At 45.8% G+C, this 72,089-nt stretch overlaps 1 protein-coding gene across 1 annotated transcript; it reads left to right on the top strand.

Moving 5' to 3' along the window:
* The first annotated feature begins 39,964 nt into the window (after nucleotides 1-39,964).
* Nucleotides 39,965-70,795, top strand: LOC125947678 (uncharacterized). The gene is made up of 5 exons (XM_049672895.1): nucleotides 39,965-40,079; nucleotides 42,778-42,926; nucleotides 69,438-69,572; nucleotides 70,011-70,151; nucleotides 70,658-70,795. Exons 1-5 carry the CDS (start codon nucleotides 40,049-40,051, stop codon nucleotides 70,793-70,795), a joined length of 594 nt encoding a protein of 197 aa, XP_049528852.1. The 5' UTR covers nucleotides 39,965-40,048.
* The last annotated feature ends 1,294 nt before the right edge of the window (nucleotides 70,796-72,089 follow it).

Genomic DNA, 72,089 nt, shown 5'->3' with positions numbered 1-72,089 from the left:
CGCTTGGAGTGCACTTAATTGCTATCGCAATAAAACTACACATGGGCTTGCCATAGGTCAATGTGTCGTGATGTGCGTAAAGTGCGCTGCCGGTCTTCGCCTGTGATTTCTTGCCGTGCACTGAGAATGCACAGGTTTATTTTCGGGATAAGCCGGCAAACGTAGCGGAGGACCGGTCTCACAGTCTAATTGCGTCCCAGTCTAACTCCTTGCAATGCTAGGGCAGTGTACTCGAAGCGGCTTCGGCAATGGTATCGCGATATGTTATACACCGCAATTGGATCTGTTGGTCGAATCACTGCGGCGCGCACACAAGCATGGCGTGGTTTCGCGCCAAAAGCGAGAAACGTAAACAAGAGAGGGGAATCTGCCCGACAAGATGGCCGAATGACGCCTACTTTCAGGTGTCACTGAGCTTCACAAAAAGGGAAGTCAGGGCCTCTGTTTTTTCTTCCTTCATGACCGCGCAGGAAGAGGGGCACAAGCAGGCGCCGTACGTCTAGACTGAGCGCCGCCACCGCTACGAAGACAGCGGTATTGACGCTACATGCGCTTACGTATGTATCGTGTGCGCGTGCGTGTGTGTATGCGCGTGTGCGTGCGTGCGTGCGTGCGTGTGTGTGTGTGTGTGTGTGCGTGCGTGCGTGCGTGTGTGTGTGTGTGCGTGCGTGTGTGTGTGTGTGTGTGTGTGTGTGGTGTGTGTTGGTGTGTGTGCGCGCGTGCGTGTGTGTATGCGCGTGTGTGTGTGTGCGCGCGTGTGTGCGTGTGCGCGTGCGTGTGCGTGTGTGTGTGTGTGTGTGTGTGTGTGTGTGTGTGTGTGTGTGTGTGTGTGTGTGTGTGTGTGTGTGTGTGAAATGGGGAAGTGGCACGGCAGGTTTCTGGGCTTAGTGGAAGAACAGTCCAGGGATGGGCATATGCTGCTCTGAACATAGCCTAATTTGCAGTAGTTCACGGCGCGTGGAGCTCGCAAGCGAAGTGCCAAGGCACCCTTTTTTTTTCATACGCTTCTTTTGAACAAAAGCCTCCTCCTCACTCTTTTCTGGACGTTTTATTTTGTAATATAGCCGATTGCCATACGCGACTGCTATTGGCCAATAGCTGACATCAATTACGCATTCTTTGAATAAGTGCGGTTCTTCCTACTGTTACTGTGTAAATTTACGCAGTTTAATAAGCAGGCCGGGGTAAGCGAAAATCTATTTCGAATTTGGAGAAGAATTAAGCACTTCCGGAAAAATCCGACTATCGTCTGCTCACGCTCGGCCCCGGTCACCCGCTTAGCCTGCTTATCGGTATCGTAGCCGTCGGGTGTCGCTAATTTCGACTTGTTTTGAACACTCAACTAGCCTTGAACCACGCGAAACTTAAGGTCAGACCACACGCACGCTTGCCAGCATACGCTCATTCCTGGCCGTTCATGGCTAGACACCTTGGCAGACTTCGCTCCGTAATGACCTATTAAAAGACAGTTTTAGAATAGCATTTGTCGCCTTACGTACGTTAAACGTAAGCAACGTTGCGGGACGTTACGGTGCGCGTCCTTTCAAGACATTTCCTTTACCGTACGGGAACGCAAACTCAAGGAGGACGCTTTAGAGTCACTGGAAAAATTTTAGAGTATCGCATTTGTTTTCCGCGCGCCGCCGCCTGCCGCGGCCACCGGTGATTGGGGCGCTCGTGTCACGTGACCTTTTGCCGCCATATTTCTTCCAAGCCCTTTCAGTTGGCACGTCGAACCCGTAGCGTACGCACCACGCACGGAGAGCACTTCGCCGTTTCGTTCAACGCTTGCGTTGCGCTTGCGAACACAGGCGTCAGATATAACCCATCATCATGCCTAGTTGCTGCGCCTTCGGGTGTAGCAACCGAATAGAGTCCGCGAAGGCATTTTTCTCTATTCCGTGCGGGAAGGACGACGGTGAACGACGTTCTGCGTGGCTCCACAGAATTGGCCGCAAAAACTTCGCGCCCTCGAAGAACACCCGCTTGTGCGAGGTAAGTTTCTTGAATAACTAGTTTGCTGGACAGTTATTGCTTTCAAGTGACTGTACTTGCGTGTGACCGTTAAACTTTACCTGTCCGGTTAACGCTCTTCGCTCTGGGTGCGGCTATTGAACACTATGTAGCTAGCACACGTGGTTTTGAGTGAGCTGTTCTGTTCGCGTGGTTCGCTTTGTTTCACGCTATTGAAAATCGCCCAGTACCTATCTTTCAAGTAAGCTCTCCGGTTCGCGCGGCCCGCTCTGCTTTGCGCTATTGTTTCCAGTAAACTGTTCGGTTCGCGCGGCTCGCTTTGTTTTGCGCTATTGAAAATCGACCAGTACCTTTGTTTCAAGTAAGCTCCTCTATTTAGTGCTGTTGAAAACATTGCAGTACGAACTTTCTAGCAAGATCTCCACTGTTTCATTCGGTTCGCGCGCCGCGTTTGAATAAAACGTACATACATGTCAAGCAAGCTGCAGTGCTTGATTCGCGCGGCTCGATGGAAACAACAAACATGCATTTCAAGTGAGCGTGTTGTGCTACAGAGTAAAAGGAGGCGGTTCCCATGAATAACGTGTTTGGAACAAGCACCAGGTCTATACAGAAAATGTTGCTTCAAAATGTCTTCTATAGATTTCCTGACTATTTTTTGCGACTACTTACACTTTAGATATTTTAAGCACTGTCACAGGGTAGGGTTATTAACATACCTATTTTTCTTTGTTTTCTCCGTGGACAAACTATAGGACCATTTCATTCCTGATGATTTTGAGAAACCAAGAGTCGAATCGGAAGACCGGTATGCTGTTGTCATGCTTGACGAAATAAATTGTTGTTGTGACTGTTCTGAAATAAATATGTTGCTTGCCTCCACATCTTACTTTGTGACTGCATGCTGTTCTGAAAATGCGAATTTTGCTGACAGCATGAAGCAATTCGGGGACAAATGGTATGGTGTCCCTTATACAGGGAGGCTGTAAAATACTAATTTTTATTGCAAACCTGCTACAGCATGATTACGAATGCTTGTCAACTGGCACAGTACCTCTATAAACAGTCTCATACACATGCGCGGATCCAGGGGGGATGTCCGGATGTCCTGATCCCCCCCCCCCCCCCCTCAAATTTCTGCATCGCCCCCTCGCTGACAGGGGGATGGCCCTGTCGCAAAAAAATGGCCACAAAAGTATTTTTCAAAATTCTTCAAAAATATTTTTCGCGAGTACCAGTGATGTCAGCCATGTAGAAGTAAAGCTAGCTCGCTCACAAGCTTAGTTGTATTCCGTCGGGGTGTGGTGTCGCGAAGTTGCCGTAGTTATTTTTTCTCATGAACACCTTGGACCTCCTGGCACCGGCGGTGCCTTACTCGTCCCGTCGGTGGCGGCGAATGAACGAGGGGACGTCGCTTTTGCCAAGCATGCCGATGTCCGCGCGAGCGCCTTCGCGCCTGATCAACTTAGTTGCCCCTTGGGGTGTCATCAGTTGCCTCATTGGCTGTCATCGGTTCCTCGACCAACCTGCTTAATGAACGAGATCACTTGCGGAAGTGTTCATATAGAGGGTTTGTCCGAAAAGTAATGTCAGTGATTATATTGTGAAGCGAGTATACGTCGCAGCGCGCTAAGACCATTTGGGATTGGTGGAGGGGGAAGTTAGCTTACGCACGCGCTGTCGCTCAGTTGTCTGCGACCATCTGGAGAGTAGGACAAGGTTTTTCGTCAACTCATTTTCATTTACCGTGCAAGCGTAATGCAGCGCTCGTTGGAACAAAGTATTGCCATCAAGTTTTGTGTGAACTCGGCAAGTCTGCAGTGGAAACTTTTCCTATGATAAAGAAAGCTTTTGGTCATAATTGTATGTCAAGACGTCAAGTTTACCGGGGTCACAAGGTCTTTTTAGAAGGTCGTGAAGAGGTCAGCGATGAAGCCCGCGCTGCACCGCCATCAGCGACCATCACCGACGAAAATGTGACGCGCGCGAGAGATCTTTTGTACTCAGACCCTCGTTTGAGTGTCCGTTTAGTGGCACAGAGAGTAAACATTCGAAAAAGTACCGTTCACGAGATTTTGACGAATAATTTTCAAATGCGAAAAGTGTGCGCGAAGATCTTGCGCGAAATGTTAACGGACGACCAACAATCAAGCCGAGTTGAACGTGCCAGGAGGTTTATGACTTGTGCGAAAGTGACCCCACGTGTTGGACAATGTCACCACAGGTGAGAAGACTTGGGTGTTGAATACGACCCCGAGACAGAAAGGCAAAGTGCCAAGTGGCACAGCTCGGCGTCCGCTCACCCCAAGAAAGCCAGGATTAGCAAGTCAAAGCTCAAGACCATGCTGACTGTGTTCTTTGACATCAGTGGCCTCGTCCACCAGGAGTTTGTACCCCATGGCACAACCGTGAACGCCAAGTTCTACGTGAAAGTGCTCACGCGACTCAAGCGAAGGATTCATCGCACCCGGCCTGGTATCGGGGGCGATTGGAAACTTCACCATGACAACGCAACATGCAGTCTGCACCGCCTTCCTCGTGACCCGCTTCCTGGCCGATTGAAAGATGCCAACGGTTCCCCAGCCGCCCTACAGTTCGGAAGTGGCTCTCCCAGGCTTCTTCTTCTTTCTGCGCTTGAAAATTCCCATGAAAGGACATCATTTCGCGGCAGTTGGCAAAGTCGAAGAGGCTTGCACCAAGGCTCTAAAGGACATTCCTGAGGAGGCCTACCGTGCCGCCTTCGATGGTTGGAAATCTCGCTACAAGCAATGTAACGACGCAGGAGGAGCCTATTTTGAAACATTTTATTGTGTTGTACCGATCTGATCAATAATTTCTTTTTAATCGACTCACTGACATCACTTTTCGGACAAACCCTGTATAGATAATAACAACCAGCAGCTAAACTAATAACTACGCATGGGAAACTTTTTTTAACTGTAGCACTCGTTGTGATCACAGTTACACGTTGACAATATCCAGTACGAGCACAGTACCGTTCGTACGCTACAAGTTTTCCATTGTAACTTCGCAGTTTTATTGTCGTACATTAAGCATAGGAGGCTCAAGCCCACCAGATCCGTTTATCTGAGTGGGCGTTCTCGCGGAGCAGGGCGAAGTCTCGAGCAGCGGGTGCGAAGTGGGGGAGCATGACCTCAGCGGCCAACGCCAGCGCGCGGGCCAAGGATGGCGTCGCGTGGATAGAGAAACGGGAGCAGATGCGTTCCTTGTGTAAAAGGATGGCGTCGCGTGGGAAACAAAACATGAAGACGCTGGCTCGCGCTCTCGGCTACTACGTACACCACATCGTTCTTCTTGTAGGTGGCGTCGTGAGTCTTCATACGCGGGGATTCGCATATCGTAAACAACCAGCGTAGTGGTTGCCGCGTTGGAGCTCCAAAGCAAACGAAGGTGTCTCAGCCGAACAGAAAGAATCTCCTTAAGGAAAACAAGGTGTCCCAACAGAACTCCAAGGACGGATCCGTGCTTACGCATTTATAACGAACCTGCAACAGATCATCCCAAATTTTATTTTAAGAAACAATACAGGCTAGATATACCGAGTGTTCAAAATTAAGCTTTATAGATTTCTTAAAATTAGGCACTGGGAGGGACGCGATGACCACCTGCGCAAATAAGTTATGTGGCCAGGGGGACACAAAGTGAGATGATAATTATCGCTGTCAGCAGCCGAATTGACTAAAATTGAATAATTAACTTTTTATTGACTGCAGTAAAAAACACGACTGCCTCTAACTTTTCAATACAAATATACCCACTTACTGCAGTCGACAAAAAATAATTCTTCAATTTTAGTTAATTGGGCTGCTCACAGTGATTATTATCATCTCATTTTGTGCCCCCTGGCTACATAACTTATTTGCACAGGTGGTCTTCGCGTGCCTCCCAGTGCCTAATTTTAAGAAAAGCATAAAGCTTAGTTTTGAACACCCTGTATTATCAGGCACAGCCACCAAGCACATGGCTGTATTGGGTAACGCCCTTTTCATATAAGCTCAGAGAAACCGATATCGGGCTTCGCTACAGGTCTTCTTCCTCTTTCTGGGGTTTTACGTGCCAAAACCAGTTCTGATTATGAGGCGCGCCGTAGTGGAAAGCTCCGGATTAATTTTGACCACCTGGGGTTCTTTAACGTCCACTACAACGCAGGCACACGGGCGTTTTTGCATTTCGCCTCCATCGAAATGCGGCCGCCGCGGCCGGGACTCGATCCCGCGATCTCGTGCTCAGCAGCGCAACGCCTGAGCTGACTGAGCCACCGCGGTGGGCTACAGGTGTGGCTCTAGCCGTATAAAACGCGGGTTTATCGTGAGCAGAAACGGTGAATTTCGGTAAATAAGAAAGGCTACTATCATCCTCCTCCTCCTCATCATCATCATCATCATCATTGACAGAAGCTGACCCCCCCCCCCCCCTCAGAAAAAACCTGGATCCGCCCCTGCTCATACATCTTTTTATGCCGTGAGTGCAGTGACAAGAACATCATTTAAAACAAAGAAGTGCTCAATGTTACAATTCCGTTTCAGAAACCCAGTTTTTACCGTGTCTTGGCAACTTTTTTTTCGAAAACGTCTTTTTGTGTTAACGATCCGATTCACATAAAGGGTATACAATAAAAGGAGCATGATCGAAAATAAATATAGGAAAACCGCACCACTGTTTAATACTGGCAATGTCAACACAATACTCCAGAACACAGTAACAGATTGGAAATAAGTGCACTGAAAGGTTGACGTTATCAAAGGTACAAAAAAAAAACATTCGTACACATTCTTTATAGCCTGCTTGAGTTTCACGTGAATTAAAAGGTGTTAACCAGTCGTTTACAACGTTACCTTCAGAGAGTTTATTTCACAAATCGACGAGAACATTACAAGCACGCATTCGCAAACACGCCAGTAGCCGCAAGACGCGAAGTTTGGTGGTTGCAGAGGCTGCTGGCGTTTTATCACTGATACGTGACAGGCAACTTTATAAATCTACATAAAAATTACTGCTTACACTTCGCTCTGATTATACAGATAAACAAGCGCAGCAGTAAGCTGTTTACATTTGCTTGCTTTTGTACTTCGAAAGGACGCGAACGAGCACTATGAAGGCAACCTGAACACCCACTGCACATTCCATCGGCTGTCAAGCTGCGTTTTTAGCGCAAACACAACCTCAAGGCCCAGTTTCATGTAAAAGACATTTCAAGCGAATTCACTGGGCGTATACAAGTATGTTTGCAGCAGCTCTGCACATAGCACTTGACGCAAGACGAAGTCGAAAAGCGACACGTAGAGCATCGGTTCGCGAGCATCGGAACCATCGCCGCACATTTTATACGTTCCGTCTCTTACCGCGCAGTACGTTCATTTCCGTCGATATCTTGATGACACTTGTGGCATCCACTTGAAGAAAAACACGAAAATAATCCAGTTTCGCGAAACGGGACTCGAAATCTAGAGGGAAAATCCGTCAGTTAAGTCAACGCTACTCAATGCACGCTGGCACCGCTACAGCGCGTCGGCGGTCTGGAAGGAACATGGCCGCCGCCACCCAATGTTGCCGGCATGCCGCGTACCTTTGCGGTACTCTGTTTTTCCAGTGACTCTAGGACGCTTTAAAGCAGGGCGCCGTCTGGTGGCTCGTGCCAAACGCATCTAAGCCAAGACAATTCATTAGGAGCCATCTTGTTGTTGCTATGCGGACGCGTCTCGTTAGGCCTACAGGCGCCAGAATCACCGAGCGATCTCAGAAATTGGACGCACTATATGCGCTTATAATTAATGTTTCAGGTAAGTTTAGAGAAAGCGAAAGCTCATTTCAATAGTTACTGGCGCTCAGCGTGAGTGAGAGCATAGCCATCACAAGAATTCACGCTGAAGCGGGAGCCATGGCTGCCGCCATGTTCGACAACGCTATGTGTCCGTAAACATAACGAACGTTAAACTCGCCAAATCGCGTAGGTTATCATAGCGCACGTATACCACAGAAACCAAATAGCATTGAGAGCCTGTTCAGTGATAACAACGCTGTTTCTTTACGTACGTAATGCGCTTAGGTTTGCTTGCAAACGCTAGACGAAAACTGTCTGTTGATTGCGCGTCAAAATGTGCAAGTTGGATGTGGCTTAGCTTGCCGTCCGTAAAGCTGGTACACGACAAACCCGGTCAGCACGACGTAGCACAGCCAGACGAGCATATGAGCACGATCACGCACTCAAGCCCTGCCGTGCACCAAGGAAACGCGGCGTATACGCACCACAGTTGCGTGTAGCTGTGGTCTGCTATGTAGCGTAGATGCCGCGGCTGCCGCCGGGTGCGCTTCGAGTGGCAGCGCACTGCAACTCGCAGAGGATAGCCGCGTTTGGCGCGTCGTAGGTGCCAAGATATGCAATCACCACGTGTGCATGAACATCCGAAATCAAGTCAGAACTGCGCTCCATGGTGACGTTCAGTAGGCAGATAGCTGTTGGCACGCTCTGTACCGTCGCAGTGCAAGGCATTGAAGAAGGAGCGGAATTTCCGCGAAGTGCAGTGGATAATATGCGACCTTTTATTGCCAATAACTGCGCTTCTGCTCAACGCATTCAAACACTTTTTGCGTCATTGTATTTCTGAAATAGTCTATTTTAACGTGAAATGTATTTCTGGACTTCGAGAAAAAAGTTGTCGCAGTTTCACCTGAAAGGTGAAGCATCAATTGCGATAGCAAATTTGTAGAGAGCTATACGGAGTAATGATAGTAGCTTTATCAGCTGTATAAACTTGGACATGCAGCAGCACCGGCAACACGCAGAACTGTTGTCGACGCCGTCGGCGTTTTGCCCGCGTTCGCACAAAATGCGTGCGGCGTTGGTGACTGTTGCCGGATCCTCTGATATAAATAGGCACTTGGTGCCGCAGCTAAACGTCGCCTCCCTTCCCTCCCCCTCCCCCCCATGGTCTTTCGCGTGTCGGAAGAAGGCGCGTTTGTTCTACATATATGGTGATTGTAAAGGAGGAAAGAGACGCCTACTTCTGCAGCCCTTAAGGGAGCACGGCGCAGAACGCGCGTTAGTTTTCCGCCGTGCGTTCACACCCCGTGAAAGCGCGCGTCCCTCGCGCCCTTTCCCTCGCACATACAGCGTTCGGCGCGCGGCGACGATTTCATCTCCATTGACGTCATACGGAACCTCACGGCGACGGCGACGGCAGAAATCTATTTTGGAGTGTCCATATAATTGCTATCGCAATAAAGGTGGTTTAGGGCACCTTTAAGGCTAACTCGGACTCAGAGTGACTGAACTTCTACTTAGCCCGATTCACTCACTCAAACTCACGGGTCAGTCTGAGTCTGCGTGCGTCGACTCATGAATGCGTTTGCCGACGTGTGCTTATGAGTGACTCATGAGTGAGCTTCGCGACTTATGGTACATCACAACACAATTACCGCGAGGTTGGTTGACTGATTCTCATTTACATACATACACACATACAAAGGAGTGGTAAGTGAAGGTGGATGAGGGAAAAAAGCCGCACAGACGCGGCTTGAGGCAACTTCACCCCCTTAGGTACAGTATGGCTGGATGGAGTAACATAAGCTACTCCATTTAGCTTACTCATGGTACTGTAATCGATAGAGGTATAAATACGTCTAGAGCATGACAACGTGCGCATTTCCCTCCGCACGCTGTCCTGAGAGTGTGCTGTAGCCGCTGGGTTGTGCCGTTAAATATTCCAAGTTTGCCTAATTAGGCACATGTGATCGTTAAGAAAAGTTTTTTTTGTTCTTTTAATCGTATTACGCATCCATTACGCAATCTGGGTTACGCCTGGTTCAGACGACCGCTCACCGAATGAACGTCAAATCATTAGCTACGCTGGTTACGCCGCACAAGCAGCTTCAAGCTCTAAACAAGCATAATCCATGAATATGAACTAGCACCCAAATATTTCCGCACAGAATTCCACTGGTCACACAGAGTAACGCTGTATAACGAGTTAAGTAATGAGTCGTTTGACGGCAAAAAGTCGGTTTTTAAAAGGAAACATTGAGCGTAATCGCGAAATTGACACGTAAGCGTAGATAAAGCTGTAAAAACACCTTCATATACTTGAAGTTAAGGTTTCCGCCAGTTAAGGTATTCATCATGGTGGATGAGATTCTTGCTTCTTCGGTAGGAGCGATGCGCGTGTTACCACTTTTGCGTCTTCGTTCGCTATCGTCTTGATTCATTGAAATAGCCATGATACCTTTGGCAAAAAAATAAACTTGCGTACATAAATGCCCCGAAGCTTCCCGATAATGGCGCGCGCAACTTTTTTCCAGAAACAAATCACAGTGTTTCAATCAAACTGCGTAGTCGGAAAGCACACGCATATAGCAAGTGAATATTTTAATTGAAAGTGATCATATAATTAATCAAAAATAGAGGTGAACTTTTTCGTCTGCATCTTTTCGTCGCAACGGCAATGAAATGTCTCAAATGCATTGCGCTGTCTTTGTGAGAGAAGACAACATCCTTAAAGCAGTAAACTGTCGCCTCGACATTAAATATGCTGTATCTTAGATCTTCTGGAACGTCGATGTGCGAAGGCTTGGCTTCAAACACATGTGCAGTCCCCTTTACTGGACTCTGCACATAAGTCCGCGCACTGTAGGGATCCTCTGAAGTATCTAAACTACACGCGACATTGAATTGCAAAAGGACGTCAAGAAATGTTGCAACAAGGAAGACAGAAGAGTTGTTAGGTTCCTCAGTCTTTTCCATGGGGTAGTTACCCTATTGTATATCACTCATTCAACAAAGCAAACCACCACTTCGTAATATTGCCATTGTTTAAAAGACATGATACCATATAAAAACGATGAAAGGAAAGAGCACTCTGTTCCCTGGTCGCTTCTTCATAAGGCTGTATGTCTTCGACATCGTAAAAAGTGTGAACTAACAAGCCCAAGAGCAACCAAGTATAATGATTCATATGGTTGTGGAATAATATTCCTGTTGTTCATTGAAGTTTTGGGGCATCATCTTTTCTATATAGCTATGGAGAATGAAGTATCACCGAGTGGATCAAATTTGGAGCCTTAGTCACGCTGATGTTGTCGTACAATTTCGTTTCAGCGATACTACACTTTACACAATTATTTCGCCTACCTTGTGTATTTTTGAGGAATGTTGAATGTTTGACCTGGTTCGCCTATTATTGGACATATTCTGCCAATCGTTTATGCTATAAAATATCTTTTTTTTTTTTCACGCGTGCTCTACGTGGAAAAATGCACAAATGAGCTCGCATTTATTAGCGCTGAGTATTACGTAGCTGAAAAAAAGAACAGCATTAATAACGCACAGCAACTTAGCACACACATCTTCCTGTTATTAAAAAAAATAAGCTGATGGTGGTGTTCAGCCTCCTCACTTACCGCAGGCAAAGTGAAGATCGTAACAAGAACTGGGATGCGTCGAGCCATAATGACGATCAAAAGCAAGGTGCTGGTCACTGGAGGTTGTTTATGATGACTATTACATAACTCTGTTGAAGAACAGGACAACGACAATGAATGATGATGCCTACTTATACGATCAATACGATCAATAGTCAATGTGCGACGATCAATAGTCATTGATGCCTACATATTCTATAATTAGCTCCTGCTATGGGCTAGTTTGGAAAGTCAACACAAAGCGACACTTGAGGAGGAAAAGGAGCGTGAGGCAGGGTGGGGTGGTGCTGCGCCATCGCTCGAGAAGTCGTAAGTGTTGGCATGTAACGGGACACCGGTGGACCACTCAGGGAGACGCGATGGTGGAGGGGAACGCAGTGCGAGCGCCCGACAGAACAGATGTGCCCCCCCCCCCCCCCCCCCCCGCCCCCAAACCCTGAGCTCGACAGCGACGCAGTTGACGCCTGTGTTCCGGCGGGGGCTGTGCCCCCCTCTGGAAAATGCAGGGGAAAGGGGGGCGGGGAGGCAGCTCCCGAAGCGTCCCCCCCCCCCCCCCCCCCTGTGGTCTCCGCCTATCGGCCTTACCAATTACAGCTTGGGTTGTGGGCCTTAAGTCTGAACTATTATTTGTCGATGTCCCATTATACATTTTGCACGTATAGTCAATCCTGTTCCCTGAGGGTATAGAAATCAATAACTACAAATGATGCAAATCATGGTATGTTCCGGAAGACTTATCTGTATAGATTTCAGGCCGGACAATCGTCTACGGCCGCTTCTGCACTATAGTTCTAGAAACGAATGATGCTGTTGGGGTGGTATGTTAATGGGCAATTATTACGCCATAGATAAAAGCCTAATGCAACCCACCGAGGGGTCAAATTTCTATGACATTATGTAAATTCTATGACAGTCACGTGTATAATAACTTCCGCACATGAAAATGTCTCGATGGTGGCTTTCTAGAAATTATTAGCGCTACATCAACTTTTTTACTAACAGCAATGAACGGTACTTCCAATATTACGCAGACTGGCTTGGACACCTTTCTCTGAAGTAAATAAACTGCATGAATGAGAAATTGATAGTCATAGACATCAGTTAATTTGTTTAGAAAGCATTTCCCAATTTGATCGGAGTGAGTCCTGAAAGTTTGCATGTATGTTTTAATTTACAAAATCGCACCAATAAAATTGCTTGAAAGAAGCGTCAAAGGGGTTCTTCATGTTCTTTTGTAGATTACTTATGACTCTTTACTCGTCAAAACCGATACAATTTTCAAAACAGACGTGAAAAAACATTCTCTTTGCTATAATGTTGAAGAAATATGACAGCATATAGAATCGACGAAGCAAGTGTAGGCAAACAACACTGTATTCGCTCTCTTTAGTCATATTTGAAAGTAACGACGCATAGAATTCTGTAGCCTATTTAAATTGGTTAAATATTGGGAGGTAGCTCGAACCATCTAGTTTCTTGCTATATTTCCAGTCTTACATAGTCTTCATGTGAATTCGCTTTGTGGCAATCGGTTCTCGATGGAGCTCTTTATATTCCCGTCTTAAATACTGCTCTATATGACGCTTAAAGGAAATTCTGCCTAAAAATACCTGTGCGGGATATTCTCTATTGCGAACAGAAGTAAGCCATTGTATATTATCAGGTCATTGAAATGGTCAGGCATCGTCCAACCAGGTGAGTTGCATAAACTAAGGATGTTGACGACCTCAGATAATGGTCTGATCACTCATTTTTTTGCAGTTGTTTATATCTGGCGTATGCGACACTATGTGACATCGCCATTCATCCACCCGACAAAGCCTGCCTCCTGATTGTCACAGCTTTCCTTTGGGAATGGTTTGAAAGGACCAATATTAGAACAGCGGGTATTGTGACATGGTGAAATACCGCGAGAACAAGTGGAGTTCATTCACGTACTGTTTATTTTTGTATTTGACCGTAAAACATGATTTGCCTAAACCTGCAGTGAAAATGGCTGATATTTTAGGTTACGAATTTATTCCTATTCGAATATTCATGCATTAAAATGAGTTTATTGTAATTAAACAATATTGCGACGTCGTCATGACCATGAAGAGTAAGATACTACCAGAAGTGGGAAGTTGACGTTTTATAACGTGAACAAACGTCCAGAAAAACAAACGATCGGAGCAGCACGATAGCGGAGAGCACAATCGTCATCAGAATCTGATCTATCGGTCAGTAGCACCACCTATTTATATATTACTCATCGCATATAGTAGCCTTATGACTGGCGCTCGCGCTCGTTCGAGAATGTGCACACCTTTTCGCTTCAAGCATGCACTGTGATTAAACAAGATTCTTTCACTATAAAATGGGCGACCACATAAAGGAAAGTTCGGATACATGTAGGTGCGTCTTGCGCCGAGCCATAAGAACGTAAAAATTATTAGCGGGTGAAATATGTTCACCGGAAAAAAATGATTATGAGCTCGTGTGAATGCCCTGTGTCCTTACCATCGAATAGTTTACTGTTTGAATTTATTTGATTAAGATAGTCCAGGTCCATTGTGTTTACTTTTGTTTCTTACTATTATGATGTTATCATGGAGTTAAGGGGAGGTTTCCTTGTGGTCGGTGTAACTTGCGTAAAAGGCACATTTTTGGTTTCCATCATTTTGTAGAACAACGTCCAAGCCAACACTATTAGATGTGATTTGTTGGTTCAAGCACTTGAGCTCCCAGCGTGTCCACAACGGGTTGTTAGAGATTACATTTGCATATAATGTTTCTTACTCCAATTAAAAAAATCCTTGTTTGTGTAAATCATTGTTAGGCTGCTGGTAATATAGCAGTTGCCCTGTTAAAGATTTCCTATTTTGGATGCTCCTTGAGTCGTTTTGAAGTTCCCGTTTGTTGATGAATCAACTCTGCTGCTATACGTGGCACAGGGTTGATGTGGATTCTGTGAGATACGATCTAAAAAACTTCGAACCGTTTTTGGTGCAACCTTGTTGTTGGAATGCAAGTCGTCGATGCTTTGGACGTTGTTTTCAACTAAACACCTGATTGATTGTCGATGTATCGTCTATTGTGGCTATGTGTCATATTTGAGGCTGATCATCATGCTTGTCATGCACGCATTCTTTGTTCCACCGAGGCTGTTTTAAGGAGCACGACAGCGGAGAATGGCACGCTGCCACACCGCTTTAATGTCAAGGGAAATTAAAACACCATTTATACGATGCGTATTATGTCATTCTCCTCCACTGCAGTATTGCTTGTTCTGGTATTTGAAATAGATGCACAGAAGACACAACTGTCGTAATGTTTGTTGAGCGCAAAACCTTGCGATAATTGACCATCGTAGTCACTGCGCAGTAGTGTTACTGTCGTCCGATTATTTAACATTACCGCGCAAGCGATGACTAGCCGGCCGGTGAGCGCCTTCTAACGGCGCGTAACGATCAGATCAGCAGAAATTCTTGATATCTTGCTGGACTGTCTTGCTCTTGTTAATTGCGTCGTTTTGCGCCGTTAGAAGGTGTCCACCGGCCGCCCATTCGACGCTCACCTGGTGCTGGTAAATAATCGGGCGGCTGTACAGTACAATATATGTAGGGTTCCTCAGTTGCCACCATTTTATTATCCTGTGTACACCGTTCCCACTTTGCAAATATAGATATTAGCATCAGCTTGAATATTTACACCCTGACCAGTACATAGGTGAAATTCACAAAGTGAAAGGAGAACTAGAGGTAATGAACACAGATACATACTCAAATGCTTTTTTACGCGCGTGTAAGGCTATGTATTTGGAACAGCAACCTTGTAGTCGTTCCCTTGGTGACAAACATCACATCGTTTATCTAAACATGCCTTGATGTAGAGCAGTGCTTCTCAAACTGCGGGTTGTGAATACCAAACTGCTCATGGGCCTTCTTGAGATTATCATGGAGGGTCCAACTGTAAGTACATTCTGCTTGCCGGAAATGAGATTAGTTTTCAATATTACTTTGGTGCCCATATTCTGGCGACGACATTTGCTTTCAGAGTAATATATATATATATATATATATATATATATATATATATAACCATGTATATATATAACCATATATATATAACCATGTATATATATATATATATATATATATATATATATATTTAAATGTATAGCGCCTCGAATGTACGGCAGTGCTTCATGACATCAGACGCTGAAGCGAGACCGTCGTTGCCGATCAGAAAATTGTATACATCCTCTGCTATGCCCTTGAGCAGGTGCCCGACCTTGTCTTCCTCGGACATTGTTGCGTTGGCTTGCTTGCACAATTTCAAGATCTCTTCGATGCAGGCAGTGCAAGTCTCACCTGATAGATGTGCTCTCTGTGCCAGTGTGTGCTCTGCGCGTTTATTTTTTGCGTCCGAGTCGCCAAAGCATTCCTTTAGGTCACGAACGAAACGTTCCCACGTTGTTAATAATTTTTCGTGATTCTCAAACCACATCAGGGCAGTGTCAGTGAAAGCGAAGACAACGTTGGTTAGTTGGTCGGTAGTGTCCCAGTCGTTGGACTTGCTTACCCGTTGGTAATGCATGAGCCACTCTTCTACATCTTCACCTGCTTTCCCGGCGAAAACCCGAGGTTCTCGGTAGTAGCGCCACGTACCAGCAGGCATTGATCCCGGAGCGGCAGGCATCTGTCCCCGAGCGTCTCCTTCGTTGGCCATGTTAACAGGCGAAGGTGGTAGTGCGGCGAGGCGATGACTCCGTGCGAAGAATAAATGGCTCCGGGTCCGTCGTTACTTCAAGTACCCCGCACCTTCCACCAAAACTGTTGCGACTCGAGAAAAATTGAGTTTATATAACAGGCCTCAGGGCGAGCCTCCTACGCACAAAAACGTGCTCTTTCTCGTCTTCTCCTCTCACACTTCCTCTTCTACTCACGCGGCTACATGGATTGTCATATATATATATATATATATATATATATATATTGTAACGAACCTACAAGAAGCAGTTGGGAAGAAGAGGAGCACGAAGTGCCTGTAGGACGGATTGCGCGGTCACCATCATACATCTCCTGTAAATAAAGCCATTTCTGCACAACCCTTCGTAACAGTTGTGGTGGAGGTGCTGGGTAATCGACACCCGAAGACGGAGGTTATACCGCAAGTTCTTCGTCGAAGCCGCCGCCTTGCTGGACTTCCACCAAACCCAGCGGAGTTGCAGTTGTCCCGAGACACGGAAGAGCAATGGCCTGTCCCAAACCCTGCCAGTTCTACCCAGTAACTACGAGATGCACGTCCCTTCGCCGGAAAACCGGACGAAGACGTCGAGGAATGGCTCATCCATTACAAACGGGTGAGCGCCTACAATAAGTGGAATAGAGCTTCTCAGATATTCAACGTTGTGTTCTTTCTTACGGATACCGCGTTGGTGTAGTTTGATAACAACGAGTGAGACATTCACAACATGGGAAAGATTTATTTCGCAAATCAAAGAGCGCTTCGGTGACTCCGTGATGAAAAAGAAAAGGACAGAGCAGATGCTTTCACAACGTGCGCAAGTGCCGGGCGATACATGCATGACCTACCTGGAGGAAGTGTTAAAGCTCTGCAGAATGGTGGACTCTGACATGTCCGAAGACGGCAAAGTCGGGAACATCCTAAAAATAATCGCCGAGGACGTTTATAGCTTTCTGATCACTAAACCAAACATGGCCTTCGTCGCCGACGTCATTCGGCACTGCCGCACGTTCGATCAGCTTAAGACGAGGCGCGTTATGCCGAAGCTTGGCAGGTTAGCCAACGTTACGACCGTTGCAAGCATAGATAAGAACCAGTCGCTTGATCTTGCTTCAACAATCCGTCAAATAGTCCGCGAAGAGCTCAGCCTGCACTCACAAGTGACTCACCGCGACACTTATCACCCATACTCATCACCAGCTGTTGAAACAACTGTTTCATCCTTCTCCGAGTATCCAGCGGATTATGGACTCCCGCCTCGACAGCCACCACTTGTCTACGAAATCGGCTCTCCCTCTGACGCTCGATCACGATGGGCAGAGCCACGTTATTATCCCCAAAGCCCCCTGACTTATGATGCCGGGACGCGACCAGAGCAACGTTGACCCTACTACCAGGATCCAAATTACGACCGATACAACCAATCCCAGCAAACACCGGAGGCGAGTTACCCCAAAGAGAACGAGCTAGCTTACCGCCTTTATTCAAAACAAAACGAGAGGTGGAGCCCTCAGGGGGCTTCGCAATGGGTGGAGTCCCTATTCCGGTACCCCATTGGTACCAGCCACCAGCTTAGTCCTTTGAACCAAGGCCTTTGGGCCTGATGGTCCGAGCAACTACCCAGGGCCGCCTCCCACTCCTCTCGGGTTTGGAAATCTAGCAGCACCATCAAAGCGCAGAACTGTTGTCGACGCCGTCGGCGTTTTGCCTGAATTCGCGCGGCGTTGGTGACTGTTGCCGGTGCCTCTGGCGACGGCTCGGAGGTTATCGACGAGAACAGAACCGGATACTCGTCGAGCAGCGTCGGAAGTCTTCACCACCTTCTCACTTCGCAACGTTGGTGTCATAGCTAAACGTCGCCTCTCCTCCCGTCCCCCACGGCCGTTCGAGCGACGGAAGAAGTCGCGTTTGCTCTCCGCCCTGCGCTCGCTCGCCGTGAAAGCGCGCGTCCCTCGTGCGCTTTCACTCGCACATACAGCATACGGCGCGCGGCAAAGATTTCATCACCATTGGACTTCATACGGAAGCTCACGGCGACGGCGACAGCAGAAATCCGCTTGGATTTTCTATATAATTGGTATCGCAATAAAATAAAATGAGGAGTGACTGCCAGAGTTTCCGTCAACATGAAGTATAATTTCCCTAAAATTGCAATAAAATTGCATTCAGTGCTTTTTATCGTCTTTAAATTCTGTGCATTTTCATGTAACAAATGATCGTTGGGAGGGAGCTTGTGATACTTGGTGGTACTATAATGCCTTCAAACCGATTTGCAAGGAGCAGATGACAGAGTTTGTGCAATATCAAGTAGGAGCTTGCTACATTGTTTCTGTTCTGGTCGTCATGGATATAATGACTGGAAAAGAAACAAGTTGGGACTCAACATGTTACTTCTTCAATTGTCATAAAACGCCCTTAAAAGCAACTAAGCATGCTTGTCAAAATTTTCATTCCCATTCGGTACGATACAAAACTGTAGACTGCTACTTTCCTAATAGGGATCACACCTCTCTATCTGGTAAACTTGTCGATAATTCTTACAGACTCCCAAGTCGCATGTAGATTATTCCTCACCGGGAGGCTACTACACAGCACCACTCACCTATTAGTATCCAACCTAACGCAGAACCACATGATCATCTGGTGCCCGGGTCACACAGGACTCGATGGCAATGAGAGAGCGGACGGCGCAGCTCGTGCTTTTGTCAACCGAGCGGCCGACCACTCTTCAGAAAACCCCTTATTACCACAAGACATCCTTGAGTACGAACGGCGCGAGCGACGAAAGTACAGTCCACCACACACTTATCTATCTGGGCAGGACTCTTACGAATGGCGCCGAATACAGACGCACACATATCCAAATCTTTACTTGGAAAATGCCATTCACCCCACACAGTACAGCGCTTACTGTCCGTGGTGCGGAGGCCCGCCAACTCTAGCCCACATTACGTGGGATTGCCCGAACAGGCCACCCAAAATGAATACACCGCAATAGCTTGCAAACTTTCCGGAAAGGAGCAGTGGGAGACTTGGCTCACCAGCGAGGATCGGGAGATGCAACTTGCGCTCCTCGACCAGGCAAGGCGGACCGCTGAAGCCAGTGGAGCCCTGGACTAGGGGCTCCACCCACTCGCTCCCTACACCTGTTATTTTTATTAAACACTTTGATATATATTGTAAATATTTCATGCTGAGGCACGTAGTTCAAGAGGACGTGTTGTTTTATGGTGACAGTTGAGCTTCTTGTGACTTTGCGTGGGCAGCTTGCAGACCAATAATCTCTATTTTGTCCATCTTCCTGAAAATGCAAACGACGAAGCCATGACACACATGCAAGCAAAAAATGGTGAAACAAAAGTTAGTCCCATAAATGAACATCCCACACAAGGCAGTGGTGTCCTTGTGTGGGATGTTCTTAGTCAAGCCTCGATTAGATGACAATTGTTTCTGCCAGATACTAGTAATAAACCCAGTCATGTTATTATGTTTCAAATGCAATTAATCTAACTGTATCACCGGAAGTACATTTGTCGCTAATGTACAGTGAATTTATCGCGGTGTAGCAGAAACATCCAAAACTTTTATATTTATGCTGCACTCATGTTAGCAACTTGGCAAAATAGCAAGAGCCTCGTTTTAATTGATTTCGAAGGGTAATAACTTTACAATTATTAATATTTTCCACTTTTAAGAAATATGACTACAGGAACGTGTTTTATCCGCCTCGCACGCAAAGAAATTAAACGTTGAAAATGCGAAGCACTGCTTCTTTACTCACCGGCGCACACGCCCAGGGGCTGCAACGTTAATCCGCTTTCGTGGGTAGCCTTCAAGCAGACTGTGCGCGGTTCCAGCGATGAACTTTCGCGCTCGCTAGCACTTTCTTTTTCAAGCAACACGCCATTACGCGGCAAGACGTGCATGCCGTGCATGCAGTCGTTATGCCAGTGAAACGCCGCAGCTGATAAAGCTCACCGTCTTTAAACACGTTCGCTTGGCGGCAGCTTTCGAATGTTGGACGCATAAGCTTGCTGAGATGTTGTGGATATCTAATTAAAACAAACCTCCGTGATGCTGCTCAAAGAAAACGCCCCACTCCATTCACAACTATTACCGCCGTACAATTTGAATCGATAAACGGCACGGACCGCAATCGATACCAGTGAGCTGCTGCTTATTACACGTCAGTGAGGCCTCAAAATCTTTACTGAAGTAACAAATCACGGACTTTAATGACAGAAGTTCAATAAAAACAATAGACTGCTTATTTTGTAAAAAATGACACCGTAACTATGTTTGTCGGTTATTACATGTACATTTAGAGGTCAAATTATTGAGCCGCGTTGAGCGCCCCGAGCAGAAAAAATACAAATTAATGTATGCGACCAAATTACAGTAACTCTACTTGCGCGCTTCATGCTGGGACGCGCCGCAATTGATTTTTCGCCCTCTGTGGCCATCGCTGGAACTTGAGAGTGTGCGGGGCCTCGCTTCGTTCGCGTTGATACGGGCGGCGGCACGGTGGTCAATTCGGTCGCTGCTGCAGCCGCGCTTACTCACTAACGCGTTTTGACAGCGAGTTTGCACGGTCATCGAGTGAGATGTGTTCATGTTTGCTTGCGTGCGCGTGACACCATGCTTGTTCATTTAGTAAGTGTGCCTATGTTTGCAAGTTTACACGGCCGAAACAATTACTATCCTTACTTCCTATAGCTGGGCCCTAATTTTCTATCGCAATCGATGCTTCGCCTTTCGGGCGAAACCATGGCATTTTTTATATCATGTACCAAGGCACGATCATGCTCTTTGATCCACTCGCGTCAACCTCAGTGTTTATGTGGCACTGACTTATCACACCGCTAGTGTGCTGCCAGCGGTACAGGTGCTTCGCGGTATGAATCTACGAGCTGGGCCAGCCTCTCCAAACATGCGCGCAATGAGGGTTCCATTTCGCAGGAGCAGCCAGACAACAAGCCAGGTGTTCTCATACACAGCTCGCGAGGTCGTGCACAGAGCCAAACGAAACGAACCCAACAGTTCGCGGGCTCGGGCGCTACACTGTCACCGGAAGTGCGCCGCGTAACAAAGCGCGAGCGAAAAAGTAAAGAAAAATGAAAATAAATATAATAACTGAATGTGAGGATCGTGGTGACGTGTTCGGTGGCGCGATCCTCCGGCTCCGAAATAGGAGAACGCAGGGAAGCAACTTTGCTTGCGGAGGCTAGACGGGGCAAGTATACAGAGTGTGTTGGCAGGGAAGCTCGCCTCCTGAAGTAAGTAAGTAAGTAAGTATTTTATTTACAGTAAGCAATATACAAAGCTCACTGCAGGGGCAGGGGCTAAAGGCATTCAAGCCTGACAAAGGTCCCTGTCCCTCCGCAGTTCATGACAGCTCACAGCACTTTGAGTTCAAAACAGTCAAAAAGTATTCCAGTACATCAGTTTTAGAAAAAAAATGGACAACTAGCAACTTGCAAGAGTACACATAACAAATCACATAAACAAGAGAAAAAAGGTTTACATAACATCTTTAAATAGTCCTGCAGAAGAGGTTGTGCACGCCAAAATATACAGATACACAAAATAAATTCCAAAAATTGGAAACATAGAATGCATGAGGATGCAATAAAATTACATTATTCATGAAAACACTGGGAATACTAATTCGCGAGTGATTTAAGCATTGGTCGGGGCATGAAAAAGCACAAGTTAATGTTGATACTGTATACATGTGCTAATTAATAAGTTCTTTGTTTTTAAAAAACATGCAGCACTACTAGCTTTAAAGTTCAATCTATCTGCAATGATATTCAAAACATGATGTGTCTGATACGCAGCACTTTGTTTTCCATAATTAGTCCTTATTTTAGGTGCTCGTATCCTTTGTTCTCGTAAACTGTAGTATGGTTTTTCGATGCCGCTTTGTTCATATAGTTGTTGAATTACTTGGAGCAATTTAAAATAGTACACCTGATCAACCCTGAGCATGGAATGTTTTATGAACAGTGGAGCAGTTGGCAGGTCTTGTAATCTTCCCCTGTAATTTTCGAAACAGCGCAATATTTTCTTCTGCACAGTAATAAGTCTATGGTAATTTCTTTGCGATGTTGTTCCCCAGACTAATATCCCATAAGTTACCTTAGAATGAAAAAGTGCGTAATACATATTTAATTTTAACCTTAATGGGATTAAGTGTACTGTTTTGTGAAAACAACCGACTATTCGCGCTAATGCGGTAATCAGGTGATTTACATGTGTGTTCCAGTTTAATTCTTTCTGAAACCACACACCAAGAAATTTTTGTTCCTTAACGTGTGTAATACAATTTCCTTCAAATGTGACGCTTATTTTACTTATGGGCTTGTTTATAGGTCTGAATATCATGTAGGTTGTTTTTTTGGCATTTAATCGAAGCTTATTTTGCCTCAACCATTCTGAAAGATGCCTTAAATAGTTATTTACACTGACTTCAAGTGATATTAAATTGTCTGATGAAAAGAAAACGTTTGTATCATCTGCGTACATAATAAGTTCAGGGGAATCAGGAATTTCTACAATGTCATTTATATAAGCAAGGAACAATAGTGGCCCCAGTATGGACCCTTGGGGGACTCCTTGGTTTAACTTTATCTTTGTAGACATTGTGCTATTAATTTGCACGAATTGATAGCGATCTTCAAGGTAACTTTTGAAGAGTTGAAGTGCGACTCCACGTACTCCATACCTCAACAATTTATGAAATAATAGTTCGAATTGTATGGAGTCAAATGCTTTTTGAAGATCAAGAAAGAGCCCAAGAGTGTACTTTTTCTTTTCCATATTATCGATTATCTTATCCTTAATATACAATAGAGCTTGTTCCGTTGACTTATTTTTTTGAAACCCATATTGACTCTTTGTTATTATTTGATATTTATCAAAAAAAGATGCAAGTCTATCGTAAATTACTTCTTCAAATATTTTTGATATTGTTGGAAGCACAGATATTGGTCGATAGTTTGCTAGGCTATTGATATCACCACCTTTATGTACTGCAGTGACTTTTGCCACCTTTAACTGTTCCGGAAATATACCGGCAGTGAGGGTGAGGTTGATAATATAGGCCAACACATCACATATCAATGGTGATATCAATTTCAACTCAGCAGAGCCTATTTCATCAATCCCTGATGCAACATTGTTTTTAAGCTTTTTGATCAAGTTTTCTACTTCAACCGGATCTGTAGGTACCAAAAAAATAGAATAGGGCACAGTAGACTTATCAGCAGTCGGGGCACTTTCCTTAGTTCCATCGGTTGCAACATAAGAGCCCGCGTTTATAAAGTGTTCGTTCATGGCATTGGCCAACCTTTCGCCGCTGAGTGTTTCGCCATTAATTGTTAGGTCCTGTGTCCTATGACGGCCTTTATTCCTGTTCGTAAGCCCATTTATGACTTCCCATAATTTCCTCTGATTGTCGTAAATTTTTTCAAATAACTTTTCATAGTAGATCATTTTAGCCTTTCTTATGTCTGAAGTTAAAACATTTCTATACGTCTTGTATTTAGTGAGCGCATCTGTCTCTCTCTCGAGTGGATGAAATCGTGGTACAACTTATTCTTGATTTGAATGCGCCTGTAGAGATCAGAATTTATCCAAGGCTTTCTGAATTTTTTATTTCTGTCACGTGAAAACTTCTGAAGTGGAAATGCTGCGTCATAACTGGCACGCAACAGTTTTAGGAAGGCGTTATAAGCTTCATCAGGGTTATTTTGCCTATAAACAGTGCTCCAATCTAGGTTCTGAACTAAGTGAAAAAAATGTTCCCGAGTTTTGCTGTTTTTAGTTCGATGAAGAAATGTCTGGGTTTTTGGTGTACGGAGGTGAGGAGTAGATGCCAGAAAGAAGACGGGCATATGATCACTTATGTCATACGATAAAACCCCGGTTTTTACATTCTGCGAATTTAAATTTGAAGCACATATATCAAGCAGCGTAGCGCTAACTGATGTAATCCTAGTAGGTAATGTTATAAAATTTGCACTTCCATATGTAAGCAAAAGCGTTTCAAATTCTTTCGCATAGGAATCATTGGAGCGGAGGTCAATATTTATATCACCCATAATTATGCAAGGAGTATTCCAGAGAACAGTTGATGATAATACAACATCAAGGAACTGAATAAACTTCTTTTTGTGGCCACGTGGTGGCCTATATACACCAACTACTAAAAATGGTCCAACACACATGGTCATCCATTCAATATCATCATTCATGACAGAATATTTATCAAGCAGTTCACAAGAAAGCGCATCTTTAAAATAAATAGCGAGACCTCCACCTTTTTGCTGTTCACGACAAAGGATTTCATTTCGATAACCTGGAAAGAACGGTGCATCTTCTTTACAAGTGATCCATGTCTCTGAGAAAACCAGCACATCAAACCCAATTGATAGAGACCGTAGGAAAACAGCAATGTCATCGACTTTTCTTTTAATGCTTCTACAATTTATATGTAATGTAGAAAACAAGTTCTTGCTAGAGCGGAATTCACTATTAAAGTCAGCAACATTATAATATTTGCGGTTATTAACAGGATTAGTCATAATAAACTGTTTTCAATTTCGTATTTCACATTGCATGTTCAATTCCCTATTTTAGTCAGGCTTGCCTCATCCGCAATGTGTATCACTCGTGAACCTTCATCTTTGCGTGCTAGCACTTTGCCACCAGATGTCCAGACACATTTCCAACCAGTTTCTTTCTTTTTCTGTATTCCTGCTGCAAGCAAAGCCTTGCCCCTCTGAGTCAGATGCTCATTTACAAAAATGGGTATTTTCTTCTTATCCCCAAACACAGAACTATCCGGCCTTTTCTTCCTACACTTCGCCAGAATATCGTCACGTTTTGTTCTTTTGACAAAACGAACGATTACTTTCTGCACACCTGGTTTAGGAGTGTGAATCCAGTGGCATGTGTCGATGTCAGCCGGATCAATCGTCGTGCCGACAGCTTCCCCTATCTTTGTTACAACAGCCACTGGATCATTTCCCGCCGGGACACCTTTTATCTCAAGATTGTTGAGGCGCTGATACTGTTCCAGCTCATCGCATTTTTGTGACAGTTTCTTATTTTCTGCTTTTAGTTCCATGTTTTGCCTGATAATCTCTTGCATTTCAGCCCGCATATTCTTAATATCAGTGGCTGCATCTTTCACCTCACTGCAAGTTTCAGAGCAAAATGTTATGCTGTCTTTAATTTCCCTCATCTCAATTCTGAAATCCCGCTTGAAGTTTTCAAACGCTTTCGACAGCTCTTTAAGATCTTTTGCGTCAGCTGCGTCCTTTTCTGCATCTTTTCCGGCATTCTTTGCGGAGTCTTTCCCCATTAGCAAAGCAAATATACGTCACGCAAAACAAATACACTTCCCGCTGTGTTCGGCAGCAGTGCACAAGAACAGAAGCAAATTTAAGAGCAAGTAACACTAATTCTCACCTGCAAAAAGCAGAAGGTGTTACGATTTGCACTGTCTGTGCACCGCCGCCGAACTGCGTGGCCCACTCGGTGAATCCGTCCTTTTATGCGTTTTCCACGGCCAGCTGGCGTTGCGGCCACGTAAGGATCCAAGCGCAGGCGCAGGACCACGGTGACCAAACTTGCAGCGGAGCGTCCGTCCACGAAGTTGATAAGGGCGGTTTCCCTGAGCTGAGCCAAGGACAGCGAGCTGCAAAAAGCAGAAGGTGTTACGATTTGCATTGTCTGTGCACCGCCGCCGAACTGCGTGGCCCACTCGGTGAATCCGTCCTTTTATGCGTTTTCCACGGCCAGCTGGCGTTGCGGCCACGTAAGGATCCAAGCGCAGGCGCAGGACCACGGTGACCAAACTTGCAGCGGAGCGTCCGTCCACGAAGTTGATAAGGGCGGTTTCCCTGAGCTGAGCCAAGGACAGCGAGCTGCAAAAAGCAGAAGGTGTTACGATTTGCACTGTCTGTGCACCGCCGCCGAACTGCCGCCATGCGTTTGGTACCCTCAAACCTTCCCTTCTATGCTGATATATGAAGCATTTGAAAAATGCTTACGATAGAACGCTCCCTATAGAGCACGTAACAGTTTCGAGCGTATATTCACAATTTGCTATGTGACCTGCATGGTGAGAGGCCCCTTAGGAGGGGACGCACTTTGATAACTAAATATGACGGGCATTACGGTCTCGAAAGGGATTAAAACGTGTACATGGGCTACTCCCTTCCCACACTAAACGTACTGCAGCTACGCCTCGACCACCTGAACATGCCATAACTGCAAAAGTAACTTGGCGCAATAGGAGGAGGAGGAAAAAGAAGAAAGGAAAGGCAGGCAGGTCAACCAGACGCACGTCCGGTTTGCTACCCTACACGGGGGAAGGGGATTAAAGGGATGAAAAGAAAGGAGAGAGAGGGAAGAAAGTACCCGCAGTATGAAGATGTGCGGTTGTCCATCACTTCACAGTCGGTCACTGAGGCCATATCAACTTCATGAATTTTAACAATGCCCGCGTCGCTTTGTGAGCCTGCGACGCGTGGGGCCACGGTCCAAGAATCTTTGTCTCTGAAAACGGTCTCCTGTCTAATTTGTTTAACACACTCCGGAGAATGTCGCGTTCGGTCTCATAAAGATGACAAAAACACAACACGTGTTCAACCGTCTCCTCACAGTTGCACGAGTCACAGATTGGTGTGTCGGACATGCCCAGAAGGAATGAGTACGCTTTCGTAAAAGCCACCCCTAACCACAGGCGGCAAAGTAAAGTTGCATCACGGCGGGGTAAGTTCGGTGGAATTTGTAGCCCCAGTGTAGGATCCAGCCGGTGGAGATGACAGTTCGTAAAAATCGGGCTGCTCCATGATGTTTCTGTCTCGGTTCGGGCGAGTAAACGAAGACCACTCGCTGCGTCTGTCCTTGATAAGGGTATAGGAACAGTTAGGGTTTCCTTATGGGCTGACCGGGCGGCATCATCGGCAAGGTCATTACCGACGATGCCACAGTGCCCCGGCAGCCATTGAAAGATGATGTCATGTCCGTTCATGAGGGCTCGATGGAGAACCTCTCTGGTCTCAAACACCAGTTGTTCATGTGCCTTGCGTCGTAATGCTGACTGCAGACTCTGAAGGGCTGCCTTGGAGTAACAAAAAATGACCCACTTTCGAGGTGGTGTTTCTGCGATGTAATTAACAGCAGCACGTAGTGCGGCAAGTTCTGTTGCCGTAGAAGTCGTTATGTGGGACACTTTGAACTTGCTTGTGACTTGTAAGGTCGGGATGATAAAAGCGCCTGTGGAGCTGGTGGCTGAGACAGATCCATCGGTGTAAACCTGCGTTCTTAATTCATATGTATCGTTGAGCAATGACAATGTCAACTGTCGTACAGCTACCGTGGAATGACGGAGCTTTTTCGTAATTCCCGGAATCGTGAGGTGTACTTGTGGCTGTCGTAGACACCACGGGGGTGACAGTGGTCTTGCTGCTGGTGTAAATCCCGATGGAAGGCAGCCTCGATGTGTCGCAACAAGTTTCGAAAATGTGGCCTGAGGTCTTTGTGCCGGCAAAGCAGCAATGTGATGACTAGGTACGCGACACAGGTGTCGAATGTGTGCTCTGAGGTTGTCAACCGTAATGTATGTTGTAATCAAGTAGTCTCTAGCAATCACGATTGTTGCATGAGTCGAGGCGCATCGTGGAAGTTGAAGACATGTCCGCAACGCCTGACCTTGCAAACTTTGGAGGGTACGAATATTTGTTTTGCATGTGTTCGCTAAAACCGGCAAGCTGTATCGTAAAAATCCCAGAAACAGTGTTCTGTACAGCTGCAGCATGGAACGCACCGACGTTCCCCAAGTTTTTCCACACAGGAACTTCATTATATGTATAATCGAAATTAGTCTCCGCTTCAGGTAGATGCAGTGGGGGCTCCATGAAAGGTTCCTGTCTATAATCACACCTAAGAAGCGGTGAGACTTCTGGTATGTAATAGCCTGGCCATTGAGAGAAACAGGGTACGGTGTCATGGGTTTGCGCGTAAACGCAATGAGCGCACATTTTTCGATGGACATAGTAAGGCCTTGTTTTCTGAGATACGAACAAGTTAGGGTGGCTGCCCGCTGAATTCTTGCGCGCACTTGAAGACGAGTCACCGCAGAAGACCAAAGACAAATATCGTCGGCGTAGATCGACAGGTGTATTGTCTTGGGTAATAGTTCAACAAGGCCAATCATAGCTAGGTTAAAGAGAATAGGGCTCAATACCCCGCCCTGTGGGACGCCGCCGTAGGTATAATAGTTGGCAGAGGGGCCATTTTCGGTCTACACATAGAAGGACCTTCTGGTCAAATAGTCTCTGATCCATTGAAACATACGGCCACCGATTCCGACAGTCTCCAATGACTCAAGGATCGCTTCATGTGTGACATTATCATACGCCCCTTTCACATCAAGAAAGAGCGCCACTGATATGCGCTTGAGGTATTTTTGTTGCTGTATGCACGTTGTCAGGTCGATAACATTGTCTATTGAAGACCTGCATCGCCGAAAGCCTGTCATTGAGTCAGGGTATATATTGTGGCGTTCAAGGTACCATTCTAGGCGTGTAAGGATCATCTTTTCCATTACGTTTCCTACGCAACTTGCCAGGGCAATAGGGCGATATGATGTCAGGTCTAAAGGCGACTTTCCTGGTTTTAGTAGCGGTACAAGCCGACTTATTTTCCATTGCTGAGGAACAATTCCGTCATGCCATGAGCGGTTGTAGTAATTCAACAGCTCTTTCCTGGACTCTCGTCCAAGATGAGCAAGAGCTGCATAGGTGATGCCGTCAGGCCCTGGTGAAGATGAACGTCGAGAAGCAGCCAAAGATGCGTCAAGTTTTTCCATAGTAAATGGAAGTTCCATTTCTGGGACGCGAGACACAGGGACGACATTAACATCTTCAGCGTTGGGGGTGACACACACGCCAGCGATCCGCGCACAAAAATCATTTGCCACCTCAAGTTGCGTCTGGCAGTGATGTAGGGCTAAGGCCATGAAAGGATGTCGCTGTTGTGGAGACGAGCGGAGGCCACGAACTGTCCTCTAGATGTATGAAAGTGGTTTCCGAGGGTCCAGTGATTCACAAAAGGACTTCCAACATTGTTCCTGCAATTTGTCCAAACGGCGCTGGATTTTCTTCTGTGTTCTTCGTGCCATTCTCAGGTCACAAACTGCCTTCGTGCGCCTGTACCTCCTTTCAGCTCGTCGTCGAAGTGCCGTTAGCCGCGCCAGTTCTACGTCAAATTGGGAACGGTTCGCTGTCATCGTAAGGAGGCATGAAGCTTCTCTCATTGCCTCTGAGATGGTATCATCTAGGCTATGGCCCAGGTCTTCTCTGCATGCATTTTCCATATGTAACTTAAATTTAGTCCAATCGATACGTTGTACTGCATTCGACGAGGAGGAATTGTTCAGCCCCCTTATCTTCAAGTAAGTGGGAATAAGGTCACTTCCATGCGTTTTTATGTCTGAAAACCACTGTACTTGTGAGCTGAAGCATCGTGATACCAAAGTCAAATCCAGGCAACTGCTGTACTTGAGGCCTCGCAGGTATGTAGGACTGCCATCATTCATCACACAAAGGTCGTGATCATTGGCGAATGACACCAGACTCCTGCCTCTGGAATTGATTGCCGAGCTACCCCAGAGTAAGTGATGTGCGTTGAAATCGCCCGTTATAATCCAAGGACCACTGGTACGTAACAATATGTCTCGCAGTCTATCGCATTCAAATCGTCCTGACGGCGATAAGTAGACACCAATGAGTGTGAATGACACGTGTTTCTTTCTTACACGTAGGCAGACATACTGATTGTCATCATGTGGTTGTACTGCATGGTGGGCATACGTAAAATCGGTGCGGATGTAAACGACAATTTTGCTGCGCTCCTCGCACGTCGACGATAAAAATGGTTCGTACCCTGACAGTTTGATGGGAGTACGTACGTTGGGTTCACAAATAACGATTATGGGAATCCGATTTGTGAAAATATATGGACGGAAGGATGAGATGCGGGACCTCAAGCCTCTGGCGTTCCACTGTAAAATCGAAGCTTGTCTGACCTCAGTGCTAAATGACAGTATTGGACGAGCCATGGTGTCTACCCAAGGCTTGCAAGTACTGGATTTAGAGCATCCAGTACCTGTAGTGCACTTTGAGCTGACGGCGTTTTTAGCTTGCCTAGAAGCACGCGAATGGCATTCATCATTGATCGAAGCATCGCGATCACTTGTTTGTCCTCTTCAGGCAGTTTATCGGCGGGAGGTTCAGCATTCGTGGTTGCCGTTGTGCGCTGTGGCTTTGCGGGTGGCTGTGGTGTTGGCAACCTAGGCCAAGCTGCATCAGCCGCAGTCTCACTTTTTCCAGCATTCTGGTTCCTATCAGCCGTGACCGGTCTGGGCGGCAAAGGAGGTGGAACCGGTGGATATGCGACAGACGCGGTAGAGGCGCTGACTTTCTTTAACGAACGTCGGTGACGATATCGCCGCTTTCTGATGGTTTTGGCAGCCTCTCGGTGAGACGAATGGTCTCTCGCCATTTGTTTTAATACAGCCAGCTCCCTTTTCATGTTTGGGCAATCCTTTGACGAAGCTTCATGGGGCCCGTGACAATTTGAGCATTTAAGAACAGTGGCCCTGCAATCATCCGCGGAGTGCGTTTCAGCGCAGCGAGAACACACTGCTTCATTCTCGCATACGCTTCTCACGTGACCCAGCTTCATGCACTTGAGGCATTGTAGTGGCTTCGGTACGAAAGGTCGCACAGGATGTCGAAAGTGACCTACCTTTACATATGAAGGTAGAGAGTCTCCCTTGAACACTATCTTTAAACAGCGGGAGTTGCCCAGGCGGGTAACACTCGCGATGACATCAGCTTCACTGGCTGGTTTCACAAGAACTTCCAAGTCGGAGCTGGGAATCATGGCATCTACATCGTAGATGACACCGGTGACGACGTCAGAGCCCAGCGGGATGTGGGAACGGACCTTCATTCCATCCAGGTCGGTGACGTTGCGCAGGGTATTCAGTGCGGCTGCATGCGTAACGTCGATCGCCAGGACGTTCTTGCGCGTGTTTACTCTGATGTCGATAATTTCATTCGGCACCAGTGCCTCTAGCAGCACCGAAACGGTTTGCCTGTTGAGGCGTTTCATGTTCCCGTTGGGTACAGTAGGAACGAAGAGGATGGTGTTGGTCGCAGGCCTTCTGTTGTGGTCTTGCATTCAATGTGCTCGAGGACGAAGAGGTCCTGGTGTTGCGTCTCTTCGCCCTACGGCTCATAACAAGTTCGAAGTCGTCGTCGTCGGAGGCCTCCTCGCTGCTCAGTGAGTAGATATGGGTGTCCTCGCTGTCAGAGTCGCTGTGAGGGCCAGTCCGCTTTCTTGACGCGGCCACCGCTGACGTCGCCGAATCTGGCAGACGTCCGGGTTGGTCCGCGTCCATCGCCGACCAACAAAGGATCGACTTCTCAGAGGTACACGTATAATTCCACAAAATGGCAAGAGATACTCAAACAAAGTTCTGCCAAGCAGGCACTTCGTCTTCGTCTTTCCAACTTGGCGCAATAAAAAACACAGACACAAGAAAGGCAGACAAAGACAAGCAAAAAAGAGTAGCGCTTGTCTTTGTCTGCCTTTCTTGTGTTTTTTATTGCGCCAAGTTACTTGTTCAGTTATGGAAAACCAACTAGCCCAACAATTAACTATTCTAGAACATGCCAGGCTTACAGATTTCGACTCTCCTCATTGAAGTTGAACTGCTGCGATGCCTTCTGTTGTAAATGTTTCTCTTTCTCCTGGAAGCGCTTTTAGGCGACCTTCAGAAGCGCCAAGAGCTGCTGCTTAATTTTTTCTCACTTTGTGAAGTCCATAGGCGCCGACTACGGGGGGGGGGGCTCTGGGGCTCCCCTGGAATTCCGGGGGGGGGGGGGGGGGGGGGCTCGGGGGGGCTGGAATTCGGAGCCCCCCGGAATTCCGGAGGGGCCCTGGAATTCCGGGGGGTTCCGGGGGGGGGGGCTGAGCCCCCCCCCTCGCGCCCCTACAATGTCATTACCGGAGTTCTGTTACCCACATAATTTGAGGATTCTCTTGCGTTGCCTCCACATTTTCACTTTTGTTGTGGCTAAAAGTTTACGGCACTATTGTTGGCGCGAACGTGCACTGCTTTTAATTTATACTTTCGTTTTATTTTGGCAAATCCTGACAATAGGAGGACAAGCGCATTAGAAGCACCAGCGGTGGCTACCTCATCCGTGTTTCCTCAGTTTAACATTTTTTTAAAATTTCCGCTGAGAACACCACGCACAGACACAATATATTTAAATATAAACAAAGGACAAAGTTTATTATATTTTTAAACAGAAGGAAGTAGCCAACTAAATGGATAGCCTATACCTAGAGAATGAATATGCTGATGTATGTTCACCTCACTTCAAACTATTTTGCGTGCTTTTTTGACCCTGAAAAAAAAAAACACTGCAGACTTCAGTGACCCCTTCGGCAGAGTCTTCTATCAACGGCGTGTGAAAAGCACGTGATTGCACGACATGTGTCTCAATATTGATTCTCTTTCCAGTAGGCAATGCTAACTACTGGCGGCAAAATAAAATAAAAAAAACTATTTTAATTATTTACAACATTTACGCATGAGGGATGGAAACATCGCCTCTTGCATGCAGAGGCCATAAATACGGGGTGTTTCAGCAAACACTTTCAAGAAATTTTTAAAGGTTGCCTGTGACAGATAGCACAATTCTAGTTCATGAGCTGGTCTACTCGAAGAGGTGGACATTACTTGCACAAAAATCGAAATGCATAATAAACTATTTAAAAAAATCACCAATTAGGTTTTTAACATATTAACTTATGGCCCATGTTGCAATTTACAAATTCTAGCCATGGAATTCGCAAGGCGGATGCACTAGGAACTAATTCTCAGGATGGCACCAGTTTCGAGATATTAATAATTCCCGAACATTGCGGAGAAATGCATTGGCGTTCCAGTTACTTTTGCGCTTACCCGCCGTGGTTGTTTAGTGGCTATGGTGTTGGACCACTAAGCATGAGGTCGCGGGATCAAATCACGGCCACGGCGGCTGAATTTCGATGGGGCGAAATGCTAGAACACCCGTATACTTAGATTTAGGTGCACGTTAAAGAACCCCAGGTAGTCTAAATTATTACCATAGTCCTCCACTACGGCGTGCCTCATAATCAGATCGTGGTTTTGGCACGTAAAATCCCATAATTTGTTCTTTTCATACTTTTGTGCTTTGATGCATAAAACGACGTTTTGTTGAGAAAGTGACTGGCACGCCAATGTATTTCTCCGCAAAGTTAGAGAATTAATATCTCGACACTGGTGTCCATCGGGCGCGCGACGCAGCAGAGAGGCTGGGCCTTTCTGTACCGACGTGGGAGTGGCCCGCTACGTGCTGAAAGTTTTATCATACATACCATACTGGTGTCAGCCTGAGATTTTGTTCAAAGTGGATCCGCACTCCACGGCTAGAATTTGTAAATTGCATCATTGGCCATAAGGTAATTAGCTAAAAACTTAATAATTTTGTTAATTAGTCGATTATGCATTTCAATTTTTGTGCAAGTAATGCCCGCCTCTTCGAGTAGACGAGCTCATGAACTAGAATTGTACTAATTGCCTCAGGCCACCTTTAAAAATTTTGGAAGCTATTCGCTGAAACACCTTGTATATAGAATTCACTCAGTAACCGAAATGATGCCAAGCCGGATTCACTCAAAATCAGAATAAACAGAAGTATAGAGATCATGCGCAGCAGCGCTTATACTCGGACTCAAAGTACTAAAAAAATAAAAGTGTAGTTTGGCCGGGAAGGCGAAGCAGTATTAGTGATAGCGAAGTAGAAGACAATTACACGAAGGAAGATCCTTACCGTGTGAAACCGTGTAAGGATCGCACCCGTGTAAGGGCCGCACCATGCATAACCTGACAGCCAATATAAAAAAAAGTCATCCAACTGAGAAGCAATCGCGTTCCGTGCGCTGATTCTGATCGGGATCAACAGCGAATTGTCGCGCGCAGCATACTTTCGCGCGTCGCTACTGGATGTCGGGAGGAGGTGATCGTGGAGGTTTACGGCAGATTTCATACTTGTAGTTAGAAAAAGGAGGTCAAATGGCCCGGTCCCATGAAAGACTCGTAAAAATCGCGACAGAAAATTGTGGCCCTTACATGAGTCTATACGTTAGTTATAGTGGCCATATGAATTGTAGTAAATGTTCACCTAAAATTAAAATAGTAAGCATAGTGAACATAGTGGACATAGTAAGCACAGACCAAATAAACCTGTAAATATCTCACTGGATGACCTCGAGCACTCGCTTTCACAACGCAAGCATTGTGAAGAACGCCGGCAGCGGAGGCGAACGGGTCGTGCAGCCGCGCGATTCACCGCAACTCTGAAAATTAGATTCATCATCATTATCTGTATATTTTAATGTCCACTACTGACGGCCTCTGTGAGTGATCTGCGATGACCTCTGTTTCTTAACTCTGCAACAGTAGGGGTGCAGAAAGACAGCCCGGCAAGGAAGGCAGCGCGCATGAAGTTAGCAGCCATCCCTGGTCGCCCTTTATCATTGCACCCACCATTGATTACCAACAATAAATATGGTACGCGGGCCCCATAAGCGTCAGCCACGCACAGTCATTCACAGTTACGGCAGGGCTAGAGGAGAAGACGCGTTCTCTCCTTCCAATTCGCGTTTGATTACGTGACCTACAACTAACCCGAATATTGAGCGCGTGGGAATAATGCCCATCAAGCCACCATCCTTTTCGGCTTACTGTTACGTGCTTTTTCCCGCACCCACAGGGTATGGGTCGCTCATGCATATGGCTTTTGGATTTAATGCGGAGCATCACGGCGACGACAACTGCGACAATTTGCCTGAGGTGTCGATATAATCGCTTTCGCCACAAAGTGAGAAATAGAAAACTGTTAGCAGAGAGTATATATATATATATATATAGGGTGTTTCAGCGAACACTTTCAAAATTTATTTAAGGTTGCATGTGCTAGATAGTCCAATTCTGGCTAATGAGCTGGTCTACTCGAAGAGGCGGACATGCACAAAAAATTGGAATGCATAATCGACTAATTTAAAAATTACTAATTAGTTTTTTACCTAATTACCTGATGGCCCATATTGCTATTTACAAATTGTAGCTGTGGAGTTCGCAAGACGGATCCACTTGGAATTAATCCACTTGGAATAAGGCACCATGGGCACCAAAGCATCGATGGTTTAGATGCAGCGGTGAAGCCCGAAGGAAGCTTGTCGTTGTACTCGGCGATAGTTTTAGAGAACGATGCGTGGCGCCTGTCTGAAGGTAGTGTTGCAAGCTGGTGAGAAGGGGCGCGTGCAAAATGTCTGATCTGCGTTCTCAGGACTTCCACCGTAATGTGAGTTTGCATCGGATGGTCCCCAGCAATAGCAATAGTTGCGTCTGTTGACGTGCATCTGGGCAAACCAAGGCAAACTCTTAGTGCTTGAGCTTGTGCTGCCTGCAGAACACGAATATTTGTCTTGCAAGTGTTGCTCAGTACAGGTAGACTGTATCTTAGAAAACTGAGAAAGAGAGCTCCGTAGTGTTTCAGCATTGCGTCTACTGCACTTTTATATAAGTTACATTAAAGCTTGGACACTATTCAAGGAATGTGAGCGTTTGCTGGCGTCTGTGATAATTGGCTGTCTATGTCTAAAATGCCGAGAGAAGGACGCCGAGTGCACGTCTATCATATGTTGGCCGACAAACTGAAATGGCGCTTCTATGAATCGATAGCAGTGTCAACGAGAAAATTGTAGAGCAACATCAGAAACTCCCGATACCGCTTTCTGTTGCTCAATACTTGCTACAGAAAAGTGTTTTTCCGAGTGTGAAAGAAGCCCGCGAATACACGCAAAGTGCCTTGAGCGGTCCGGTCCCGCGGCAATCTTGCGTGTATTCGCGGGCTTCTTTCACGCTAAGAAAAACAATTTTATGTAGCACGTATTGAGCAACAGAAAGATGTATCGGGAGTTTTTCATGTTGCTCTTCAATTTTATCACTGACACCTTGATAATTAGGCCCGTATTTCTTGAACTAGACAAGGTATTGGGAATTGCCTAATTAAATCTCAGTAACAAAAAATTACTGGCAGCATACTTCAGTCTACTAGGAACAATATGCACTGTGTTTTCTTCAAGTAACGCAACTGCTCTTCTTGTTAAACTGGGTGCGTGATAGTGGGATACCCGGTATATTCAGCGAACAAAGACATATATATATATATATATAGCTCTCAATCAATGCCACCATTTTATAAACATCTTATTGTAGTAAGGTAACACTTTAACACTAATTTTTATGGGAAACTCTGCAAATGCGCAAGTACGCTGCATTTTCATCACATGAAAAATACATTACTTGTGACAACTACGTGATATGTTTTCGAAGACATAACAGATGTCGCACACAGGGGGGAAGAAACTTCAGCATGATGTCAAGTAGGTTGATAAATACAACAACAACAAATGAACACGAAAAACCAAACAAGAGAAGTTGTGGATGCTGTGCAAAGCAATGGGAAAATGTTCTTCGGCATCTCCGCTGATAACTCATTGCTCAAAGACCGGACTACGGTGACAAACAAGTGGCATAGCAGACGGGCACCCGTTTCCTTCCTGTAAACTTACGTTTCACTCTCTGACGTTTAGAGCTAGCCTATAAAGTGATAGTCTTCGATAGCCTCTAAAGTGAGTTCGTTGTTCTAAGAAAAAAAAACAACAATAAAACAGTCTCATTTCGTTGCAGTGTTCGTGTTGGGTGCATGTGTGTGTACTCAGTCTATTCACATGGATGAATGCAAGCGAAAAGCCATCGATATCGACACGCATCGCCATGAGCGTAATAAATGTGCCTGGCGTATTTAGAGTTGCGAACACATTTTAGAAAAGCACGAAAGATTGATGTTCAGTTGATGAATGTATGAAAGTACTGGAGCTTTATTTTTGCTGAATCTCTACGTAGGAAACGTTTACAGCATGGGTCATGCTAGCTATTTTATTTATTTTCTCTACACTAGAAATCGCCATTGTACAGATGATAAAGAAAAATATGTAGATTATTTCGAACGCCATTTTCACACAGTTCCCACAAAGTTCGACACTCATGTACCACAGAATGGCACGTACTACCTACGCAATTTGCCGAGTATCTTGATTGCAATTTGACGTTTCTGATACTTTTATATTATTACACTGACAATACGCGTACATTGGACACAATAAACCCTGCCATATCTGATAGTTATTATTCTGTCAAATTATAGTAACACGTACAAAGTGAAAGAAAAAGTAAATTCAGCCAAAAAATATCAACGATTATTATCAGTGCAAGCGAATACCCCGAACGAATCAACGAACGAGCGAGCGATAGGCTCCCATCTCGCTCCTTCGCACCTGTCCCTGTAATTTTGCTACACGAGAGCTCACGCGGATGGAAGCATGGAAGAGCGCGAGACTCTACTTGACGGACGGAGACATATAGTGCGTCCGTGCGCAACCATGGAGAAATCGATCTTTTCGCAGTGACAGAGGATTATCCAGATAGATGACAAAGCTGGAGTGACGGCAATGAAACGATCACGATGAATGATGACGTCAGTTTGGCCACAAATGCACGATAGCGGCTGTGCAAAGCCGCTATCGTGCACTCAAAAGCTACTGGAATGAGTCCGGATGTGGGCACTAAGTGAAGGAAACACTAAATGTTGATGGCAGAAGCCGCATTCATGAGCATGACTCAGCAAAAATGACAATGACTCGGCGAAAAGAGATTAACACTCAAAAACCAATGAAATGGGTTCGGACATAAATGATAGGTCATGACATGCGCGTCATATAGGTCATGAAACAACCGTCTACGTCTTGGTGCTCTCATGGTCGTTTTGTTAACTTGGTAGGCTCCCCGCACACTGATTCGCGTAACATCGATTCCCACGGGGCGTAGGACCTGCCAGATTTTTTTGTGTACTTTCATAATAATTATTACTCATTCAACCTCACTTTACTGATTTTATTTTAACAGAGAAGTCTGCGCTATACAGCCCAAGTTCCATAGATATTCAAAAGTTTATGCTTCACATTGGATCGGAATAATCCACCTATTTCTTGGCGAATCCCCCACAGTGGGCAGGAGCCACAGACGGGATAGGCAACAACAACAAAAACACAGCTCGCCCTCGCGTTTGGCTGGATCTACTCGGCTGCTCCTGCTCGGCAGCTCTGGGCTCCACCCGGCGTGACTGTGTCTAGGGCTAACGCTAACCGTTTATAAAGCCCGTAGCACATGCAATAGAAAAAGTTCGATTGTGGCTTAATGGTTAGAGCACCGGGCTGCTTTGCTGGGGAATCGAGGTTGGATCCTGCCATCGGGCACATAATTAACTTTTTGTGTGTTTGTGAGCTATTCCGCAAGACAGCAGCAGCACCCAGCAGCCACGGAAAGTGATGTCCGGGAGGGTGCACAAAGAAAGATTCGCTTTAAAAGTCAAAGAATTTAAAGTTGTGTCCCAAGCAGCGCAACCCCATAACGTTTCTTCGCCGGAGCACAAGAATAAATCAGTCATGTTATCGGCTTTGCGCTATAGTCGTCACCTGTCGTCCGTTCTCGTCACCGTTCATGCTGCCGTCACAAGTACGCTCGCGCGTCACAGACACTATTCTTGCCTTACACGAGCATTTTGTTTCCTCTGGTAACTTTTCGGAGAAACCCAGACTATCCTTGATAAAAAAGCTGCCTTGAACGTGTTTCGCATAACATCGATGACCTCTGTGCGCGGGATCTTCGCAATGTCTTTTGAACTCATCTCTGGCCTGACAGACAGAGTGCCGAAGAACGTTTCTTGGTATTAGCGCATCGTTTTGCGTAGCCTGGGCAGTCTGCTCAGCTGGGAACGAAGACATACACGACATTATGTAGCATTGTTATTACGCTGGATTGCCGTCGAAGGTGGACGTAGAGTAGGGGTTTATGCGCTCTGTTTGAAGACTCACAAGCACAGGTTTGAATCACTTTACCACATATAATTTCTGTTATGTGGCAGTCGTTCAAGGTTCTTGCCATCGGACGGACACGTCCAGCCCAGTCTCTATAGAAACTGAATAAGAAGCATGGAGGAAGGCGCAGTGGGAGTGGTGGTCTTATATTGCAGCGTATTAGAGCAGCCTGCACCCGACATAAAAGTGTGCAAGTTTGGACACTTTTTGTTCATACAAGAGTGACAACAGCTATTTGCTGTTTACGACGTTGCAATGAATGAAAAACTTTATTTGTCAGGATTAAAGCCCTACAGGACCTGCGGGAGTGGGAGGTGACAGAGACATCTACCCACACTTACTCGCACTGGTGTGTATAGGTTTTGCTTACTTGCAGATACTTGCTTTAATTATCTTAGCCCCAGCGACACACTGGCTCCAGAGTTCTCGACAGACAAATTGGAAGGGAACGAAGTGTAGCTTGCCAGAACAATTACACGCTCCAGTGCAGAAAAGCAGGTGAATTCGAAAGTTCATACCGACAGAGATATATTGTGAAAATAAAAAGCAAGTCGCGCTAACAAAAAACAGGAACACCCATGCCTGTAAATGCGCGCGCATTCGTCTGCACCTGTTCCGACCGCGGCGCAACTGTTCAGTACAGCCGTTGTACCGTAGGCATCTGCAGTTACGTTGTGCTCGGCGGCTGCCCTGAAAGCCACGGCACATGCTGTCCTGTATGTGACTTGATCGTGCACAAGAGGAAACTACACTGTTTGCGCGCCAAAGTTATTTGCCCTGCAGACACGGAATGGTCCATTCTTCTGTCATCGCATGTCCAAGTAAGGTTTTGTGCTGAGGCATGGCAAATTATTTATCTTTGCCGAAACTATTTACGATGTGTCACAACTGCTGTAACCTGTACTTTTTTATGTTCAAATTGTAAAGGAGGTCTCATTGCAGTCTCTGACTTCGGGACCTCCTTCTGTATACTAACAGCCTGTAATCTTTTTACTCACTTTCAATAAAACCGATTCTGATTCTGATTCCGCTGGCTAGGTGGTTCAGTGGCTATGGCGTTCTGATGAGCACGAGGTCGTGGGTTCAACGCCTCGCCATGTTGCACGCATTTATATGGGGGCGGCAAATGCAAAGACTCTTGTGTGACCTGCTTTAGGTACATAGTAAAGAGCCCCATTTTAGTAAAAGTGACCTGGTGCCCCAGACTACGGCTTCACTCGTAGTCCATTGTGCAGCGTAGGGACATCAATACCCGCAATTTCATTTTAATTTCGCTGCCCAGTTCCGGAGTGCTGCGGCTTGGAAAGAGTGCTATGTCGCCATGAAAAAAAAAAGGCTAAATAAAAGCATGCTCCTGCGCGAATATAGGGCTTATAAAGCGCTTCGCTTGCGTCTTACCCGTTGTACCTTATGTTTCGCGCTTTACTGAGTTGTTTTCATAAACGTAGGGACTAATTAGTCTCGCTCAGAGATACACTCTTGTTACGTTTTAAAGCTGCACTGCGGCATGACGGGCTGCGGTTCGATTTTGACCACTCGTGTTTCGGTAACGTGAACATAAATTAACTATGCAAGAGCGTTTCTGGCGTTTCGACATTCGTCGTAACGCAACTGCAGTGTGCCGGATTCGATGATGCTGTCTCGTGCTTAACAGCGGCAATTTAAAGCTGCAACACTACAGCAGCTGTCCACAAAAAGTTATGCCAGCTTACACTTGACTACTCAGGTATGCAAACACGCATGGGCTGGGTCCGCAGCACGTGCTACTCAGTCTTAAAAATCAGTCGGTGTGCTTACCTTAGCCGTCGAAACACCGACAATCCTACATTTTTTGCGATATTTTCTTCACTGTCGCGTGAATTGAATGTTGTGTGCAATTAATACTGAAACCAAAATGACGTGAGACCAGAAATTGATAATGATTGACTTGACCAAATACATGATTGACTTGACAGAGTTGTTGTTTTAGGTTTTATCTTTAGACAAACGATCATTAAACATCCCGTGAACACATTATTGCGCTATTATTTATTTAGAACCTGAATATTACAAGTAAACTGGTACCTATAGACTGAGAGTCGCTTCAGAGTTTACTACGGCCTTGTCATCGATGATAAACACGACATGCGTAAACATGCCAAAACATGAAGCAGAGAAGGTCACATGGGTTCATTTATTAGATTTCACTGAAAACAGAACAGGAGAACATACGCTATGGACTGGGCTTTTGCTATGCTTTCGACATAAATGCTAAAAACCCGACAAGCTTCTGAGTTGGCATGAGCGGCAGTTTTAAACAAAAGTGAGTCAGGTATCTGCATGAAAGTATAGTCGACTTCTCCGCAAACAGGTGTTCATTCATGACATAAAAGGATGTGAAAGATGTTCTGGCAATGAAGAAGATTTGGAAAACGTGCTTAAGCAGTTATTATTGAGAAAACATAAAAATATATGGAAAAAGCGCCATCATTGAAATCCGACAGAAACAAATAAAGAATGATTATCAACGAACTCAGAAAAACCAAAACAAAGTTTTGTCATTCAGGTAAACCCAACGACCAATCCCGCCCAAAAGCGTCTACGCTTTTAAATAAACATTTTATTTAAATTATAATATATGGTTTTTATTTGAATAGATATTGTATTTGTATGTTTTATGTTCATATACATAAACAAACAAACAATGGCTACGGAACGGCCTCAGTCGGCAACCAGGGTACAGCTAAAAATAAAAGAGGGAGGAAGCACCTAACGACAAAAATTAGAACCCTTCACTGCCTCTAGTGCTCGGAAAGGAGTATTCCTTTCTTAAGTTAAACGTTCATGAAACTATTAGCCAGATGTTGAAGAAGGAAGGCCTCAACCTTGCCCAGAAGCCAAAAAACACCTTGAATAGCCTTCTTCCCAAACCAAAGACCGCCAACCAAGAAAGTGTCTCAAGGCGTCGTCTTCAAGATCACCTGTGCCGTCTGATCAACGGCTTACATTGTGGAAACAAACCATCTGAACGAAATAATCATATAAACAAGAATGACGTCAGGACCGTCTCTCAAGTACGCAATGCCATCACCTATCATTAAAAGGATGACGACCACAATATTACTTTCTATGAAAGTCAAACCCTACAGACAGAGACAAGCCCCCGAAAAAGGCCATTACTAGAGTGATCGTACATACAGAACACAACAAACCGTATAAACGGTTCGAAAGGAAGCCTACTCACTGTATTTGTCCATGGTCTGTCCATCGCGACACAAAAGGACAGAAAAAGACGTCGTGGCACAATCGTCTCAACATCGACACCACCGTCCCTTTAGTGTATGCGCCTCTATTTAGCCCCCTTCGTCATCCCTCAACGCCCTCCCCCCCCCCCCCTCGCCACCCGCTCCCCTAGGACACAAGACAACAAGTTGCCATCTCTATTGAACCTCTCCGTCAGCCCCAGCTTTACAGTCTAAAATAATTTTGCGTATTTTTGGGTTGATATGTGACTTTTACTTATATGTTTGCATATTTCAGAGGCCGCCACGATGGATATTTATATACTAGGAGGTCTGAAGCTAGCGACCCTCGTCTGCACTTGCCTGGCTGGAATAGAGCTGAAGAACTCAGGGAGACCGCATTCGAGAAAACCAACCTTGTACAGCCTCTTCGACATCACATATCTGGTAAGCAGGATTGAACTCGCCCAAAACAGGGCTGGCGGGCAGTTCTTTTGTGAAATCAGGAAGGGGACAAAAGAAAAAGAAGAAAAATTGACCGCCTAGTTGTAGAGAGCCCGCCTCGGCTGCGGGAGGTTGTGGGTTCGATTCCCACCGCCGTCGGGCAACCACTAGTTCAAATGAGCACAAGTGTACCCCGGTTTGGCGGTCGGCGTTGTTCAGGGGTGATACGCTTAGGAAAGGAGCCTGCATCCTCAATTCCCGTCATAACCCTCGTGAGCACGAAAAAAAAGGAGGTGCGTTTCAAAACCTCCGGAACCTGCAAAAAGTGCGTTTTTTAGCATAATTTATTCGTTGCTGTCATGAGGACGTAGATATGACAGTCACTTGGCACTTGCGACTGAAGGGTCACTTGGCGAGTCGAGCCATGCAACACACAAACAGCTTGGCAAATACACTTTCTCGCATACGTGCGCAGAGCTGAAAAAAAAAATCATTCTGTCCCGCCATTGACGCTTTCAGCGCGCTTCCGAAAGCGCAGCCATGTTTGGTCACGTGGTGACACTTTCATTGCTTGCCTCAGCAGTACCTCCATTGTTTCTAGTTTACGATAGGCTTCGCAAGACGCCGGTGCGGTTCACCAAACCGCTGTTCCGGCATCCGTCGTCGGCAATGACTGGGCGAGCGGCAAGACGTATGGCTGAAGCTTGAAATCACGTGTAAATGTCAAGCATCCATCCTTATGAGCTCACTACGCCTTGTCCAAATGGTGTAAGCGCCGCCGTATGGTGCGCCTACTACAAGACAAGAATTTTTAAAGGCACAGTAATGCCTACCTTGCACCCCTAAATTAAACTGTGAGAACTGCCTTTTCCTCTTCATTGTTTTTCCTTTATTTGCCAATTGCCTTGAAGCCATATCTGGGCATGTTTTGGCTTAGTAAGCCTTTCACCTAATTGCCTTTTCTTCCTTTTTTTCTTTTTTTTTTACTGAACTGCTTCATAGTGCCCCATAGTGGTAGATTTGTCTTTGTCTTGCTGCGGGCAAAGACACATCTACAGGGATGTTCCGAACTTTAGTGGCAGCGTTTTGAGCCTTAGTAGTGGCTTGTACAAAATGACGTAATATTGCTCGTCCTTCAGTTACGATGCGGTGCATGACAATTCCTTCGACTTTGGACATTCGTATGTAACCGATGTAAACCAGCCATTGGTTGGCATATTCACTAATGAGTGCCCTCAATGCTAAAAAGTGATCAAGTATGTGTGCATCTCAGTGAGTTTGGCTCAGTGGGTGTGAGCGTTTGTGTACAGCCGAAAAAAAAAAACACTAGACAGTTTCACCCGAAGAACAAAGCATCGAAAGCCATAGTAAGGGTAGGCATCGCGCTGAAGTAACCCACACAATGCTGTAAGAATACGGGGGCGTGACACGTTCCTGCAACGTAGCGCGCGATGTAACTACTGTTGCGTCGCAGAAGAAAACAGTCCTCTGGCAACTTCCAGGCGTTTCACAACGCTGGCATGACGAGGAGTGGTGCTACTGGTTTTGCGGGCGTCGGCTCGTCGACGGCGCGCCAGATGCGACCGATGGAAAGCCCTCACCCTTTGTATCTGGAAGTGTACTGTCCGTTGCGCTCAAACCACTCTTTGCATCGTGGTGCATATACGCTCACAGGTGCGCAGCAGGAGCCCTAGTTCTTGTGCCGACAACGCCCATGCTGCTGCGAAAGGCAGAACGCTGCCTTGACTGCGCTGTAGAGCCAATAAAGCAGCTCTACAGATGAAGAAGAAAATCGTGGACGTGCTTAGAATGCAGCCATGCAGCGTCGGTTGAGATTAGCCCAGGCCAAAGTCGCAATGGCAACTGTGACCAAGATGAGGTGGTTACATAACGCGAAGCTAGGCAACTTAAAACCATCTAGGGTTAAAATAAATTTCTGTGATAGCCACAGGGGCCACACTTGAGCAAAAAAAAAAGTTTCATATTTTGCTTACGTAAAGGCAGTCTATGTTTGTTGTCTAGGGACTTTCGGTCCTCAGCACGTTCTGTATTATGTAACGCTGGTAACCGAAGACAGAAGGTGGTTCTTGTTAAGCGTCATTGAAATAGACATATTATCACAGGTACAGGCGCTTCCGGAGAGAGAGAGACCTGTTTCAAGGCATCGTTAGCTGTGTTTCCATAGTTTTTTATCGAGACATGACAGCGAAGCTGTATGTGACTAGGATGAAGAAAACCTCAAACAGTCACAGCTGAAGGCGCGCGCCGCAGGAATCCTTGCAGCACCACCAGATGGCGCTCACCTCCGCGCATCTGCGGCAGCGGCCGTGCTGGCCGTGCGGGCGAAAGAAACAAAAAACAACAACCAGACCTTCGCGCAAAGCATTCGCCGCAAGCGTTTCTCGGTAAAGACAACGGTGACATATACTGCAGTTACCGGAAAGCGGTAACTGTAGCGTACGAAGCAGGGAGTGACGTCACTGCCCGTTCATATATAAAAGAACCCGCCTAGCAATTTGATTTATTTGCGTTGCGAAAGGCCTCGCATAGTTAGGACTCCCGAAGAGCAGCGTGAACACGACGAGCGGTGACGGGAACAGCAACGGCCATATGCACAACGGCATCGTGCTCAGGCTCGGCAGGACCCAGTTCAAGGCTACTGTCACACTGGTCTATCGGATCAGGTGATACCACAGCTTCGCTGGCCAACTATCTTCACAGCGTCAATCGGAGCCCAATTATTTTACAAAATGAAATGAGGGGCCGCTTCCGGTGCACGCCTTTAACTCCGGCAAACAATTCGTGTGAATGATATCCAGCAAAACGCAGTCGCATGCATCCGACGTCACCAAGCAAAGGTCACGAGATGGATAGTCACTGTTTTTTCCGTCATCGAGTGAATTACACGGTCTTACTGTACGGTACCAACCGATTGTTGTTATGTTCTTGAAAACTGGTCACAAAATTGTGGAAAGCTTTGTCGTTTTTGTTGTCAAAAATGGTCATGCACTGATCATGCACCAGCACGTGATGATCATGCACCAGCACGTGATGATCATGCACCAGCACGTCATAGAAATAAATCTGTACCCAGCTGCGGGCCGCTAAACATCCGCTCTCAAACCGTATGTGGCCCGCGGGTCCGTATGTTGTGCAGCCCTGCTTTATCGTATCCCTAACCATCAGAATATGCAGGACAGGACGCTGAAGTCCTGTACTGCACAAGCAAGAACTGACGGGAGAGGTTATCACACCTTTAAAAACGGTCAGTAAACAACACATTGATTGATGTGGAGCCACGATTCGGGCTCGAATAGATGCGTCCAGGGAAAAAAAGCTGTCGGAGAGCTTACGCGTGGAATACGACAGCTTTTTTGTGTGCCTGAAACTTAAGCTCCAGAAAAACGAAACGAACTGTCGAAACCAGCTGCAATTTCACGTGCACATGACACAGAATTCCACTTTCTGTACGACACCTGACAGTCTGCGCATGTAACGAGTGTTGGTCTGAACATGTGGCTTTGCTGCGTGGCTCGGTTTAAAAGCATTTGTAGGTGGCTCTACAGCCGCTGGACAAAAAACAAAAACAAAAACGTTTAATTCAGTGGCCGTGGTGGTTCAAAGGAGACTAGCTTTGCGATAGTTAACCCTGTTTTGTTTAGCGAATGACCAACGATTTCGGCTCCTTGATTTCGGGGTTATATGCAATCACTGTTGGTTCAAGCATTTATTTATTTATTTATTTATTTATTTATTTATTTATTTATTTATTTATTTATTTATTTATTTATTTATTTGCTACGGGATACCACGCCGTGGCAAGAAATAAACTGCCGGCTTCTCCACTTTGTTAACTTGATGTACAAATGAAAGAATGACGTCAGGCGAAGTGAATTCTTGTAACTGTTAATCAGTTGGGTACCACACGCAAGGTAGTTATTTGAAGCAACAATAATAGAACGGGAAGAAAGATTATAACGCATTTCATTCAGTATAACACAGGGACCTAAGGAACCAGTCTTGTTGCGGGCACAGTCACGCAACAAAGGAAGGTGGGACAATGGCGAAGTTCCGACCTTTTCTGCGATACCAAGCCAAGAACACCTGACATAACGAAAGCGAAACACACACACACACAGACACAACATCGCACTTCTAATGACTCAAAAAGAAGAGCAATTTGCAACCTACAATATGAGGAAAAGTAATGTTAAGGAAATAAACAAATGACTAAAGCTGAATATATATATATATATATATATATATATATATATATATATATATATATATACAGGGTGTTTCAGCGAACACTTTCATAAATTCTTAAAGGTTGCCTGTGGCAGATAGCACAATTATAGTTCATGAGCTGGTCTACTCGAAGAAATGGACATTACTTGCACAAGGAATTGCAATGCATAATTGAATAATTGCCGAACATTCACTAATTAAGTTTTCTAACTAATTACCTGATGGCCCATATTGCAATTTCCAAATTGTAGCCGTGGAGTTCGCAAGGCGGATCCAATTGGAACGAATTCTCATGGTGACACCAGTTTCGAGATATTAATTCCCGAACTTTGCGGAGAAATGCATTGGCGTTCCAGTTAGTTTCTTAACAAAACGTCACTTTATGCATTGACGCACAAAATTAACTGGAACGCCAATGCAATTCTCCACAAAGTTCGGGAATTAACATCTCGAAACTGGTGTCATCCTGAGAATTAATTCCAAGTAGGTCCACCTTGCGAACTCCACGGCCACAATTTGTAAATTGCAATATGGGCCATCAGGTAATTGGTTAAAAACTTAATTAGTGAATTTTTGCTGATGAGCCGATTATGCATTTCATTTTTTGTGCAAGTAATGTCCGCCTCTTCGAGTAGGCCAGCTCAGTAGCTAGAATTGGCTATCTGCCACAGGCAACCTCAAATTATTTTGAAAATGTTCGCTGAATTAAACACCCTGTATATATATCAGCAGCCTGCATTGATGCCGATCTCCAGTTACCCCTGTCTGGCGCTAGCTGGTTCCAACATGCGCCTGCAAATATGTAGATGTATAAATAAATAGATTATATATATATATATATATATATATATATATATATATATATATATATATATATATACACCTCATCACAGCCTTTTAGGCTCACTCCTAAAGACTTCAGAGCAGCCCATTTCGCTGACGTCGTATTGCATGATCCAAAGGTGTTTTTGTTTTGTATGTATTACAACAGCCGCTGTCGTTTTGGTCGATGGTAGTTCGCAATATATTTCTCTTTCACTGGTGTTCAGGACAACTTATTAGGAGTCTTCTGCGTTTTCATATATGTGAAGACATTCTGAACAACCCAAAGCACACGAGGTATACGGTGCATTAAAGCGCAGTTATATGCCACTTCTAATAAGCGATGAATGAAGTTTTATTTATTGTCGATATGCGTTGGAGTACGAAAGTGCGCATCATAGTCTACCAGCTATTTTTTATTTTTGTTAGATGCCAAAAAGTTGCTCATGGCAGATAGCACAATTCTAATCATTAGGATGAATTACTAAATGATGCACACATTACTTGCACGAAAAATCGAAATTGGTATAATTTATAATTACAAAGATTTTATGACTAAACGTTTCAACCAATCGTGCTTGAGAGCACATATTACAATTCACGCATTGAAGTCAGTGAGTTCTCAAGGCATATTCGCTAGCGAATTTTCAAACTAGCACCAGTTTTGAGGTACTTGCCAGCAATCTTGCGCAAAAGTTGACTTTTGCTCCACTCACGTTCAAAAGAATAGGCTTTAGCATACACTTTTTAGATAAGTATATCTGGAATACCAATACATTTACGCATACACTTTGGGAACGCATGCCTCAAATTTTGCGTCATCCTCAGATTTTATTTCAAGTGGATATGCCACGCAAACTGACGACCTCCCATTCGTAAACAAAAACATGTTTACTGTAATGTAATTAGTTTAAAACATCTTAGCGATATTTTGAGATTTACTAGATTACGAGTTTTGATTTCTAGCGAAGAGTAATGTCTGTCGCTTCTCGTGTCGTACATTTCACAGCTGGTGAAGAAACAGTTCTGTTAACATTAAAGAAAAACACACTCTATATAAGCGAACATTGTTTAACTGCGCGAAAAAACGGACCACAGAAACGGTCCGTTTTTTCGAGCAGTTAAACAATGTTCGCTAATATGTACCAACTCGCCCAACAACATGTTCTTCTAAACACTCTATATAGACGACTCTTCACAGAAGTGCCACAGAAGCGTGACGCTTCACCCATGTGAATATATTTTCAATTACGACTGTACTTCGAGGGACAGTACTCCAAAAAATTGAGAAAGACGCTGACTCTGCTTGTACATTCATTAGTATGTATATGCACTCTCTTATCAAGATTATAATAAAGGTGGCATAGAGTCTACGATTATCGCAAAACTGCATACAGCACTATTTTTTTTTATGTCGCGATTTATCAACACTTATCCGTAATGGCAGTAATGGTTAAGACTGTTTATACAAGACAAGACTCCGCGCGTGGTCTGAAATTGTAAAAGACAAACTCTCGAGTGCAAAAAGTGGTCACCTCGTGTGAGGATGTCTGTTCTCGAGCCTGGTTTACACGATGGGCCGCATGATCACAGGCTACGGAACCACTGTCACGCTTACACAAAAAGCCACCCCAGCGCCATCTAAATTATGTAGACTGTGGTTAATGTTTCGACGCAGCACCGTTACATTGAGCTTTTTGCTTGAATAAACAGTGCTTGCTGTAACTGGGGTTGAACTGATCGTGTGTTGGGCTGCTGCAGCACGTATAGCTATATAGCTCTAGCTGGAATATGCTAGCCCTTGAATTTTTTAACAGTGATGTACTTGACAGATTTACTGTTTATTCTTTCCTTATTATTTCCCGGAAGGTTATTTCCCTGAAGGAAATAACTTGGAAAGCCGTCACCCTTTGTATCTGGAAGTGTACTGTCCGTTCCGCTCAAACCACTCTATGCATCGTGGTGTGTGGTACGTATACGCTCACAGCTACGCAGAAGCAGCCCTAGTTCTTGTTCCGACTACTGGGCGTGTCCGACAAATGGGCGTGCTATTTCCCTGAAATAACGCCCATTTGGGGAGCCATGAAAAGGTATTCTCGAAGCCAGGTAGTTTTCGTGCGCTCTCAGGATACGTGACATGCTCGAGCACGCGCACAATAGCTTCTTTTTGCATTTCGAAAGTATGCAAACAATAGACACCTCACTTTTGTCCTCCTATACAGTATCAGGACATGCGAGACAATATTTATATAGCTTTAGGGTCATGCCCGCCAAAAAATACAATCTTCATAATAGAGGTGTAAGTTCCGTTGTACCAATCAGAGTGAGTACCAGTGAGAACCAGTAATAAGTTAAGGAGCTATGGCATATTCCACGTACGAATTCTCGTATGAGCCGTTGCCCATCATGAAGCTGCATTCAAGTGGCGATCCAGGGGCCGATGCTATTATTCTCACCGCACGTTTCTGAATTTTGATTAAAGGATCAATGAACGCCCGCCTCGGCTGCGGGAGGCTGTGGGTTCGATTCCCACCGCCGCCGGGCACCCACTGGTTCAAAGGGTACAAGCGTACCCCGGCCTGGCGTTTGGCTTCCTTCAGGGGTGATACGCTTGGGAAAGGAGCCTGCGCCCTGAATTCCCGTCGAAACCAACGTGAGCACGGAAAACAAGTGGTGTCTGGGCCGCTCCCATGGGTGAAATGCATAGAATCTTGGGTGAAACCACAAGATTCTATGCAGTATGTCAAATGGCCGTGAAAAATGCTGAAATAAGTGAGCCGTAATGTTTGGGGGTGGAAGTGTTTCCGCCCCTTTAATATAGTATAACAACCAAAAACAATTTTTTTTTGTTACTTGTTCAATATGTGGAGCCCAGTGCAGCGACGCGCCGAGAGTTATTCTCAGATATTTATAACTACTAATTTGTTGAATTATTGTGTTTCCGAGGTACAAGTTGCACTTAGTAGGGGTAGTTTTTCGGTTAGAAGCAAATACTACATACTTGGTCTTTTTGGAGTTTAAAATAAGTTTGTTAGTTTCAAGCCACGCTAAAGTATTCTGCAGCTCACTTTGAGCGATTTCTTCGGCTTCCTGTAGTGACTGTCGTGGAATTATTAGAGCTGTATCATCCGCGTATAAGATAGAATTAGAAAATGTGAGTGATCTAGGATAATCGTTAATGAAGAGAGAAAAGAGTATTGGACCCAGTACCGACCCTTGCGGAACGCCCGGTTTTACTGTCTTTAGTGAATATTCTATGCCTCTAACTACTACGTATTGCTTACGATTTGTTAAATAGCTGCGAAAAAAGCCAAGTACTTGTCCTCTAAAACCATATTGTTCCAATTTTCGCAGTAGTATACTGTGATCTACCGAGTCAAACGCTTTTCTAATATCCAAGAACACGCCAAGTGCGAAGTAGTCTTGTTAAGTGCTTGGTTTATAATTTATGTTAGTGAGCTTACGGCTGTTGTAACAAAGTAACCGGTTCGAAAACCGTGTTTTGCGTTTGAAAGTATGCGGTATTTTTCAAGATAGCTTGTGACGCGCTTTGCGATCAGTTTTTCGAAGAGCGTGTCTGTTATGGTCTGTTATGTTTTCAGGAATGACTCCCGAATTCACGCTATTCATATCATAGTTAGAAAGTATATGATCAATTATAGATGACATGGTTGCTGTGACGCTTGTAGGGTTTGTAATGTGGTTATGAAAGCCATAGCACGATATGAGATTTTGATATTCAATATTGCTCTGATCGGCAACGTTTATATTAAAATTTCCGCATAATATCACCTTGTTACTTGTGCTTGCGAAATTTGCTATGGTGCTTTCAAGTTTATCCAAGAATGGCCGAAGTTTTGAGTCTGGTGGCCTCTATATCATGCCAATTACAAGTTTGTGTTCGAGTTCTACAAAAAGCATCTCGTATTCACCAGTTTTCGTTTCTGTGACATCCAGTTTCTTATATTTTATTTCCGATGACAGGTACAGTGCCACACCACCACCTCTAGATTCGGCCACTCTTGGGAGGGACATTCTTCTTCTTCTTCTTTCTGGTGTTTTACGTGCCAAAACCAGTTCTGATTATGAGGCACGCCGTAGTGGAGGACTCCGGAATAATTTTGACCACCTGGGGTTCTTTAATGTGCACTACAACGCAAGCACACGGGCGTTGTTGCATTTCGCCTCCATCGAAATGCGGCCGCCGCGGCCGGGATTCGATCCCGCAACCTCGTGCTCAGCAGCGCAACGCCTTAGCTGACTGAGCTACCGCGGTGGGTCTTGGGAGGGACAGAAAGTTGTAATTAGGAATGTATATAAATTCGCATTCTTTTAACCAAGCTTTTGATAGAGCTACCATGTTGTAGCGACATTTAAGCCACACCAGTAAGGACAGTAATGAATCATGATTTTTGTGCAAGCTTCTCATGTTACAATGCAGGATATGTAGCTGGTGTGAACTCAAACTGGCTTGTTTGTGAAGCGAAATACACATACTGATTGTAACGTCCGATGCTGCGCGTCTAATTCAGTCACACAATTTTTGCAAGGTCGTCCCTTGTTGCAATATGAATAGCTCTAGAATTTTCTGTCTTCCTTGCAAGAATTTTAGACTGAGCGACCCACACGAATTTCCAGTTCTTCTGTTTCTTTTTTGCAATGGACATACCTAGTAGAGCTTTGTTTTCGGGACAAAGGTGCTCGTTGATGAACACTGCATCCCTTTCAGAGAATCCTATTTCGTTGGCCATGAAACGCTTCTTTTTTGCGGCGACTAACAGGGTGTCACGCTTTGTTCGCAATATGAACCTCACGATGACGTTGCTCTTGTTTTTTTTTCTTTTGTTGGCACACGATGAACGACCTCGATGTCTGACGACACAATACTGACCCCTACTTTGTCTCCAATTTTTCTAACCACTTCTTCCAGCGATTTGCGCTGGTTCTGTGGGATTCCCTTTATCCCCACATAATTTTTCCTTGTGTATTGCTTTAGTTCAGTAAGTTCTTTCTGTGTGCTGGCCAGCGACTGTGCCAATCGTTCCTTTTCTGCATTCAAAGTAGTATGCTCTCGTTTTAAATCATACAGTTCTTGTTTAGTCACCCGAAGTTCTTCGAAGGTTTCATTCATATATGTGACACTCTGTTTCACATCAAGTTCTTTTTTTAAGCTCACATTCCTGTCAGTGAAGTGCTTGAACAGCTCTTTGATAGTGCATGGCTGTTTTTCACACATTTGGACAGTGAGCGATCAGAGTTCTTCAAATAGGATAAAGAGAAGAAAAAAAGAAATTATTACATACCTGCAAAATATTGCAGATACGGTTAGGGCTTGCTTCGATGCGCTTTCACCCGGATAGCTCGCTGCAATAAAGTGCTGAAAACGGGCCACCGCCTTATATATAGCCTCCCAGTTGAGGGGACGCTGCTCCGCGCAGGCGCTTGAGTTGACTCAGCACGGCCGGCGGTTGATTTCTTGCTGAACCCGGCAGGCCTGATTCTTGTCGTGACAGCCACCGAGGTAGGCACGTGTTGTTACTCGGAATACTGCAAAATGTTGCAGATACGGTTAGGGTTCAATGCGCTTTCACCCGGATCGCTCGCTGTAATCAAGGAGCCCAATGCCAGCATAAGCTGTCCATGCCAAGGAACGTTGGGAATAGTTTCATGACACTCGGTTTCAACTGTGAATGAGGACCTAATTTCGCATAGTAATTTATATCGCAAAATCTTGATAATGAAAAAAAAAGGTCGCAATAACTTTTGTTTGCGAGTTATCAAGTGTCCCTGCTGAGCAACTGTTAAAAGAAGCTCTGCATTGAGATGAGAACGTCCTCATTGCTTCCGGACCTCTTCTACACGTTGCCCCGCCTCCAACTCGGGCTATGCCCTCATCGTACTCATTGTTTGATAACTGCCGTAGACGCAATAACTTTTGTTTGCGAGTTATCAAGTGTCCCTGCTGAGCAACTGTTAAAAGAAGCTCTGCATTGAGATGAGAACGTCCTCATTGCTTCCGGACCTCTTCTACACGTTGCCCCGCCTCCAACTCGGGCTATGCCCTCATCGTACTCATTGTTTGATAACTGCCGTAGAAGACCGAAGTTACGCTTGTTGATTATGAAAGTAACCCAAGTGAATGCGTCGGCGTTGTGAAAAGCTTTTATTGTCTCTTCTTATTCGAGCAGATGGCACATGAGGAGAGAAGCTATTTTTCATTGCAAAAATACTGCGGTCACTGTGACAAGCAGCTCATTTTTCGCCCTCTCAGCTTGTCATGAGTGAGTGAGTGAAACAACTTTATTCAGACCAGCGGATTGAGGCCTGGGCCTAGGCCGCTCCAGGAGCGGTAGAGTGACCCTGTCTCCCGGCCACCTCTCGAGCTCGCTGGATGGTCCATAGTTGATCTTGTAGATCTGAGCTGATCAGCGCGGCTTTCCACCGCGCCCCAAGCTGTTCTGGGAAGACTGCATATTCATACTGAACATGTGCGCAATCCCATAGAATGTGTTCTAGGGTGCCGTGTTCTGTCCTACATAATTTGCACAAGTCATCTGGGTATAGTTCGGGGTAGATGCGATGTAGGTGCACCGGATTGGGGAAGGTTCTAGTTTGAAGTCGCCTCCAGTCAACCGCCTGCGATCTGTCTAATTTGGAGCTAGGAGGTGGGAATATGCACCTCGACTTTTGGTAGAAGCGGGTGACGTCGCAGAATCTGAACATTCTGTCCTTCTCCTTCCAGGTCTCCCCTCCCGTTCCTTCGGGGGAAGCTTCTTCGCGAGCGCGGTAAATGAGACCTCGCGCGACGCGGTGGGCTTCCTCATTGAGGTTGGGAGCGAGGGACTCACAGGAGGTGTGGGCTGGGAACCAAATGATGTATCTGTCTTCGAATTCCTCTGATGATATGAACTGTGCTTTCCCGTGGAGTATGTTAGCGGCCTCGGGCGATATTCTTCCTCGCGCATAGTTTCTGATGGCTGACTGCGAGTCGCTGATGACGTACCTACATTTGGGGGAAATTAAGGCCTGAGCTATAGGTACTTCTTCAGCAATTTCACTATTATTAGAGTGTATCGAGCATGCGCTTATGCACTCGTGGTCGGAGTTTAATACTACTGCGACGTAGGATTCGTGACTCGGGTACTCCGCTGCGTCCACAAAAAACGCCTCCTTGTCTCTACCGTATGCCTTGAGTAGAGCTTTAGCTCTGCTTTACCCCCTTCCCTGATCAAGTTCGGGGTGCATATTTTTAGGCAGAATGGGGACCTGGATTTTTTGCCTGATTACCTTGGGAACCGATACTTTATATCCTTGTTGATTATGATAGGTTATCCCTGATTTGCTGAGGATATTCCTGCCCGTGCGCGAACCGGCTAGTCTCTCCAACTGAGCAATCTGTTGAGTCTCTATCAGTTCCTCTAACGTGTTGTGTACACCCAGTTGAAGTAGTCGCTCGGTGCTGGTGCTATGTGAAAGGCCTAGAGCTTGCTTGTACGCCTTTCGTATGAGTGCGTTGATCTTAGCTTTTTCTGCTGAATACCAATTGAGGTATGCCGCCACGTATATAATGTGACTTATGGCGAAGGAATATATAAGTCTGACGACGTTAGCTTCTTTCATTCCATGGTGTTTGTTTGTGACTCTCTTGATTAGCCTTATTGCGTTGGTGACTTTAGTTACTAGCCTCTTGACGGTTTCTCCGTTAGTGCCCTTGGATTCGATGATGAGTCCTAGGATTCTGATCTGTTCCACTATCGGGATAGTCCTGCTGTTTTTGGGGCGAATTGGGATTTCTTCGTAGACTCGGTTCCGGTTGTAGCACTTGGGTGGTCTGCCTTTGAGTGTGGGTCGATAGAGGAGGAGTTCGGATTTATGCGGCGAGCATTTATCAGCTTGTCATGCGAACAAAACAAAAATGCAATGTGAGGTAGGAAGAACCTGGACATCAGCATCGTGACACCTGTCTCACATGCACACCTGTCTCATCGGTGCATCTCTTCGGCTTTGTTTAGTCTAACGACAACGTTTTTCGGAATGCTCGGGCAAACTGCATATTGCATTTTGAACGTGGATGACAGACGGACAGACAGACATGAACTTTATTTGGTATTGAGGAACTGCGTGGGGACACCCTGTGGGAAGTCTAGTAGTCGCTGGCCGCGTACACGTAGGGGCAGGAAGACCGTGGTCCTCCGCTCTTTCGCAGGCCCTCTAGGCAGCCTGGAGTTCAACTGAGAGTACGCCGCTTTTAAAGGCATTGTCCCAGTCCGCTTCTTTGTTGAACGCTGCGTTACGTAACGCAGGGCATTGCCAGAGCATGTGAGCCAATGTACAGAAATGCAAACCACAATCTGGACAGTGTGGCTCTATATTTGGGGCGATGCGACTTAGAAAGCCCCTCGAAGGAAAGGACCCCATTTAGAGCACTCTAAAAGTCGATGATTGAGACCTGTTAAGCTTAGGATGCGGTAGTGGAAAAGTCCTCCGCTCGAACTGGTAGTAAGAAATTATTTCGTAGAAAGTAAGTAATGGGTCGCTGTGCAAGATTTCCTCCGCGTGCGAGCCTTGCGTCGCCAAATACTATACTGTGGGTGAACATTCTAAGGAAAAGGACTAACAGCGAATTACGCCCGGATTTTTTTTCGAGAGTGATTCCTCATGGTCGTTAATTAGGCTTGGAGCTAAGTTCACTGAGTCTAGTAAACGTCTGCGGCTTTGGATGTAGATAGCCTGACAATTTGTGCTGTTCTTTGGGCCTCTATTACCTCCGAGATGATATTATGCATGCCCAGCTGCTTAAGCTTCTCTGTACTAGTGGTGACTGGTAATCCCAGTACTCCTTTAATGCTCTTGCGCAGGAGCGTGTCTGTTTTGTTCCGTTCTGTCTTTGTCCAATTCTGGGCAAGTGACACATAAATGATGTGGCTCATCAGGAACGCGTGTTATATCATGAGATTACTGTCCTCTCCAAGTCCACCTTTTCGATTCGAGACTCTAGAGATGAGCTGGAGCATACTCTCCGTTTCGGAGGTGATGTGGGCAATTGTCTTTGATTACAGCCTCTGGCGTCCAGTAACAGGCCCAATATCCTGATCGAGTTAACTCGAGGAATAGTCTTACCATCCTTCGTGTGTAAGGCAATAGGTATCTGTTCCATTGGAACCAAACCCCTAACGTCATTTCTCGCCGGCCTGCACAGCAATAACTCAGACTTGGTAGGTGAGAGGCTGAGCCCTGTTTCAGTTAAGAATTCTTCCGTTACATTTAGTGCTTCTTGTAGCGCCTGTTTAACGTCCGCATCTGATCCACCTGGACACCAAATCGTGATGTCGTCTGCCTATAAGGCATGGCCAATGTTTTGCACGGAGGATAGGCGCTCCGAGAGTCCTGGCATGGCAATAATAAATAAGAGAGGAGAGATTACTGTTTCTTGCGGGGTCTCTCTTTCCCCCAACTCAAACTTATCAGATTTAATTTGCACAATTTTGATGGTAGCAACTCTATCCTTAAGAAAGGATCTAACATATATGTGGAATCTCCGTGCCAAATTTAGCTCCGAGACCGCCTCAAATGTGAGATATTGTCAAAAGCCTTAGCCAGATCCAGGGCGAGTATTCCTCTAATATCTCTAGTCCTGCGGTCGATAATTTAACGTTTGATAAGAAGCATCACATCTTGTGTGGAGAGTGCGGTTATGAAGCCTACCATATTGTACGGAAATAGTTCCCTGCCCTTGATATACTTTTAAATCCTATTGTGAATAGCGTGTTCGGCAACCTTACCCGCACAAGAGGTTAGCCATATCGGGTGCAGGTTTTCCGGGGCTAGAGGTTTCCCTGGCTTAGAAATGAGGACCACCGAAGCAGTACTCCAGGACTCAGGAACCGTTCCCGATTCCCATATCCTGTTTATTTCTTCCGTCAACTTCGTGATGGACTTATCATCCAGGTTGCGAAGGAGGCGGTTGGAAATACCATCCGGCCCGGAGGCCGAGTGGCCATTAAGGTTATGTAATACCTCTCTCATCTCAGCCTCTGTAAAGGGGACGTCCAGCTCCCCCACCTCTTCCCCCCCCCCCCCCCCCGCTAGCTGGGATAGTCTCGATGACCAGCCGGGCCCATCGGGAGATATCGATTAGCCAGCTTCATGATGAGGACCGTCTCTGCACCTCCCTTCTCTGTGTGCTTGCGCACTATCCTATCAATTGCAAGCATTTGGTTACTTTTTGCCTGCGAGCCGTCAAGCAAATGTTTAAGGAGGTTCCACTTTCCTCCCATGCGCATTCGCCCATCCACCACCGAGCAAATCTCACTCCATTGTTGCTTAGCTATTTCTGCACAGTACTCTTCAATCTCTATTGAGTTCCGTGGATGAAATGGTTCTTTTTCGAGTATGAAAAGGATGTATATTGTGCGTCTTTTCAGCCTTGCACATACTGTTAGACTATACTCCCACTCGCTAAATAACTTTTCACCCCGAATCCCCTGCCCTTTCGCCGCAAGTGATGATAAGGTTTGTCACGATATTGTAAACGACAGATGTAAATATAAAGCAACGCATTATCAATAATCTCCATTGTGTTCGCAAAGGAGCGTGGAAAGGAAGAGGTAAAAAAGAGGTAAAGACAGGTCTCTCCTTCTATTAACTCTTATTCCTTATATCCCTTTTCAATTTGCCCTTTCCCTAGTACAGCGTAGCCAGCCGGCATTTACACTGGCAAACCTCTAATCGTTAATGTTTACCATAGCGGTACACTCTGACGTATAGTGAAGCTGGCTGTATAAATAATAATTGGAGCGAAAGGAAAGAGATAATAGGTGTTGTCTTTGCCTTGTTATTTTATTATTGGCGTTCTTTTTAAGTGTAACCATATTGTCAGCAAGTTAGTAACAGCCTCCGAGAGGGTCACAGCAATATCCCGGTGGAAGACGCGGAGCCGTTCGCTACGTTTAGTCAGTTTAAGGTTAATTTGTTAGCTTAAGGAAACTCGACTTCGAAGTATGACACAGTTTCTTACTGACTACAGTTACGAGCGCCTGTAGGCGATCGCCATGTTCTTGTTATGATAGTGATGATGGTGAGGGGAGTGTGGAACGGCGCTGGCGGCAGCGTGCCACAGTGCGTTTGCGGCTATCAGTTGGTTAACGTCGCTGAATTATCCCCGGCTGCTGCGAGTAGCCAGTGCCCGAGGGATAGGAGGGCAGCCATCTTTTATTCCTATTGGAACGGGGCTGTCTGCGGCTATTCCGAAAGAAAATTCAATTTTGTTCGACATAATAATGCCCTTTGACGTGGGGAGTTTGACGAATAGTGGAGGGCTAATGGCAAAGAAGGCAAAACATCGTCAAAAATCATTTTCCTTTTTTTTTCGGCCAAATCATGCATAATCAGTGTGTACCCGTCAAAGCAGACGGTAAGTTTTCGTGGTTTTCATCAACATCGCGTGACCGACAGGAATATGGCGGCAGCCCGAAAAACATATGACCAATCGTGGAGGGCAAGGGGCAGAAATGGAACAGAAACAAATTGGAACATATTTAAGTTACACCGCCCCACGTTCTGTGATTGAGGCGGAAACCAAAGTCGCACACCGTGTCGTCGCATGTACGTGCCCATGCGTATGCGTTATAACTTTTTTTTTATGCGTAAGCGTTCCTATGCCTACCCAACGAGAAATTTTCCCGTAACGTAAGACGAATGCAATGGCTCATATCCCCTTAACAATGGCTCATGCGCCCTTAAGGAAGAGGCTGCAAGCGCTCAGGAAAGTGAAGTGAGCAGTGCATACATTCATTGAAATCACTCATACAATACACAAAACATGATACGTTTAAATAAAGAACAAGCTCTAAACAAGCATCCGAACCATCAATGAAGCATTGCATATCCCACTCAACAATTGTAGTGGTGGTTTTGCAACAGCTTCGCTGGACATCCAGGGTGATAAGTACGGATAAGAGTTGATAAGGGTCGGATCATGTTCGATAAGGCTGATAATGACCGTTGAGGGTTGATAAGGGTTTAGGCTGGTCGAATCTAGTTTCATAACATTGATAATGACACCGGGCTGCGTGAAGATGAGCAAGTGGCGCAATGCTTGCGCATACTTCGACAACTCCCAGAGGAGTTTCTGCGTGAATTTTTTTCCACGCGTGTTTGTCAGGTGAAAACGAAACAAGCACGAAATCAAATCCGCAGCACCACAGCGAGAAGCTAATGACAAGAGCCATCGCTCCCACTAACAAACGACGCAAAAAAAAAAGAAATCTCGTTGGCATTTTTTTCTAGCCTCGAAGCATGCTGCTCGAATGCTTGCACATCTGCAGAAACTCCAGGATGCTTGCAGGGCGCTCGATGACGTAGAACAGCTGGAAAAGGTTGCACGATGCCTGTGCGTATGACAACGACCATTTAAACACATGGCGGTAGCAGACGGCAGCGAAGCCAAAACGTTTTCATACGTGATTATCGGCGGGTAGTTGCTATAGGGGCGTGCGCGACATTTTTAAAAGGTCCATTCGCATTTTCGCATTGTCATCACACGTCCAAAGCTCGTTTTTGTACCTGCCACCCCGGTTATCCTTGTCTTATTCGGTCTGTTCATACAAGCGGGTCTAGTAGAGCCATTAATCGCTTGCTATAATTCGATGTCACCGCCGGACTGGGAAACGTAGAGATGACACCATGCATATTGCTCCAGTATGGTCCTGGAGAAAAGAGGGCGAAGAAGAAAGCTGGCGGCGTTCATTCGATGCCAATTATTACCTGGCATGTAAATAAACCCCATTTACCCATAATAATATAACACTTTGTGAACTTGGTCGAAAAAAAAATTGAGGTAAAGAACAGTCCTTTGCTGGAAGCGCGAACGTGTGCTGACGGAAGCCCTCGTGTAGTTGCTCTGAGGCGATGCTCAATATTGATGTCTTCCAATCATCTCTGCATTACTAACTTAAGTTTGGCCAGCTTACCTGTTTCACTACTAGATTGCCCACTTCTTTGACTGCGAAAATGCAGCTCTAGTGGACAGCGCCTTTTCAAGCGTGTAATCAGTATAATTTTGTTTAAATTGTAGCGGATGGAAATATATATCTATATGCGTTCGGCGAGCTGATAAATAGTATATTCATATATGAAATTTTTGTTTATGAAAGCATTATTTAAAAACATAAGCGCTACGCCTATGTTTAAGCTCAAGTGCAGCAGGGAACTATGGTTAATTATGTTGCTGCAAAGCACGTACGTTACAGTGGGAAGATTATACATCGAGGCAGGGAGTACAGGGCATATGCTAAACTGAATGGCATTGCAGTAAGATATGATACAGCACATACAGTAAAGAGCAAGCAGTAAACGCGAATATATATATATATATATATATATATATACAATTTTCTCTCGGCTAGGCAAGGATATAGGATATGTATATATATATATAGTTCAGTGAAGCAAAGAATCGCAGGAGCCGACACAGAAATCGTTTAAAAAAGAAAAGCACGTAGGAACGAGGACTTTACAAGTAAAGTACTGTTATATGTTTTTCCTACGTGCTTCTATTTTTTAACTACATATATACGCATATATATATATATACATATATATATATATATGTATATATGCATATATATATATGCATATATATATATATATGCGTATATATGTAGTTAAAAAATAGAAGCACGTAGGAAAAACATATAACAGTACTTTACTTGTAAAGTCCTCGTTCCTACGTGCTTTTCTTTTTTAAACGATTTCTGGGTCGGCTCCTGCGATTCTTTGCTTCACTGATCTATATATATATATATATATATATATATATATATATATATATATATATACATCCTTGCCTAGCCGAGAGAAAATTGTACACTTATACATGGAATATTTATTTTATGAAAGCGTTTATTAAAACAGCCTAGACGTCAGCAATTCGCCCGAGATAAGTATTACTACTTATCGGATTCTGCGAAGTGGATTCTTTCCTGAATTTGATCTCTTTTGCAATTGAAGTTCTCAGAAAATTTTCAGCAGATTCTCCACTCTTAGTTATGGCCTCCATAACGTTTTTGCAATTGAAGTTCTCAGACAATTTTCAGCGGATTCTCCAATCTTAGTTATGGCCTCCATAACGTCCTCTGTATAAACGGTATGTTTTCAGTTCGGCCCACACCATCGCGTATAAGCGTACTTTCAAGCGAGAGCATGCGTGACAAAACAGAGGCGACGCGCTGGTCACGGCTATATGCGGCCAATGAGCAAACGCAACGTTTGTATGCATCCCTGCAAATTTTCCACCCAAAAAGCGCGCATAAGCGTTGAGAGAGTGGGCCTCTTCGATTATCCGTCCCTGACAGTCGCGGACTGTCCGAGATGCTGCATACGCAACGTTCATTGGCTGAAAGCACCGCCTTGGACAGTCCCGGACTGTCAGGGACGGATAATCGAAGAGGCCCAGTGCTACAAAGCAAAAGCTGCAAGGAGCTGTAAGGGAGATACTGTCTGCGTTGAGGAGTGTGGTCTCAAAAGTGAAAGAAAACCGCAAGGCGACAGAATAGAACGAATAGACTAAGAAGTCGTCGCCTGTGGGCGTTGCTTTGATGGCGGAGGAGGAGGAAAGACTGCGCTGCCGGGAAGGAGTAAAAACATGGCATGAGCCGGCAGAACAAGCGACTGTTTTCGGCAATTATCGTCATTTTTTTTGAACCAGCGACGTTATGCGACTGTGTCGCGTTGTGAAGTCATCTGACCGCGTTTATGAACGCCTTCTGGGATCTCAGTGAAGTTCAATTCCACCAATGTTATCGGAAATTGCAAGAAGCTAGTGCAACTTCAACAACTCGTGGTAGTGCTACGGCCACACACAGGCGATCATCGGTGGAGGGCGGCCTTGTGCGGTGGATCGGCGGCCCAAGAGTCCGTGCTGTACGGATGCGAACCGTTGTCATTCACTGCCAATTCGGTAGGTCGATTTTTGCTTCACATTCACTAAACTTACCGACTGCTTAAGTTCTGCCATTGCATTATCATGAGCGAGCAAGCAGATAACGAATCTCAGTTATTGAAACATCCGAACGTGTAGTACTCATTCGGACACGCGCATTGAAGTTTTTGGCGCGTGAACTACCTACAACTGTGTGGGTGTGTGGATAAACTCTCTGTCTCTGTGGATAAACACCTCTCTGTGTGGATAAACTCGCGGCTTCTTGTGGCGTTGATCGTTTACCAGAGGGGTGAAAACCTCGTGCAGATGCGTTATCATCTGTCGGATCTCGTCGTAGCCCTTCTCCATTTGCATATGTAGCTCTTGGATGGCTTTCCGATTTTCATGAGTACCTTTTTCGCACGTTTTATTCGCGCATCGATCGGTTGTGTTGTCGCATTTGGTTCGGGCGGCGAATCGGTGTTCATTTCCTCGACGGTCTCCTGCACTACCGAGGCAGTGGATGCGCTGCGGTGGCTGTGGCGGTGTTCGGGGTTCGGGCGAACTTTCTTGCGCTGGTGGCTTGTTTCGGCTTTCCTCCTCCTTTGGCTGTGCGCGCAATTCGGCTATCTCTACGCGCAGTTCCTGCACTAGGGCCACAAGCGCCTGTACAGTGTTCGTGCTTGTGTCTGCGTCTCGTGATGGCTGTATGTGTGGCTTGGTTTTGTCATTTTGTCTCTGTGACTTCGGGAGGCAGTGTTCTGCCCAGCTCACCTGTTGTTCCTTGGAGGTCACGTCAATCAGGGTTTTCGACCTACTGCTCTTGGACTCAGGGTTTTGAGTTCTGTTCTTGGACCTGGATCGGCTCTCGGATCTGGATCTGATGCCGCCTCGTTGTTGCGATGCCGCCCTGGGTCTGGACCTGGAGTGGGTCCGAGATCGGGATAGTTGTCGGCGACCCTTGCTCGGTTGTTCCGTCGTGGTGTTGTCTTTGTGTGCTGTTCCTTGCGTGACCTGTACGACGAGCGTGGGGCTGGTAGCAGTCTCTTAGGGCATTCTTTCGACGCCGTCCCGTGATCGCCATCGCGCAACGAACACTTCAGTTTGCAGTCGTGTCCCTCACTAGGCACCGCTGCACCGCATCTTTCGCAGGTGGGTTTGTCCGGGGGGGGGGGGGGGTGCAAACGTCGGTTCGATGCCCCATTAGATGGCACGCTTAGCATACCTTGACCGTGTGTCGATAGGGTAGGCAGCGTAGCTCGCCTCCGTCGAAGGTGATTTACCTCGGAACCGTTCTTCCCTCGAAAGTTATCAAAGCGGGCGCACATCGCCCTAGCATCCACGTTTGTAGGATTGAACGAACGTCAGTTAAACACACTATTCAGTTGTACGAAAATTTTTTTAAATCCCCCGCCGAATTGCCACTGGACCCAATGCTAACGCATTTCAGTTTAACGAAATATAGCGCAGAGTGCATTTCAGTTCTACGAACATATTGTGTGACACCATCCAACGCCTCCCAGGTAATATTGATCATAAGTACAACCGCACTTTCTGTGGCATAGCTTTAGTGTGGCCTTCGCGATACGTTCCGCCAGCGGCACGCCAGCGGCAAGCCACCGGCGCCCATCGAGGAGGCCATTATTTTACGCTGATAACGGTGCTTGATACCACGTGACGAACAGTCGGACCCCTTCAGCTTTGAACTGGATTGGCTGGCTACGTGCGTTAACGTGCCACAGGCAGCAGAAGTGCTCACAGGGGCTTCGTGAAGTGTGAGTAAAACGACGATAGCGAACTACTGGCAGAAAGCAGGCCTAGTCACTGCAAACTTACCTCTAGACGGTAATCTCCAAGACGAGGAGCATGACACTGATGACAGCACTGAACCCGGTGGCTGGAAGGAATTGTCTGAAAGACTGGGTACAGACAGCGCTTTGCCTTTTGAGGACTCTCGCGTTGAGACATGCGCCACTCTGTCTACAGAAGAGATTGGAGCGAGCGTCGTACCTCAAGAAGAAGAAGAGGAAGAGGAAGAAGTAACCCTTGTAGAGGAAGCACCAATAAGTTCAGCTAAAGAAGCACGGATCAACTTGGAAAAAAAATCACAGCATATCCACGAAGTGAATGATGATGAGTGGACGAAGCACCGGGGGATCATTCGGGTAAACCACAGCTACGGACGAGAGATAAAGAGAGCGCGCGTCGGGAACGACAGAGAAAATTACACCATCTTCCCGTAGGGGAACCCTGAGTAGTATGCGAAGCAGCCATGGGGTCGACTCAAGGTAGTTTAATCAGCTGTATAAGCTTGCACATGCAGCAGCACCAGCAACGCGCAGAACTGTTGTCGACGCCGTCGGCGTTTTGCCCGCGTTCGCACCGAATGCGCAAAGTGGAACCGGAACCGGAAGTGGAACTGGAAGTGGAACCGGAACCGGAAGTGGAAGCGGAAGCGGAACCGGAACGCCATCTAGTGAACACTTCATAAAACTACAGGTGGCTACATACTACTACTACTACTACTACTACTACTACTACTACTACTACTACAGAGGAGGGAACGACCTACACCCTAAGGAGCTTCGCCCCTAAAAAGTGAAGTCCTTGGCTGCCCAGCAGAGTGGTCTGCCAGAGACGGTGTTTGAGAGCTTGGACAGAGTGACTCAATTCATGACCAGTGCATTCCTAAGTGCACAAGTGCAGCAAAAGATTACTGAATTCTTTAAAACATGCTAAATAAGCAGAAATTAACATTCAAATAAGCAGCATTGCAAATAAAGGTTTCAAATTTCCTTTCAAGAACTCATGTTTTCTTTAGCTCCTGATAACAAGTTGCAACATAGCTATTTCAGTTCAGCGAACTTTCACTTTAAGGAACGTTTTCCTGGGGTCCCTTGAAGTTCGGTCAAGGTAAGTTTCACTGTACGTAAAAAAAGTCGCAGTTTCGCCCGAAAAGCGGCATCGATTGCGGTAGAATTTTAGTAGACAGCTATACAAAGTAAAGATAGTAGTTTTATCGGCCCTATAAACTTATAAACATAGGCACACTAACTAAAATGACAAGCATAGTGTCACGCGCGCAAAAGCAAATACGAACGAATCTCACACGATGACCGCGGAAACGCGCTCTCAAAACGCTGGTGTGAGTCAGCGCAGCAGCAGCAGTGAGCGAATTGAGCTTCGCGCCGTCGCTCGCATAAACGCAATATTAGCCGCGAAAACACATGGAAGGCAGACTCTGCCGCCGCCGTAGATACAGACACTCAAGATACAGCCGCGCTCGCGCGTGCGGCCGCTCGCGGTGCTGAATGTGCGCGGCCTGTGCGCGGCCGGTATGTGCGCTGCGTGCGCGATGGGGAGCTACGACGACGACGGCGACAACGGACATCGTGAAAGCCTAAGGAGCTTCGCTCCTAGAAAAACGGGCAAGTTTGCACTCAGTCGCGCAAAGCTTACGCGCAGCGTTTACTTACTGGCTGCTACTGCTAGGTATTACCTTGGTTGCTGCTGGGTCTTGGTTTAACTTAACTACGCATGTCGGAAGGTATATTGAAGCGATCATTTTCGGAGGTACTTTCCCTTTCGCGACATTTCGCGTGACTAGTGCAGGACGCGTCGGCGCCTACGAGTCACAGCGCTCCTAGAATGCCACAAAAGCAGGCAGGCTAACCAAGGTTGGCACAGTGCCAAGAACGCTGCTGCTTGGCGACGCCGAACGCGTTGGAGGCTAGCCGCTCGATATCAATCGGCCAGCTTCGTTGTGTCTTGAGCTTTGCGCAGCCTAGTGAGTGTTACATGTGCATGTGTTGCACGTGATGCAATTGCGTAAACAGAAGTAAACACAGATCTACAACACGAACTAATTGAAATGTTGCCAGGCAAGAAAAGGCAGCCACTTCCAACTCTACTCGACGAGTGTCCAATTCACTGGTCGAAACCTGCTGAGCCACCGGAAGAGGCATCGGCTGCAGTCACGGACACCGCCCGCGTTTGTCGCGAACGCGGGGAAACGCGGACGGCGTTGGCAGCAGCTCTGTGGGTTGCCTCATTGGTGCTGCTACATATTTGCGGTTCTCGCAGCGTTTTTGTTTTGTTTTCGAGTGAGATTTCTTTCTGTTTTTTGGTGTCCTTTTTTCGCGTGCAAGTTGCGCCACAACTTTTTTGCGCGCCAGTAATGAGAGCAAGCGACGAGCCCTTTCACGAGCAACTCTCGCTTACGCTCGCGGTGGGCAGCCCCCCCACTTTTTTTTAAAATGTATTTAAGGAGAGGTTGGTGCCTATATGTGGCGCCGGCTACTCCTCTTCTCTTACATGATAATTGTCCTCTGAAAGTTGTCAAATATTACAAAACTGGACTAATAACCACATGTACCAACATTCACGTACTAAGTCTTAACTGCAATATAAATAAATGTTCGTGCAACAGAAGAGTTCACATAACATAAATACAAAACCAAAGTGTTCACACGCAACACATGAGTTCACAAAGCATAAATGTTCACAAAACCAAGATGTTCACACAGAAGAGGTTGGGCACTTGCAAATTATATCCCTCTTGAATGCGGCGCTCTAAATACAACAGTCTTTTACGCAGACACAAATGCTACATGAACACGAAGATACAATAAACATGTAATCAAGAGTACCTGTTAATAATAACAATGCCAGCAATAACTGATACCTGACTTAGTAATTTTGTAATATTTTTGAGTCCTCCAAAAATTGTACTAAGTCGTGCGAAGCGATGTTTTGCAGTTTTTCTGTCGGCCATGGATCCAAAATTTTTCCTATGGATAGTGGTCGTCTATCCAAGCCATGCAGTTTTTTTTTAAAGTTTCTTACGGGGAACATAATGTTTTACAGTGTAGAAGAAGGTGTTCTATGTCTTCTTCAGCCTCTCCACATGCGGTAAACTATGTTATAAATTGTCCAAAGAAACTTGGTTCATTAATGATGCGCAGAACTCCCAATTACATAATATTGATGCTGGAATAGAATTCAATATTCTATTTAAAACTAACCGATCGGTTGAAACAACAGTGCATAGGCTTCGGCTAGGCACTGCCTATACTAAAAGCTTCTTGTATAGGATAAGAATAACTAATAGTGCTACATGCTCAGGCAGCTTCGGCCTCGGGAGTACGCACACTACTCGTGGTCTTCCCATAGTCGCGTCGCAGCCCAGCTGCAATGCGCGTTGGTTATCCGAAAGGGCGCGCCGCACAGAAGCGCCTTCTTTATACCAATCGCCTCTCCTCCTCGCGCCCAGCTCGGCTTCTCATCGGTCGCCTCCTCCCCCCTGCGCGCGCCCTCTCATCGGTCGCCTCCTCTCCCAGCGCGCGTCTCCTCCTCTGTTGCTCACGTTACCTGCCCTCCTCGGGCGCGGCTCTCATCCTCTCTTGGTCACGTGATTTACGTGACACCGCCGTACGGACAAACGGCAAAGGCTCGAGTTAGAACAGCTTCGCTGATAAAAAAAAAGGAGGCGGGACTCGAGCTCGACGCGGTCCCTCGACTCCGTTATTGGAGAAGGCAGGAAAGCAACGTCGCTCGCAGATGCTACCAATAATGCTACTAGAGGCAGATGGAGATAGTGTTGGCTAGGGTATCTCGATGTCCTCCTCGCCCGCCGCTGTCGAGGAGAACATCGAGGCAACCTAGTGTTGGCAGTCGTGCTCTCCTCGCAGCGGTACGGTAACAGGGCATCAAATTTCTTGCAGCAATATTCCGATTTGAAAATTTTCTTTCGCTAGAATGATCCTTAGACGGTGTTTTAGCACTTCGAGTGTGTAACTAAAAACTTGCAGTGGGGCCCTGTGAGGGGTCGTTCAAGGTACTCTTAGACACAAATTGAGCATGTGATGTTTATTCCCTGTTAAGGCTATGTGTTTGAGATTTTTGCAACTTGATTAGATTATTCAGTATTTCAAATCTAAAAACACATATTCCGCGCCTACACTAGCGGCATGTGTCGGATATCCTTGGCAGCCGACTCACGATTCTCTGTTTGGTTGGCCGACAAGTTCGCGTATCATTTCGTCGTACTCAAAAAAAAATGAGAGAAAACGCAATGTGCTCAAATTTGGTAGCCTTTTTATCTTCAATACAAGCAAAATGATTGGCATTACTGTCAAAAGGTGTTAGCCAGTGGTAGGGGGCAGCGACGAAGAGCGCTACCGAATTCGGCACGAATACTTAACTTCCTCTGGTCTGGTCTAGGTTGGGAGTCTGGACTGGTCTTTGCGTTATCGTGCTTTAACGCAGTCGCGTAAACCGGCTGCTGTAGTCAGTGGCATAAGGAGCTCATGCGCAGTGGGTGTAAAGTATCCCGTATAGCTGTTACGTATCACGTATCACGCAATGGCAAAACACTATCATCATCATCGCCATCATCAGCCTATATTTATGTCCACTGCAGGACGAAGGCCTCTCCCTGCGATCTCCAGTTGCCACTGTCTTGCGCTAGCTGATTCTAACTTGCGCCTGCAAATTGCAAAACACTGTATACTGTTGTATTGCAGGTGACGTGCGTTGGTGCTTGCGCTGTGCTCGTTATGCTAGTATGCCACCTCATCCACATCGGCAGCTTGTGGGCAACGTGGAGCCCCATGCTCTGTTTCGACTTGTTCGTCACTTGCGCGTTCTGCGCGGAGACTGTAAGTTATCTTGTTAAATTTTCTACCTTGCACATTCGGTCTGCACAGCGTGATATTCACGCACTCGTTCATAGAATGAGTCCGCTTTTGTCGGTAACACCACATCAGTATTGAGACCACTATGTTATCATCTTGGAATAATATATTTATGCTAGAAAGGCGACCAACGTAAAGTGTAACGTCTTCTGACGTCTAATATACTTGAAGTAAGCATCATTGTGCAGAAAATTAAGCTGCTGAAAGCTTTACAATAAATAAATAAATAAATAAATAAATAAATAAATAAATAAATAAATAAATAAATAAATAATTAATTAATTAATAATATGAAATACAAATGTCTTTCGTGTCAGTTATAGCACTACCCACAAAACATGTACCAGTACAATTTCGCCCAATTTACTTTTCATAAGGAAAACACATGTTTTTTCTTCACAGGTATTTATGGGTGTGGTATTCCTTACGAGGAGGCTGCGCAATCAAGCTGCGCCATGGATCACCTGCACTGTGCACGGCATCATCTTGACCACGATGGTAGGCGACATACTTGAAGGCAACACCTCTGAATGCACAGAACAGGTACGGGTAACCAAGCTGGGGGAGTTATTGCAATTGTTTTTATTTGATAACCCACTTATCTTACTCGTGATAGAGAATGCATGGAATGATGTGCTTGTGAGCTTCAAATAGATGGAACAGTGATAGAACAATATTTTGTGAACTAACTGTCATATAGTTTATATTTGCTTTAGAATGCAAGAAATGAAAGTAACCGCTTAATCATGCTGCGACTCGCGTCTTCAATGGAGGATGGTGTGAAATGGCACAAGTTGTAGAGTCTGTCTCTCACTTTTTTTTTTCTTTGACCACACAGTTTGTGCTACAGCATTTCATGGTTAACCAAATGCGTGCAGGCCTCCTTCGTGAAGGAGTTGCCTAAATGGCCTGGTAAACTTATTGCCCATAATTAACCATTCGTAATGTTTGGGCTGGCTCGTATACGGGGCTTCACTAAGCTTGTACTTTCTATCTTATGGTCTTCGTCCATGGCCATAATAAGAGCTTATTACGGGCATGCACAGCAGGCATGGGTGCGCGACAATGAGGACGACGACGACAAGAACAAATACAGCTACAACTACAACAGCTACAACGGCAACAAGTACTACAACGATTGCAACTACAATAATGACAACAGCTGCAACCGACAACAACCACAATGACGACGGCGACAAGAAAAACACTTACAACAAAACAACACCTACAACAACAATGACAACAATGACAAAACAACAACAACTGAAACAACTACAGCAACAATGACAACGCCAACAACTACCACCAGACCTACTCGAAAAGTACCACCATTCGGAGATGGAAAATAAGTTTGCAGAGGCAGTGCTACAGTTATTGCACAATGCATAGTTGGAAGCTGTTTACCTTTTTCAAGTGAAACTTGCATTGCCTCACAAGTGTCGGCGGATGCTGCTGGTGTCACGCTAAAACACGGCTGCTCCCAGAGTAGAGCAGGTGCAAAGAAATTTGCGCCGGCGCCGATCACGTGACGCGCGCGACCGATCAGGGTTGTTTGGTGTGTTGCGGGGAGGGAAAGGAAAGGAAAGGGAGTTTTCACGCGCTCCGCCGGGCTTCGCTCGACTCATATCAGTTTCGGCGCGCGGATGGGAAGGCCCCGCGTCTTGCGTTCCGCCGAGGAGCAGGCTGCGTTTGAGCAATGGTGCTGCGAACTCGCTCTGGAAAGGGGTCATCGTCGTCATGCCCATTCTAGCGCGATGGCATCCGAAGCCCGGGCGATACGTCAGCGAGGAGCCGCAGACCCCGAGTTGCGGGAGCGCGATGTTTACGCCAAACGTCAGCGAAAAGCCGCCGACCCTGAGTTTATAGCAAACGAAGCGGAACGCCTGCGACAGCGTCATCTTGCCACAAGCTTCGCTTATCCCTATTTACTCGAGAGTGGAAGGGCTCGTGCTTTTATTTTTAATGACTATGCCTTTCGTCAAATCCTCTCTAATAAAAATAAATAAAACACCATCATCAACGACTACAACGATGACGACAGCTAAGAATAACGACCCTACAGCTGATTTCTCGTATAGAAGTAAGGTCAAACTTTGTTACATCAAAGCGGGTTAAGACGAACAAATAAACATGACAATGTAGTCGGAATTCCCCTTAAAAATATCCATGCATTGAACTGAAATCTACCTTTAGGGTAGCAGAAATATCCTTTAAATGTACATGGAGATTTTACTGATAATCTTTCGTCCATTATAACAAAATCTGGTGGTGCGCGTCGCTGCTTGTATGTCGTCTGAATCAGCAGGTCATAACTCCAGCGAGCTGTCGCCGAGGGGGACCGTGTTTTCATGTGACGTCACGGAGGCAGCTCCCACCGTTCTTGTACCTAAAGATGGCGGCTACGATGACGTCAGTGCACCGTATTATCACGCGCACACTGCTTTACTTTTTGACGGCGACTGTTTTTTCCAAGTTTGTCAC

This window comes from Dermacentor silvarum, chromosome 8, assembly GCF_013339745.2.
Source record: "Dermacentor silvarum isolate Dsil-2018 chromosome 8, BIME_Dsil_1.4, whole genome shotgun sequence".
NCBI lineage: Eukaryota > Metazoa > Arthropoda > Arachnida > Ixodida > Ixodidae > Dermacentor > Dermacentor silvarum.
This window is presented reverse-complemented; position numbering and strand designations above follow the sequence as displayed.

Bases quoted from the DNA above. Each gene is read 5' to 3' on its own strand.
- LOC125947678 (XM_049672895.1), top strand. From the start codon at position 40,049: ATGGTCCATTCTTCTGTCATCGCATGTCCAA. The intron at 40,080-42,777 runs GTAAGGTTTTGT...TGCATATTTCAG, and splicing joins TTCTGTCATCGCATGTCCAA to AGGCCGCCACGATGGATATT. The intron at 70,152-70,657 runs GTACGGGTAACC...CATGCACAGCAG, and splicing joins CCTCTGAATGCACAGAACAG to GCATGGGTGCGCGACAATGA.